The sequence below is a fragment of the Zalophus californianus genome, chromosome 8 (genome assembly GCF_009762305.2).
Source record: "Zalophus californianus isolate mZalCal1 chromosome 8, mZalCal1.pri.v2, whole genome shotgun sequence".
Taxonomy (NCBI): Eukaryota; Metazoa; Chordata; class Mammalia; order Carnivora; family Otariidae; genus Zalophus; species Zalophus californianus.
The window spans coordinates 118218396-118288321 of record NC_045602.1 but is presented as its reverse complement, the minus strand read 5'-3'; the positions used below and the strand labels follow the sequence as shown (position 1 = coordinate 118288321).

The following is a 69926-nucleotide window of genomic DNA, read 5'->3' as shown; positions in this document are numbered from 1 at the left end:
CCATATTACCTACTATCATTTTAGTTGCTGGCAACCAGAAACAAACATCTTTGTCTCTCTTGGTCTTAATTTCCTCATCTATAAAAGAGGCGCAATGATAAATCTCCATAAATCTCTATATAAATCTTCAGTGACTATCTGAGTGAAGAAATGGACTTGTCTCACCTTAGCTGAGGGGTGGTCACTGATGAAAGAACAGTTTCTGCCCTTCCTCACTGCCCCCACCTCCCAGCCGCCTTCCCATCCCCGCAGCAAGGAATCGCCACCTCAGCTCCGAGATGCTTCCCTGGCCTAGAGGAGGTTTGAAAAGCAGCTAGCTCTCTGCTTCCCTCCCATACAAGCAGGCAAGCTTCATCAGACTCCAGACACTATGTTGAGATCAGCCATTGGCCACGGTGGGAATATTTACACCATGGAAACTGACAAATGCTACAAATCAGGCTTTTACTGGAGAGCTGGTTTATCGGCATGCAACTGACTCCAACCCTTCATCAGACCCCTGCCTCAGCCCCAGTCCCATCTGGACCTATAAAACATTTTGGTTTTTTCTAAGTTAAAAAAGCAAAATTACTTTGCTTTCTGCATGTCCTCACTTCTGACCATGTGGGACACAATTCTTTTCTGGGAATAGATGGTTCATTGTAAGAACAAATAAAAAGATTTCATATCCACCTCTTTAGCATCTCAAGCCCCAACATACATTCCCCATAGGAAGGTCAAGGCTCATCTTGACCTTTCTCTTAAAATTTCTCAACTCACAGAATCTTAGACAAGTTGACTCCCAGACATGTCAAGTTCTAGAAACTTTAGATTCTGGAATCCTGAAACTTAGACTCTTGGATCTTAGTCTTGGAGCATCCCAACCAAGGCAGTCACAGCTTATTTGGGGATTTGATTCTAGAGTTAGCAGGTTAGCAAATATTCTAACCCAATGCAGTCAAAATCTCCCCCCGCCCACCCACAGTGAATCCTTCAGAGAGACCTCACACTGGAGACATCTGTTGCTCAGTGAGTCCAGGGATGGATCAATCTCTGCCTTTTCAGTTGAGCAGAATATCAAGTATTTGGTGTCTGTTTAGGGGTTGTGGTGCAGTAAAATATAGAATTTCACTCAAGGTGGCAAGATGCCCATGCCCACACCCCAACGAGAAGTACCTGGAAGGCAAAACTATTTTACATGCTCACGGTATACGCAAAACCCCAACCTGTTGGCTCTCTCCCTCACTCCCCCACCCCTGCACCCCTGTTCCAGTTGAAGTTCTATAGACCCTTCAATCATAGAAAATTAAAATCACAGGAATTTGGGGTTGGAAGGCCCTTCACAGCCAGACCCTGTCAAAATGCTGACATCTCCCTCACCATCTCCCCCTGAAAGAGTTCATCTGGCCTCTGTGTGAATTCCTTCCATGGCAGGGAGCTCACCACCTGGCAAGACAACCCATGTCACCTCTGATCACTTTTAATTCTACTGTTGGAACAAGTTGTACTTTCCCGTGTCTCTCGGATCATTAACAAACATCTCAAAACGCCTCCCCTGCAGGAGCTAGGACACAGATACAATTAGGCCCTGCCTGGTTGGGGCATCCTAAAGTGCCAGTGTTGAGACAGAAATAATGTTCTGGACCCTCAGAGAAAGCCTAGTCACTCTAATGAGCCTGATGATCCCTCTGACCCCACCAATTCTGTGTGTAATTTCTAAGCCTTCATGGATCCCTAAAGCCTCATGATCCAGGCCAAAAATCTTAAGAGTATGGATGAGAAAACGGCAGCCCAGAGACCGAAGAGACTCCCCAAGGTCAAGGTCACACAACCTCTAAGAGGCAGGGTCAGGATCTAAACCTAACATCTTCTGCCTGGGATCCAGCAGATCCCACCCCACTCCCCCCCCCCGCCCCCACCCCCCGGAAGCCTACATCATGTCCTTCTTCCCAGCCAAGCTGAGACTAGCCCAGAGTCTGCAATCTGAAGCAGAACACCCCCCCCATTCCATCCCCACCCCCCCTCACTGGGGTTGAGAGGGTATCAGATCCACCTGGCAGCCCCAACCATTCAGAACCACAGGAGACCTGGGTGCGTACCCAGGCCACAAAGGGGGCGGACAGCTGGGCAGGGTGATGGGTGGTTTTAATATTTAAACACAGTTTGCTGCCACACAGCCAAAGGCAAAAGCAGCTGTCTCCTTTTTCTTCTTCCTCTCCTTCCTTCCATCCCTTTTTTTAAAACTTTAATGTCTCCCACCGGCCCCCAGTGGGGGAGGTGTTGTTCAAGTGTCATATTTCAAAGGGTTGCCACAGCTGGAGGGATATTCAGAGCATTTCGAGCCAATCCATTGTGTATAAATATATAGATATATATATATATAGGTTTCATTATCCCCTTCAGGGCTGCCAGAGAATATATTCTTTTAATATGTATAATATATTTGAGCTGCTACATGACTCGCAGAGGGGAGGGAGGGAGGGTGGCCCACAACTGACATTTCAGAGGCATTTCCAGGGACAGAGAAACAGCTGTTGGGAAAGGGGAGGGCTCTGTTCAGCTGAGGTTGGCCTCTGGGGTCCTGGCGCCAGGGGGGCGGTCGGGGGCGGGGGGGGGGGGGGGGGGAGGGAGGCGTCTAAAGCATAAACCCTACCTTGTGCCTGGACCTAGCACTGATATTTATTTGGTCCTTTGAGATGTGGTTCATTTGATCCTTTTGGGTATCCAGAGCTTTTCTTTGTTAAGTGGTGCTCAGCTCTAACAAAGGATCTGGGGGCAACGTTTCCTGGATCTGCTGCAGCCACAGAAGTTCAAGGCTGTATGCTAGCTGTGTGACCTTGGGCAAGCTGCTTACACTCTCTGGGCCTCAATGTCTCCATCTGTAAAAGGAACTGGCAGGCCTGCCTTGCAGGGTGAAAGCAGATCACGTATGTGAATACGGAGAAAGTGCCAAGTGGGTGCTCACAATTGGGGATGTGACCCAGTTATTGGGGGGGGCGGGGTGAGGAAGGGCTTCCCCAGAGAAGTGGCACTTGTGCTGAGACCCAAGTAAGGGATGATCGCAGATGAAGAGGGACAGGGAGATAAAATGTTCCATGTACCTCTCCAGCCTACCATGGCAAGGGACAATTCGGCCATTTGACAGCCGTGAGTGGGACGGGTCCAGAATGACCGGGGCTGCCCATAGCTGGCAGATTTCGCTTGGAGTGAGCCCAGGGCCCGAGTGGCCTTTGGGACCTCAGGCTTCCCTGCCTTCACCTCTGCAGGTGCATGGTGCAAGGACCCCAGCCTCTGCCTCCCGTTTGGCTTGCCAGTTCCTCTTGGTTCCCCAACCACTTCCCAGGAAGCAAAACCATGTCTTCCTGGGTAGCGGGGACTATTTAAAATCAAGGTCAAAATAAAAAGGTGGTTTGTTCTTCCCTGGCATTCCTTGGCATCTCTGACTCTCCACAGCCTCTAGTCATTTGTCTCTCAGGGGCTCCCTCCTGACTCTCCTGCCACCACCTCCTCCCTCCCCTGGGTCTGGCCACCTGGGAAAGGAAGACAGAGGTCACCAGAGTCCCAGTGGGAACAGGAGCTCTGAGCCCTGAGGCAGGGGCTCCCACAGATGGGCCCAGACCAGCAAAATTGGCACCAACTGGGAACTTTTGAGTAGATTCGGGGCCCAGGAATCCTACTTCCCCATGCTCCAGGGTGATGCTGAGGCCGGGCAGGAGTTTAGGAACCTTGAGTTCGGAACCACAAGCCACCCCCCAGAGGCAGGGGACTCCGTTCTGGGACCCCTAAGTTTCCGCCAGCAGCGCTTAAACTCTGTGACCCTCTCAGCCTGCTTTCCACCCACCTTTCCCCTTCCATCCACCTCATTTTTTTTTAAGATTTTTTTTTTAATTTATTTTTCAACAGAGAGAGAGAGACAGCAAGAGAGGAAATACAAGCAGGGGGAGTGGGAGAGGGAGAAGCAGGCTTCCTGCTGAGCAGGGAGCCCTATGTGGGGCTCGCTCGATCCCAGGACCCTGGGATCATGACCTAAGCCCAAGGCAGACGCTCAACCGACTGAGCCACCCAGGCATCCCATCCACCTCATTTTCTAAGGCATCATCCTGGGTTCTTCCCTGTCCCCTACCTTTCATCTGACAGAAGACCCCATCAATCCTACTTCAAAATAATCTGGAATCCACCAGCTCCTCGGTGGCCACCCTGGTCTGAGCCACCAGCATTTCCCCCCTGAATGATTACAACAGCTTCCTCTCTGGTCTCTGGCTCCCATTCGTGCCCTGCCCCAGCCCATTCTCCACCCAGCAGCGAGAAGGATCTTTTAAAAATATGAATCTGATCATTTTCCTTGCCCTATTTCACCCTTTCCACTTGCCTCGCCTTTGCATGGCTGACTTCGGCTCATCTTTCAGCTCCTGGTTTAAATGCTGCCTCATTAGAGGCCCTGCCCTGACAGCTCCAGCTACCAGCAAGCCGCCCTCCTCAGTTATTCTTTGCTTGTGCTCTTTCTTGGTTTCCTTCACAGCATTTATCACAATGTGTCATTGTTTGTTTGTTGTTTACTTGTTTGGCAGTCTGTCTCCCCTCTCCGGATGGTGAGGTCCCAGGGAGCAGGGCTTCATTTTTCTGCTTACTGGTTCTATCCCAGGGACCCAGCAGCAAGTCTGGTGCACAGTCGGGGTGCTCAATATAAATTTCTGGAAGAAGAGGAGGGTGATATTTGATTGACCCAATTCATCATGTTGAGCCAGGCTGTGTAGGTAATAAAAATGCACCCTCTTGGGTCAGATGACCATTCCCTCATCCAGTGAGCAGTGTCCAGGAATGAGCTGTGGTCTCTTCTAGAAGTGGCTGTGGCTGTGTCTGGTCCATGCAAGGGATGGAGTCCCCAGGACGCTGGCCCAGCCCCTTCTTAAGGCTCCAGGCTGAGCCAGGATGAAGCAGAAAGAACGGGAGACCTGGAAGTGCTGGTTCCCTACATACCCATTCTGCGGATGGGTAAACAGGCCTTCGGTCCCTCCCTCACATTGGGCAACTTCCAGAGGCCGCAAGTCCCCCCGCTGCCTTGCCCCCCAGACCTCACCCCTGGGCTCACAGACTTCCCAACAGCTAATAGAAGGTCCCTGAGGGGACTGAGAGGTCGAGGCCACCCCCCTGCCTTGGAGCAAGTTTGAGCAGCCCAGTTAGAGGACAGCACTCTCACCCTATTTTCCAAAGAGCCCCTCTGTTCCTCACACTAAAGCTGGAGGGGGCTGTGGTGCGCTGGGATTTGGGACTGGTGTTCAGGAGATCTGAGTAGCCTCCCTCCCCCTCTCGGTGCCTCGGTTTCCCTCTCTGAACAGCCCGCGGGATCTTGAGGCTCCCAGAGTCTCAGAACCCGCAGAGCTTGGTCTCTGGGGTCCCAGCGGGCCCTCCGCCCGCAGCAGCCGAGCTGAGTCGCGGCTCCTCTTCTCCGCGGAGCGCCGGCGCTCCCTGCTGGAGCGAGGCGGGAGGGCAGCCGCCGGTGCCGTCCGTCCTGGGGGGCTGCAGGGCCAGGGCCAGGGACCTGGCACAGCAGCTGGTGAGAGGGTCAGAGGCACACAGAGGGAGATACAAATACCCGCCGGCCTCAGATTTTCCAGGCGCACCCAAAAACATGGACACGGTACCACTCGGGCCCTTCCGATGATCTCAGGCGCCCAGACCGGTGAGGCTGGTGGAAAGGTGTGGACACAGAGCATGGACACGTGGGCGGGGGGTGTCCATCCGCGTGTCCTGGAGGCCCCTCGTGGTGTGGGAGAAAGAGAAAGGGGGAGCCCACATAAACACCCCACGTGCTAAAGGCACCCTGTCACCCAGTGGTGGGAAAAGTGCCACCTGCAAAGGGCAGATGAGGCCAAGACTCCCTAGCTGCATCTCAGCATTACAGGAAACCCTTAGGGAAATTCTGGATGCGGGGTTGGAGATCTGCCCTCTCCTGTGGGTCCTGTTCCTCCGCAGGATCCAGAGAGCATCAGGAGCCTCCGGGAACCACAGCTGCAAGTTGCGGCTAGGAAGGAGGACCCGGAAAGGCCAGCTGCTCTTCTTGGAGACCTTCCATTTGGAAATCAGGCTCGCTGGCTTTTTATTCATTCATTCAGTGGAGACTTGCTGAGTACCTACCACGGGCCGTATGCTTGCTGGGCCCTGTGCAGATCCACTGGTGAGCCAAGTCCTTGCTGGGCCCCACGCAGATCCACTGGTGAGCCAAGTCCCTGCCCTCACGAAGCTTAGTGGGGAAGAGGGACCACAGAGGAAAAGTCCATGGGAACAATGATGCCAGTTGGTAATCCAGCAATCCCACTGCTAGGCATACCCAAGAGACATGAAAACATATGTCGGTATGTCCACACAAAGACTTGCACGAGACTGTTCATAGCAGCCTTAGTCCTGAGAGGTGAAAACTGGAAGCTGCTCAGGTCTCCATCAAACGGGAGAGCAACTGCGGGTCGGGAGGGACATCCATGCACCCAACACAGCTTGGCATTAAAACCAAGTAAACGCACATAGATCAATGGAACAGAATAGAGAGCCCAGAAATGGACCCCCAACTCTATGGTCAACTCATCTTTGACAAAGCAGGAAAGAATGTCCAATGGAAAAAAGACAGTCTCTTCAACAAATGGTGTTGGGAAAATTGGACAGCCACATGCAGAAGAATGAAACTGGACCATTTCCTTACACCACACACAAAAATAGACTCCAAATGGTTGAAAGACCTAAACGTGAGACAGGAGTCCATCCAAATCCTAAAGGAGAACACAGGCAGCAACCTCTTCGACCTCAGCCGCAGCAACTTCTTCCTAGAAACATCGCCAAAGGCAAGGGAAGCCAGGGCAAAAATGAACTCTTGGGATTTCCTCAAGATAAAAAGCTTTTGCACAGCAAAAGAAACAGTCCACAAAACCAAAAGACAACCGACAGAATGGGAGAAAATATTTGCAAATGACATATCAGATAAAGGGCTAGTATCCAAAATCTATAAAGAACTTATCAAACTCAACACCCAAAGAACAAATAATCCAATCAAGAAATGGGCAGAAGACATGAACAGACATTTTTCCAAAGAAGACATCCAAATGGCCAACAGACCCATGAAAAAGTGCTCCACATCGCTCGGCATCAGGGAAATCCAAATCAAAACCTCAATGAGATTCCACCTCACACCCGTCAGAATGGCTCAAATTAACAAGTCAGGAAACGACAGATGTTGGCGGGCATGTGGAGAAAGGGGAACCCTCCTACACTGTTGGTGGGAATGCAAGCTGGTGCAGCCACTCTGGAAAACAGTATGGAGGTTCCTCAAACAGTTGAAAATAGAGCTACCATTCGATCCAGCAATTGTACTACTGGGTATTTACCCCAAAGATACAAATGTAGGGATCCGAAGGGATAGGTGCACCCCAATGTTTATAGCAGCAATGTCCACAATAGCCAAACTGTGGAAAGAGCCAAGATGTCCATCGACAGATAGAATGGATAAAGAAGAAGTGGTATATATACACAATGGAATATTATGCAGCCATCAAAAGGAATGAGATCTTGCCATTTGCAACAACGTGGATGGAACTGGAGGGTGTTATGCTGAGTGAAATAAGTCAGAGAAAGACATGTATCATATGATCTCACTGATATGAGGAATTCTTAATCTCAGGAAACAAACTGAGGGTTGCTGGAGTGGTGGGGGGTGGTAGGGAGGGGGTGGCTGGGTGATAGACATTGGGGAGGGTATGTGCTATGGCGAGCGCTGTGAATTGTGCAAGACTGTTGAATCAGAGATCTGTACTTCTGAAACAAATAATGCAATATATGTTAAGGAAAAAAAAGAAGAAGATAGCAGAAGGGGAAGAACGAAGGGGAGTAAGTCGGAGGGGGAGACGAACCATGAGAGACGATGGACTCTGAAAAACAAACTGAGGGTTTTAGAGGGGAGGGGGGTGGGAGGATGGGTTAGCCTGGTGATGGGTATTAAAGAAGGCATGGGTATTAAAGAAGGCACGTGGAGCACTGGGTGTTATGCACAATGAATCATGGAACACAACATCAAAAACTAATGATGTAATGTATGGTGATTAACATAACAATAAAAAATAAAAAAATAAACCAAGTGAACGACTGATAACTCGCAGCAACGTGTGTGAACCTCAGAACCATTGTGCTGCGCAAAAGCAATCAAACAAAAGAGTACCTGGCAAATCAGTCCATGTATGACAAATTCTAGATAGGGAACAGCTAGGCCATGGTAACCGAAAGCAGATGGGTGAGCGAAACTTTCGGGGTGATGGAAATGTTGATTTGGTGGTGGTTATCAGAATATAGGTATTTGTCAAAATTCACTTTCAACGAGTGTATTTTGTTGTATGTAAATTATACCTCAATAAAGTTGATTTCCAAAAAGATATAATGCCAAGAGCTCCAAAGCCAGTAAAATGAAAAGGAAAACGGATGGATTTAGGATAATGTGGTCAGAGATGCTTCTCTGTGGGGATGATATTGGAGCCGAGACCTGAAGGAAGAGGAGCTGGAGCTGGGGATATGGGGAAACATCCCAGGCTGGGCAGGACCCACAAATGCAAAGGCCCTGAGGCCAGAAGGCCCCTCCCTCCATGTCCCAAATAACTGAAACAAAACATATTCAGGCAAGTACCCCAGGGCTGCTAATTGCTGACCTCATCAAAACAATAAAAAAGGGGGTTTGTTCCTCCCTTCCCCCAATCCTTGTTTTTCTGGTCACGTCCACGAAGACTGCCGTAAGTGGTAGAATTCCTCCAGCTCTGGGTTTCAATTGGCCAAATAAAGCCCGCAGCTCCAGGCGAGGTTGAGGAAGTAGGGGTAACTCTGGTACTTCTTGCTTTTCTGTCTCCCTCTGGGGTTCCCGTGAAAGCAGACCTCAAGGCAAAGAGGCGGGTGCAGGTGGTTTCTTTGGGAGGTGGCCCCGGGAAGCACAATTTGAGAGTGGGGGAGCAAGTCAGGGAAGGGAAGGAAGCCAGTACGGGGTTGCAGATGGAGGGGTTGATGCCGAGGGCAGTGGAGGCTCACTCCAGCTGGGGCCCTCTGGGACACTGACTCAGGGCATGAACTCCTTGGCCCATCTGGCTGCCCTGTGTGGGTTGAGCGGCCCTGGCCAGAGAATGCTCCAGGGCAGACACTCACGGAAAGATGTTAGTGATGTTGCTACTACCGGTGCACCACCTCCAAGAGGGGCTGAGCGCGGAGCAGGGAGTACGGGCAGGGCCCCCCCCACACCTCTGCTATAGCATCTGCCTGGGGCCTCGGGGAAGGAACTTTTCTGCCATATAGAGTTCTGCAAATTTTGTTTCATTGCAGTAAATAAGAATCTGCATCTTAGAGAAAGAGGTGCACCCTCTCCACCATGGTGGGCTTTGGCACCTCTTGTTAGAAGCAGCTTGGTCCCTGCAAGCTCCAAACCGGGGCTTCTCCCCACTCCTGACCCCCTCTACCCCCAAATCCACTCAGACCCCCAGGCCTGTGGATTCTTTAGGCCCCGATCTCCTGTTCCCCTAATTCCCATTCCCCAGTCGATCCAGATGGCCCATCAGAGCAGTCTTCAAAGTGCTGGCCTCGCCAGGCCCCTCCCTTGCTCCGTCCTTGCTGTGGCCGCCCCCATCCTCGGTGGCATTTGCCAAACTTCTGCCCCAGATCTACCTGTATTTCTTATTTACTTAATATTTTTCTTTGAGTTGATTTCCCATGATTTTGAGTGTGATTTACTTATTTTTATCTTCAAAGGAAACTATTAAAATCATATACTATTTCAAAATCCTTGTGAAATCATGAGCTTCGTGTCCCACTTCAGATGAGCCAGGCAGCTCCCCAGCCCCTCCAGCGACACTGATGTCACACTAAAGGAAATGCCACCAGTCAGAACCAATCCAGCCTCCTTACCTGGGTGTTAGAAACCTTACATAGCCAGGGCTCCACCTGAATCTCCAGACTCACATCCTACCCCCCTAAACACACACGCACGCGCGCACGCATGCACACACACACGCACGCAAATGCATGCCAACACACAGCACTTACCTGCTCCCAAACTTTTAGCTATGCTGTTCCCTCTGCCTGACATTTTCTTCCCATATCCTTATATGCCTGATACGCTCCTATTCATCCTTCAAAAGCCAACTCAAATGGTATTTGCCATCTAGATTCTATCCCCTCTCTGAGCTCCCAGAATTAATTTCTCCTTTCTCTGGCTTTGCACACCCCTCTGCTCACCTACCTGTAATAGAAAGGACCATCTGATGACATAGATGCCTGCCCAGACACCTCCCTCCCTACTTGGCTGGGAGTGCTTGCTCAGAGGAGCAGAGCGTGGGGTGGGTCTTCTTTATCAAGCCTCTGACAAACATTTGCTGAGTATCTTCTGAATGCCAGGCACAGTGAAATGTGTGGCACTTACAGCCATGAGCAAGGCAGACCCAACCCCTCTCTCCTCAATCCTATAGCCTGCTGGGGAAGACAGACACTACGTACATAAACAAACAAATGACTATATAATTTCCAAATTGTGGTAAGTGCTACTAAGAAAGCATCTGGGTGCTTCAAGACAGAACAACAGGGAACCGATTTGGATGGGGCAGGAAGAGAAGGTCTCAGTAAGGAGGTGACATTTGAACTGAGGCCTGAAGGATGGGAAGGAGTCAGCCAGAAGAAAGGCTGGGGACAGTGCTGGAGGAGAGGAAACACTCTGAGCCATGGATGTGAAGTGGGAAAGTGGGGTGTTCTTTGAAGAAAACGGAGGCCAGGGTGGCCGGGGCAACATGGTTAGGGGGAGGACAGCGGGGAGAGTTTGCAGGGTCGGCGGTGGTGGATATGCCGGGGTGTGGCTGACGTTGACGTTGCCAGCCATCAGACCCATACCCCCTGAGGGCTAACTGTGTCTCTGTGCCTGTGGGAGTCACCTCTCTGTGGCACCGAGCTTGGCTGGATGCAGGGGACAAGCCAGGAAAGTTAAAGCCCATGGGTGCCCCTTGCTCGATGAGGGTCAGAATGTTAGAGGATACATTCCATCTTCCACCTGGGCCAGGACCAGCATACAAAAGGCCTCCCTCTCAGGGTTGTGCAAGTGTGGAGTCAGCACCTGAGAGGGAGGGCCTGCTTAAATGTTTGTATCAGCACTTTATGGAGAGATAACTCACATACCATAAAGTTCACCCCCATCAAGTGTACAATTCAGTGGTTTTTAATATATTCACAAAATTGCGCAGCCATCACCATCACATCTTCTCTAATTCCAGAACGTTTTCACCATCCCCCCAAAGAAACCCTGTACCCCTTAGTCATTCCTTATCTCACGTCCCCCACCCACCCCCAGTGCCCAGCAACCTCTAATTTACTTTCTGTCTCCAGGGAGAGACAAGCTGCTGACCAGGAGAGGGTAGCCCTGCTTCTTGGAAGCTTCTCGCAAAGTGCCAGACAGATCTTCAATAATGGAAAATGAGGCTGGGGCAGGTGAGGGGGGCTCAGATGCCAGCTCCAGGTATGTGGGCTTGATCTCCAGGGCTCAGAGCAGGGGAGGGTCAGGGTCGGGGGTAAGGTTGAAGGTGGGGGGGCAGGGAGGAGGCTGGTATTGGCGCTAGGCTGGGGTCCTGGGGGTGTAGTGAGCAGAGTCGGGGGGGGGACTGTTTGGGAACAGATTGGATGGAAATTGGGATTGACCACACAGGAATTACTTTGAGATAGGCTCCTTAAGATGTCAAACTTCTGGACCATTGAGATTTTTTTTTTTTTTGGTATGTCTGTGTACTATTTATCATTCTAATTTATTTAATACTTTTTGTTATTCAAATTAATTACTACTACATACCCACCGGAATGGTTAAAGTATAAAAAGTTGACCATACCAAATTTTAGGAAAGATGAGGAACAACAGGAGTTCTCCTACCCAGCAGGTGGTAATGTCAAATGATGCCAGTTTGGAAAACATTTTGGCAGTTTCTAATAAAGTTAAACCACATGATCCAGCCACTCCCATTCCAGATATTTATCCAAGAGAAATAAAAACAAATGTCCATGAAATGACTTGTACAAAAATGTTCATAGCAGCTTTCTTCGTAATAGCCCCACCCCGGAAAGAATTCAAAAGGCCATCGACAAGTTGACTTGATAAACAAACAGTGGTGTGTCTATACAGTGAAATACTGCTCAGCAACGAAAAGGTATGAACAGTTGCCACATTTAGTCACATCCATGAATCTCAAAAACATTATTGCAAGTGAAAAATGTCACACAAGGGATCACATTTGATGTGATTCCAATCATTAAAGTTCTAGAACAGGCCAAAGGAATCTGTGGGTGACAAGAATCAGAATCCTCGTTACCTCCTTGAGGAGATGGCTGTGGATGGAGTAGGTGAAAGATTTCTGGGGTGCTGCACACTTTCCATGTCTTGATTTGGTTGGTGATCATTTGAATGTGTATAATTAAGATTTGTTCATTTGTGTCCCAGTAATAAATAATCGTGAAAATAAAACAATGTCACCTGATTTAATTTTTAATTATTTTATGTTGAGACAATCATAGATTCACATGCAGTTGAATGCAGAGAGATCCCATGATCCTGTTACCCAGTTTTCTCCCAAAACTATAGTAAACTATAGTAAAATATCACAACCAGGATATTGACATGGATACAATCCATTGATCTTTTCAGATTTACCTAGTTTTGCTTTACTCTTGTGTGTGTGTGTGTGTGTGTGTGTGTGTGTGTGTGTGTGTCGGGGGTGGGGGGGCTTTGCAATTTTATCACACATGTAGGTTAGTGTATTCGTGTCCACCACAGTCAAGATGCAGAACAGTTCCATCATTGCAAGAATCACTTGCACTGTTCTTTTAAAAACATACCCACAACGGGACGCCTGGGTGGCTCAGTCAGTTGGTTAAGCGTCTGCCTTTGGCTCAGGTCATGATTCCAGCATCCTGGGATCGAGCCCCGCATCGGGCTCCTTGCTCAGTGGGGAGCCTGCTTCTCCCTCTGCCTGCCACTCTCCCCGCTTGTGTGCTCTCTCTCTGTCAGATAAACAAATAAAATCTTTAAAATAAAAATTAAATTAAATTAAATTAAAAAGACACACCCACTCTGACCCCTCCATCACCCCACCTCGCCCTTAATTCCTGGCAACCAATGATCTGTTTCTCAATGTCTATTGTTTTGTCATTTCAAAAATTTTTTATAAGTAAAATTATATAATATGTAACCTTTAGGGATTGGCTTTTTTCACTTGGCTAAATTCCCTAGCGATTCATCCAAGTTGCATGTATCCACAGTTAGTTTTTTTTTATTGCTGAATAGTATTCCATGGTATGGAACAGTAACCCATTGAAGGATGGCTGGATTAGTTCCAGTTTGGGGCTGTTACTAATAAAGCTGTTATGTATAGATTTTTCTGTGAACATAAATTTCCATTTCTCTAGGGTAAATACCCAAGAGTGCAATTGTTGGGTATATGATAATTGCACGGGTCTGGTGTTTTGTTTTGTTTTGTTTTGTTTAACTGCCAAACATGGGGTTGCCTGGCTGGCTCAGTCAGTAGAGCATGTGACTCTTGATCTCAGGGTCATGAGTTCAAGCCCCATGGTGGGTGTAAAGATTACTTAAAAAAAAAAAAATCTTAAAAAGAAAAAAACAAACCCTGCCAAACATGTTTACCAGAGTGGCTGTACCATTATACATTCCCATCAGCAATGTATGAGTGATCCAGTTTCTCCACATCCTCACCAGCATTTGGTGTTGTCACTTTTTTTTCTTTTTATTTTAAGCTTTGAGATAGGTGTATAGTGTTATTTTGTTGCGGCTTTAATTTGCATTTCCCTAATGGCTAATGATGTTGAACATCTTTCCATGTACTTCTTTGCCGTTTGTATATCCTTTTCACTGAAATGTTAGTTCAGGCCTTTTGTCTAGTTTCTTATTTTTTTAAGATTATTTAGTTATTTATTTGAGAGTGAGAAAGCAGAGCGAGCAGAACACGAGTTGGGGGGAGGGGCAGAAGGAAAGGGAGAAGCAGGCTCCCCGCTGAGCAGGGAGTTTGATCCCAGGGTCCTGGGATCGTGACCTGAGCAGAAGGAAGATGCTTAACCAACTGACCCACCCAGGTGCCCTACCTTTTGTCTAGTTTCTAAGTGAATTTTTTTAATTTTTGAGTTTTGAGAATTCTTTATATATTCTAGATATTAGTCTCTTTTTAAGTATTTTCCCTCAGTCTATACTTTGTCTTTTTATCCCTTCACATAGTCTTTCATGGAGCAAAATTCATGATGAGGTCAAAATTGATGAGCTCAATTTTTCCTTTTATGAATTGTGGTTTTGCTATCAAACCTAAGCACTCCACCTAGCTTCAGACCTTGCAGAATTCTTTTTCCTTTCCTTTTCTTTCTTTCTTTCTTCTTTTTTTGCTGAAAGTTTTATACTTTTACATTTTCTATTTAAGTTTGTGATCCATTTTGAGTTATGTGAGATTTTGGTTGATGTTCTTTTTTCTTTTCTACCTTCCTTCCTTCCTTTGCCCATGGATGCCGAATGGTTCCACACCATGTATTGAAAAGGTTATCTCTCCTTCACTGAATTGCTTTTACATCTTTATCAAAAATCAGTTAGGCATATTTGTGGAGTTCAAAAGAGAAACACGAACCCCCTCTCCGGTAAGGTTGGACAGTGAAAATTAATTCTTTATCAAAATGATGTCATTACTGGGGCTCCTGCGTGGCTCAGTCGTTAAGCGTCTGCCTTCAGCTCAGGTCACGATCCCAGGGTCCTGGGATCGAGCCCCACATCCGGCTCCCTGCTCCACGGGAAGCCTGCTTCTCCCTCTCCCACTCCCGCTGCTTGTGTTCCCTCTCCCGCTGTGTCTCTCTCTGTCAAATAAATAAATAAAATCTTTTTTAAAAAATGATGTCATTCCTTTTGTACAACAAACTTTTGTTTCTGGAAGCCATCTGAAACAATCTCCAGAATCTATTCTTCCACGGAGTGTGTCAAGTTATTTATCAATATCTGCAAGGTGATGGGGAAAGGGTTCTTATCCACTCACAGTTGCCTTCCAGCTTGGGAAAATACTCACAGTGATCTTTTAATTCAATTTTTAAGTGTCTTTTCATCGTGCGCAAAAACACTTTCAGTGAGTTCTTCAACTGAGTTTATGACCAGGCTATTGAGACCACAAAAAAAGATTCTCAGCGTTTGTCTTAGGGTTGACAGACTGTGTGGGAATGGCCATCTCCCTCCTAGGGAACAAGGGCTTATGTGGGATCCCAGAGGTCATGGGGTAGCTACTGCTTCCCAAGTGCTTGTTGCCTGTGTCACACACTGTGCCAATTGCTGCATCTGCGTGAACACACGGGTGTCACGACCATGCTGGAAGGGAAGTTACTATGATTATACCCATACACCGGGGAACCTGAGGCTCCAAGAGATAGAGTGATTTGCCCACGTTCACATAGAATGCCTTGAGGGACCCTAGAGATGTCCTCGAAGCAGCTGAGGTCTGCTAGGTTGGTGCACCGAGGGCCGATTCCTGGTCAGGGGCTATGGAGGCTCCGGCTTCCCACTCTGAGCCGTGGCTGAAGGCTGGGCCACCCAGCACTCCGGGCCTTGGAACCACTCTGACCTCCTGGGCCTGGCCTCAGGATCCATGCCCCTGCTAGTCTGTAGCCCCCATGGAGGGGCTGTGGGGCAGGGCAGCTCCTGCTAGGTGTGTGGGGGAAGACTCGAACGATCAGACAGGGAGGACATCACAGCCCCTGTCCTTGTCTCCCTTCATTGTGCAGACCTTCCCTGCACCCCCTAGAATGCCCTTTTCCTCACTTCTGAGAGCCACAGGTGGAGTAAAAGTGGGGTGTGGGGGCCCATGGGGTGCCATTAACCATTTGCCTGCCTGAAAAATCAGCGTCTTCCGGACTGCAGCCCTGATAATTCTTGAGAGCCCCTCTACCCTCCTCCTCACGCCCCCCACCCGGTCTCCAGCCTCATTAATAGGAGGTGACAGATGGAAAGAGGAGGTCAAGGTGATCGTGGAATTAGAGTAGGGCTCAGGGAAGATAGGGGAGGTCGCATTCCAACAGGGACCTTTCTGTTAGGTGTGATGTGTCCCTCAGACTTGGCGGATGATGCAACCACCCACACAGCCCTTTTAACTATTTGTCTTTGGGACTGAAGATTCATTTCTGGGATGCCACTGACTGCCGGGCAGTTTGCGGACTACACGGGAGTACTCAGCCGAGGACAGACTGACATCCAGCCCTTGCCTCCCTCACTGTGGAGCCGAATCCACCCAGCGGAAGGGGTGACTTCTTCTGATTCACGCAAAGACGAGATATGGGCTGGAGGTTAGTCTGTTAATTAAAGAAAAGGTCTTAAAATGTCACATGCAGAGCTTAAGTGTTTCTATTTTAACTTAAAACATATAAATGTATATTCACTCTCCAATCTTTTGATATAGGTCCAAGGCCTTTCCTTTGAGGAGTCCACTGACGGGAATTCCAGTTCATTATCTATATCAATAATTTCCAATTTTGGTGTCTTGAAGGTGGAATGGCCACTTAAGACTCTTGTGAAGTGACCTGCAGGCAGAATTCTTGTGGATTTCTCTCTCACAGCTATCCTGCTCATATGTAATTATAAAGCAGTATTTTTACAGTTTGCCATTATTGGGGCTTCGCAGACTCCTACCTTGATCCCAAAGTTTCTGCAAAGGTGCTTTTATCTGTGGACAGCTGCAAGTTATTGTTGCTGAAGGGGGTACACGCAGAGGACCTCCCATGCTACCACCTTACTGCTGTCCTTCCTCCACCAACTTTTTAAGCCAGCATTTATCAAGCATTTACTATGTGCCGGCTTGATACTAAATATTTTTCATGCATCTTCTGCCACACTAAGAGGTCAGATTTATCAGGCCCATTTTACAGATGAGGACACTGAGGCATAGGGAGAAGAAACACTTTGCCTTGCTTTCTGATCACACAACTTCCTTTTTTAAAAAAAGAGTTTATTTCAGAGAGAGAGCATGTGCAAGAGAGCGAGAGCATGGGGGAGGGGAGGGGTCAAGGGAGAGGGAGAAGCAGACTCCCCATCATGGATTCTTACCTTGTTCATTGAGAAATAATGCATTAACTGTCATTGTTTGTGTTGATGTTTCATTGTCACAGAGGCAGGTTGTGAACCCAGGTCTGTCTGATTCCAGAGCCTATGTCCCTGGCTACTTTTCTATGCTCCATGCTGCTTACTAGCTGTTTCCTTAAGCAAATTGTTTCAACTCTATACAACTCAGCTTTACTACGGGAAGGATCTAAGCGACATGTGCGATGCATGACCAAGATTCTAAAGGAAAAGTCTGTGGAGTTCCCCCTCAGCTGAGTCCTAGAACAACCACCATTTGCTGCCAGGACCTCAGCACCATTCTGCTCAATCAAGTTCAAGTTGCACCAACCTTTTGTCTGGTCCTCAGCTAGAGGCTTGATACACAAATGAGTGAGACCTAGCCCCTGCCAGACTGAGGCTGTTCCACACCACTGGGTCCCAGAGAAAAACAACATGTAGCATGAATGAGAAATAAACTTTTGTGCTCATCAGCCACTGAGGTTTTGGATTGGTTTGTCCCTGCAGTATATCCTGCCTATGACCCCCTGTCCTAGGTTCTGGAAGTACAACAGGGCAGACTTAGTCCCGGCTGTCATGGAGCAGACTTAGTCCCTGCTGTCATGGAGCTCAAGGTCTACTTGGGAAGACAGATGCTGACCAAATGAATAATTCTTTAATCACAATTACATTAAGGGCTACAAAGGATAAGCACTGGGTACTGGGACAGCATCTATCACAGATACTCGACTTCATCTGGAAAATCAGGGAGAGCTCCTGAGGAAGCAACAGTAAAACTAAGACCTTAAGAAGGAGTCTGGGGGCGCCTGGGTGGCTCAGATGGTTAAGCATCTGCCTTCGGCTCAGGTCATGATTCCGGGGTCCTGGGATTGAGCCCCTCATCGGGCTCCCTGCTCAGCGGGGAGTCTGCTTCTCCCTTTCCCTCTGCTGTTCCCCCTGCTTGTGCTCTCTCTCTGTCAAAAATAAATAAAATCTTTAAAAAAAAAAAAAAAGAAGGAGTCTGAATGGGCCTGGTGAAGAAAGGCAAACAAGATGGTCTAGCAGAGGGAACAGCATGTGCAAAGACCCTGGGGAAGGGAGTCTCCTGGTTTTCTGCACTTTCCAAGCTTGCTTCTTCAAGTGCTTCTCAATTCTCTGAGCCCAAAATTCCTACTGGTACATTTCCTTTTTACTTAAATTAGCCTAAATTCTATTGCTTTCCATCAAAGGAATATACACTTTGTACTTTAGGCAGGAGTTTTGGGTTACAGTCTGCATCAACCCAAGTCTCTTAAATAAACTCCCACATCAATGGACTCATTGGCCAGAAAGAAGTTCCTGTGCTAAAGTATATGTGGGCCCATCTGGTTTCTCCAGGGAAAAGTCAAGAGTATCCTTTTGTGCAACTAAGGATTGCACAGAAATCTTACTTCCTTTTGTTTTGTTTTGTTTTGTTTTGTTGTTGTTGATTCTTCAGAACAAGGCACTGGCGCTAATCTACACGGTGCCAGGGTTCTATAGAGCCCAGCCGAGTCTCTCAGCCACACTCTGGTACCCGTTATTCCTCCCATTCCCGAGTCAGGGGTAATCTCCTGGCTTACCCTGAGCCAAAAAGAAGGAAAAAAGAATCTCTACCCTCTGGGGATAGATTTGAACTCAAGATAGTCTCCCCAAGTCTTCTCTTCCCTCAGTCTTACCCATTTTAGTAAATCCATCTGTGTTTAAAGCCAAAATCCCAGAAATCATCCTCAATTCTTTTTCTAACCCCTTCACATTTAAGTAATCATCAAGTGCTCACAGCCCTGTCTCCAAAATACATCACAAATTAGACCTCCTCCCTATATCACCACTGTCCGCACCCTGGGCCAAGACACTACCACCCAGACACTTACCTTGCTCCCCCCCCCAACTGTCTCCCCACCTCCCCTTTTGCTCTCCAGTCTATTTACTTTAGCAGCTAAAGTGAGTGATCTTTTAAAGATGCAAATCTTCTGCTTGAAGCCCCCAGGGGCTCTCCATTGTTTTAGGATAATTTGAACTCCTCTCCTTGGCCTTTAAGACCCTGTGTGATATGACCATGACCCAGGTCACTCTGCTCTCACCCTCAGAGATCCAGCCACACTGACCTGCTTCTGGTCTGTGGAACAGCCCTGACCTCTCACCTCTGGGCTGTCTCAAAGTCTATTCCCTTTGCCTCTAATATTGTCACCTATATTCATGATCCAGAAAACTCCGTCTTCATCCTCAGGGTTCAAGTTAAATGTTCTCACCTTCAGGAAGACCTCCTCGGCCACCCCCAGACTAACGTAGCCCCTTGTTTATGATTCTCCTCCATCCTACAGTGACATGCTTATAATCTGTGTTCTATGTCTGGCTCCTTTGTCATTGGACTGTGAGCTCATCGAAAGCAGGGACTCTCTTGCTCACCACTGTATCCCTAGAGCCTAGAGTGAAGCCTGACTCATACTAGGTACTCAATAAGTGTTTGCTATAGGGAGGAATGAATGAATGAATGGCAGGTGCGATTCTGTAATTTAGGCTTCATAGCTAGTCCATGGCAGGATCCCATAATCTTCGGGGATAAACTTGGTCTCTTGAGAAGGAAAAGTTCTTTAGGTTCTGAATTCTCCAAGGGATACTAGGGAGACATTTTATAGCTTATCCAAGCACCAGCGCCTAAGCCTCATTTATTCCCCCTAAAATAGTTATGGATTATAGTTATATTCTATAGAGGCAGGAATATGAATTTTTCATATTTTCCCAGTATTCATCCACGGGCCTGGCACAGAGGGTTTAAAAATGCAGCCTTCAGGTCCCTGTGGCCTGGAATCAAATCTAGCTCTGTCACCCATAACTGTGTGGCCTTAGGCAATTGATTTCATCTTCTTGAATCTTCTTTTCCTCGTCTTTAAAATAAAGATAATACAATCTGTTCTTTATAGAATTACACTGAAGATTAACTAAGTTCATGTAACACTCAGTTTCTGGCACATAGGAAGAGCTTAATACACCGTTATTGTTCCTATCATTAATGGGTTGAAAGCAAGAACATTGGGCATTTCCCCCAAATTACCACTAGATGTCGCCACAGACCTGGCTAAAATAACGGCACTAGTTTCCCAAGTGTAGAAGCCCTAAGTCTGGAACAAAAAGACCTTAGAAACTGGGACAAAAACAGCAGGGACCGCTTAAGGTCATGAAAGCAGGTCCAGGATTTGAATCCACTGGTCCTGCCCCCTTAAGGATGTCAAACTTCCCACCAAGGTTCCCACAGTTCATCCTGACCCTGGAACGGCCGGTATGAACCACTTGAACTAATAGGTAACCATGAGTGTTAATTATTTGACAGGCAGCCTTGTAAGCATTTTACAACATGAACTCACTGAATTGGCAGAAACAACCATAAGGGGTAGATTCTAATGTTTTCCTCATTTTATGGGTGGGAAAAGTGAGGCACAAGGAGGGTAAGTAAGTTGCCCAAGGACACACAGCTAGAAAATGCAGTGGGATTAAAACCCTGGCAGTCTGGCCACAGTCTGTGCCATTCCAGAGCTTACTTCTTTGGTCACCTTGGTGATAATGTGTCTTATTACATTTTCAATCTTTTGATACCACATAGCTTCTTTGATGATTTAACAAATCGCTGTTGGGGGAGCCTGGGTGGCTCAGTCGTTAAGCGTCTGCCTTCAGCTCAGGTCATGATCCCAGGGTCCTGGGATGGAGCCCAGCATTGGGCTCCCTGCTCCGCAGGAAGCCTGCTTCTCCCTCTCCCACTCCCCCCTGCTTGTGTTCCCTCTCTCGCTGTCTCTCCCTGTCAAATAAATAAATAAAGTCTTTAAAAAAAAAAATCACTGTTGTTCCATTGCAGGTTACATTTCCGGAACCTAAGTCTCGATAAAGAAATAATTGTTGATTTTCGGAAAAAGTAATTGTTAAATGGAGTGATGACATAGGAAAGTAGGTACTGTGGTTTCACAAAACATTGCTCTATAAAACATAACCTTTTGCTGATTCTTTATCATTTAACCCCAAGTTTGCTATCCGGTGCCAACGGAATTCCACGGACCTGGTTCCCAGCTCAATCGGAGGCTCGGAGGACGAATGAGAAAGGAAGGAGCTTGGCTGGGTCTTTCATTCATTTGCTCACTTCTTCACCCACTCATTCATTCCAGAGAGCCTTCCCCCCACTTCCCTGTCCGGCCCTGTACTAGGCTCTGAAGCTAAGAAATGATTCCCCCTCCATTAGCCCTGCCCTCAAGGAGCTCACAGTCTAGTGAGAGTTAAAAGACAGGAAGTATGCACATACTGGCTCTGCTTTACTGACCATCTCCCAAGACTTTCTACGGATGGCATTTGTCTACTTCCTCCTCTGTCCTCCATTCCTAGCATAGTGCCCAGCACACGTTAGGTACTCGATAAATGTTTGCCAAATGAATGTAGTCTTTATGGGGGAGGCAGCATTTGATCTCGGGCACTTGACAGGTGAAAACAGAGGAGAGGGGACACCCTCTCAAAGAGGAAGAATGACAGGGTCATTTTATTTTAAGATTTTACTTATTTATTTGACAGAGACACAGCGAGAGAGGGAACACAAGCAGAGGGGAATGGGAGAGGGAGAAGCGGGCTTCCTGCCGATCAGGGAGCCCGACGCAGGGCTCTATCCCAGGACCCTGGGATCATGACCTGAGCCGAAGGCAGACGCCTAACGACTGAGCCACCAGGCGCCCTGACAGGGTCATTTTAGAAGATCATCCTGGCTTCTGTGTGGAGGATGACGGCTTTGAGTGAGATGTGGGGCAGGGAGACTAGTGAGAGGCTGGTTCAGGGTCCAGGGGTGAGTGAATGGTGGTCTGGACCAAGGCTTTGAAGGTAGAGACAGAAAAGGCCTGATGGGAGGATTCAGAAAGGATGGACAAGGCTTGGGGAGTGTGAAGCAGGAGAGAGCAGGAGTCATGGGTGAGTTCAGGTGTCTAGTGGAGCAGGGCAAGTTGAAGAGGTGTTGGCAGGAAGTTGAGGTCTGTTGAGCAAAATTTTAGGGCAGAGGGACCTTCCAAGTCCCTCAAGTCAGAGCCCAGTTTTGGTGCCATTTCTACCACCTGGAACTGAGTTTGGAGGGTAGAGCTGTCCTGTGGGTACAGAGGAGGCAAGCCAGCTGAGCAGGAGCCAGCCCCATGTGAGTGAGAAGCCCTGCCTCACCTTCTCCAGTTTTCTGGGGCCCCAAGGGGAAAAGGGTTGGCTGCAGAGGCCTTGTCATTGCCCAGACGTGGCAAGAAGGTTAGTGAAAGGCAGAATCTCTCTAAAAAGTACCTTCTGATTCTTGCTCAGCAGCACAAATCACATAACCTGGATTGTCAGGACACCTACCTCCAGTATATTTTATTTTTCTTGGGGTATAACATACATAAGGTAAAGTCCCTTAATCTAAAGGTATAGCTTGATGAATTTGTGCCAGTGTAATCACCAAGCAAATTAAGATATAGACCTTCTCCAGCACCCCAAAAAAGTCACTCTTGTTCCTTTCCCATCTCTAGTGCCCTCCCACCAACCCAGGTAACTACTATTCTGATTTCTATCACACAGATCAGTGTTGCCTGCCGTTGAACTTTATATATGAATGGGATCATATAATATACTAATTTTTTTCTGGATTCTTTTAGTCCACATACTGTACGTGACATTAATCCATATATCACATATGTCAGCATATTGTACTTTTAGATCTATAACATAGTATTCTGTCGGATGAATGTGCCATAATTTATCAGTTCTCTGGGTTTTTTAAAATTTATTTACTTGAGAGAGCACAAAAGGAGAGAGAGAAGCAGACCCCCACTGAGCAGGGAGCCTGATGCGGGGCTCGATCCCAGGACCCTGGATCATGACCTGAGCCGAAGGCAGACACTTAACTGACCGAGCCACTCAGGGACCCCTATCAGTTCTTGTTAATGGACATTGAGCTATTTCCAGTTTTAGCTATACATAAATCTGCTATGAAAATTCTTGCATGAGTATTTTTGTAGACATAGGCACTCATTTCTCTTGGGATGAATACCTAAGAGTGGAAATTCTAGGTCACAGCTTAGGTGTTTGTTCAGATTTAGAAGAAACTGCAGGTTTTCAGAAATGGTTGTACCAATTCCCTCTCTCACCAGCTATATGCAAGAATTTCAGTTGCTTCATGTCTTTGCCTCCACTATGAGACTCCTCTTTTTCTTCCAGTGTTAGATATTGGGTGTGTCTGGCATGGATGCATTGAGCCCTCGGCCCACAAGCAGCAAGATGGAGAGAGGCCACATCCAGCTTGTTTCTTAGCTGGGGGAGGAATGGACATCTTGACATGACTGTGACTCTAGGAACTGGGGTGGCCATCTTATGACCATGAGCATGACACCATCATAAGGACAGCAGAGCAGAGATGAAATAAACCTGGGAGATAGAATGTCCTTGATGGGGCGCCTGGGTGGCTCAGTTGGTTAAGCGACTGCCTTTGGCTCAGGTCATGATCCTGGAGTCCCGGGATCGAGTCCCACATCGGGCTCCCTGCTCAGCAGGGAGTCTGCTTCTCCCTCTGACCCTCTTCCCTCTCGTGCTCTCTATCTTTCATTCTCTCTCTCTCTCGAATAAATAAAAATAAAATCTTTAAGAAAAAAAAAAAAGAATGTCCTTGATGACACTGCCAAGCCACTCGATTAATCTGCCATTGGGAGGCAGCCTACTTATTTTTTAAGCTATTTGGGTTTTTTTGTGGGTTTTGTGGACTTACAACATAAAGATACAGTCCATAAGCCCCCCTTGTAACCAAACCCAATGGTGCCATTTCTGTCCTCTAGAGCAGTCAGCCCCACTAAGCACTTTCTCCTTCTTGAAACCTCTCTGGGATCCCATGCTCACCTGGTCTTCCTCCTATCCCTCTGTTTACTGCTTCTCAGCCTCCTTTCTTGGCTCCTCCTCCTCCTCCTCTGTCTACGTTTCTTTTAAATCTACCTTCCCTCCCTTGGGATCTCATCCAGCACCATGATTTCATCCATCACTGTGTGCCGATGCTACCCAGATATGAATCTCCGGCCCAGACCTCTCTTCTGAGCTTGTCTCATATAAAAATGCCTATTGACCCTCTCCACCTAGACTTTGCCCAGGCATTTCAAACTTGCCTTCTCAAAGCCAAACTCTGTATCTTCCCCCTCAATTTGATCCTTCTTCAAGCTTTACCACTACTAAAGTGGTAAAAGAAGGGCTCCTGACTCCTTCATACTCAAGACGAAAACCTAGATGTTCTTGCCATTGCCTTAGCACACATCCACATCCACTCTTTCATCCGTTTTTTCTCCACCTCCCCAAACCACCACCCCGAGTCATCATCACTTTGTAGCTAGAAAGCTGCAATAACCTTCGAACTGGTCCCCCCACACCTGTTCCCAAGTGTCCTCCAAGCCATGCAACCAGGGTAGCCTTTCAGAAATCCAAATTTGTTATCACTCCTTTGATGAAAATGGCTTATTACTCTCAAGATAAAATCCAAATTCATTTGGTAGTGCTACCTGCACTACTCCTTGCTCACCCCCACCCTGGCTCCTTCCCACCTCATCTGGGACAAGTGGTTCTTTCTGCCTATAACATTTCCCCACTCACTCTTGCCCTGCACAACTCCTAATTGTCCTTAGTTTCTCAATCTAAATGTCAGCTTCTCAAGGAGTATCCACACTCACCCCTTACCCCATTCATTTTTCATAGCCCTCCTTATGTTCTCCCACTACACTTCCCATGCTGCATAATTGTATATTGATTTGATTAATATTAACCGTCATTATTTGCTGACTGTAGTTCCTCCGCCCCTTCACTTTCCCCCACTAGACTGGCAGAGGCTTGCCACCCTCCACTCCACCCTCCTGCCTTTAGCGCTGCACTTACAGATAGTAAGCGTTCAAGGAAGGCGCTTAATGAGCTAATAAACGAATCCCGACTCATTCAATCCCCATAACAACTCTATGAGGTAAGCATTTCATCAGACCTAGGGAAGCTGAGAGTCGGGGTGGGCAAGTTGCCCAAGGTACAGGGAAAGGGGAGGAGTCAGGTCCTAAGTTCTGAACCCGATTTTTCCGTTCCTGAACTTTGGCCCCTTTGTGAAAGGGCCAGGGAGAGGGTGGACTTTGAGCCACGAGGTTTGCCACGGATGACACAGGTGATCCACGCAGGGAACCGGAATCAAGAGCTCATCTATGAAGACTAAGGTACGCCCCCTCGGCGCTCAATGAGTAAGGATCACAATCTGCTGCATATGCATGAGGGGACCATGAGACCGTGACTCGGGACTACCCGAGATGCGCCTGATTAAAAATTCTTCGGGCTTGAAGACTTGAGAGCCCCCTCATTTCCTCACAGATACAGAGAAAGTTTTCAAAGGCTCATCTGAGGCGAACATTGTGGGGATATCGGGCGAAGACGACCTAACTTGGAGCTTATGATCTGGCGTCTTCTGGAGGCAGCCCAATGCCGGGAGGGGTCCTCGGTCAGCTCCACTAGAAGACGAAGGGGGCGTCTCCCCGGCTTCCTGCGGCGTCGGTGGCGAGCTGAGGTGGAGGCAGGCTGCGGCAGCGAAGGCGACAGTGGCGGCGGCGCCATGGCAGGGCTTGCAGGTACCGTGGCGTCGGCCCCCTGGGGACGGGATGAGAGGCCCTCAGTGCGGCGGCGCCGCCATGTTGTCCCTTCGGGGTCACCTTAAGGCGTCGCCCGGTCCCTTTCTGGGGTTTTCCTTCCGCGCACCCAGGGGGCCACCCCTGTCCGGTGTCACGTGATTGCCCTGTGTGGCCCCAGCCCGGACCTTGGGGGTCCTTCCGCGGCCCGAGGGCGAGTCACCAGACCCCTGGGTCTCGTTCTGGCCTCCAAGGTCAGTGCTCGCCTGTCTGTTCCCGGGACGGGACAGGCAGAGTCGGGGAGCGCAGGGCCGAGGGGCGCGACTACCACCTCTTCGGCCCAGGGGCCCATGGCAGGGGGCCCAGCTTCTGAGAGTCCTATTACTCTGTCCCCGCCACTTCAGTAGCATTTTTAAAATCAGAAGGGGCGTGGGTGAGAGGGGCGAAAGGGAACCTCCCGCCCCAGGCACCCGCTTTGGTGTCTAAGGTGATGGGGTAATAGGTTGACGCTCTGCTTTGAGTCGCGGGTGTTTCTTACTCTCTCATAACTTTACATCAAGCCTGGACACCCGTTTCCTTTCCTCCAGTATATATGGGGAGTGGCCCTCAAGGGCAGCTGGAGGAACGGAATGCCTGGCACACCAGTGGCCTAGAAAGAATGGGGGATGGGGAACAGTTCTTTTTCCTTACCCCTTCCAAACCTTCTGTATATTCCTTCCAGGCCTCCGTGTCCCTTTTCAATGCTAAATGTTGGGACAGACTGGGGTCTGGCCTAGGGAGGAAATGATCTTTCTGTTTATAGGTTCGGATCGTGTTTTATCCCTTTCAGGGAGCTGGTGTGCTGGGAACAGCTTCTGTTTGCCCTGCCCGACATGGTCCCACCATCCCCTCAGCCTTCTGGACAGCAACACCAAAGCCAGGACAAAAAAAAAAAAAAAAGTTCCAGCTTAAGTGCTAATGCCAAGTGTTAGATCTTGTTTATTTGTTTGTTTTAAATCAGAGACTACTGTCAAGCAAATCTGTTAAAAGATTCAGAGCCCTGGTCAGTTTCCTGTGACCAGATCAATTCCGGATCTGTAATTGGTCTTGTTAGAATTGCTGCCCAAAACAGTGTAGCCTTTTATCTGTAATATGTTGTTTCAAAGAGGAATCTGGAAGTCTGGGTTTGGCTGTCTTTTTTTGTTCTCTTATCTTTGAAACATATGCATTCCATTTCAAGCCTGTCACTGTGTGCTATACCAAAGACCATGTGTTGCCTGCCTCTTTGACTTCCTGTTATGGGAATGCTGAGGAATCTGGATCCTGCGGGGTATGGGCCCTGTTGGGAGGGAGAAGAGGTGGAGGGGAGGGTGAACAGGATCATTCCCAGAGAAGATGGTGACATGTCTCTGGGGCATATAGAGGAAGTCAGAGATCACCAGGGAAAAAGAGACTGTTGTTAGACTAATGTTTTTTGTGTTGTGTGCGCGTTTGTGCACGTTTAAATCTCTGGGGGTAAAACTAACTGCAGATTCAGAATCTCACTTTAGGGTGCTGGCTCCTGAGTAGATACAAGTTTGAAAATAGATATGTAGCAAATGGCTCACAGCAAACCTGCTCCCTCATCCAATGCAGGTGTAAAAAGCTGTCGCTGTCCTGCAGCTGAAGCTTAAGAAGCTTGTCCCCCCACCTCTTCCTTCCGTCACAATCCAAATACTCCACAGATAGAGATAGCAGTGTCACATAGCACCCCACACCTCTGAAAGTCATGGTACCTAGCCCCCCCCCACCCCCCCTTGGAGCTTAACTGGTTAGGCTGAGACACTAACATCCTTCTTGGGGCATTAGTGCCAAGAGTCTTGCCTTTCCAAAGCCATTCCAATCCCCTCACAACTCATCTGCTATATCCTTGGTTTTACAGGGGCAAAGCCTTTTGGGGGTGGTAGAGACAGTTTAGGAAAAAGGGAGGCCTGTGGACTAAGGGCTTGCAATAAAATTCTAGTCATTTTTAACTTCTGCCATTGCTCTCTATCAGAATAAAATGTTTTAATGGTATTGCTTCTGGAAAAATTTTTATAAACAAGGTGTGTTTGGACCAGACTTCTAGGCACCACACAGGAATAGAAAGTGGACGCATTCCTTCTGCCTTCTCCAGTGGGTTGTTTGCTGCCAGAACATGAGGGTTTGGGCATGAAGGATGAAAGTGGGGGAGTGGACACTGCACACTCAAGCCCACCCATGTGAATGCAGGCCACCAGGACAGCCCTTGCTTGGAAGTCTGTCATCTCACCATGCCACTTTGATGGATGGATGGAGAAGCCCCACAGATGGGCTTTGCCAAGATTATCTGGAAAGCCCTGGGGCTGCCAGCAGCCTCCTGCCTTTTAAAGGGGGTACAGGAAACTAAGGGGAGCATGCTCTGTCCAGAACAGCCAGACCCTTCCATGCCTGTCTGTCTGAACTCAGCTACCTTATAACTGGGCTGAGGTTAGAGCATGTGGGACAGTGGGGCTGTGGGCATACCCCTGAAGGCTCCGAGGTGAGGCAGTCTTCATTGAGAACACATGTTGAAATGTTCACGGTTCTGTGGGCTTAGTGTGGAAAACCACAGCAACTCCCAGTCTTGAGGCCTGCCATGAAATGGCTTCAGAAGGGAAGTGTGGGCATTGCCTGCTGATGAGTCACCCTGGGGCAAGAGGAGACCCACCTCACCTTCAGGCCAAAGTAGAAGCTGGAGCCACCCAGCATAAGGAAGATGGGAGTCTCTGATTACACATCCCCACCCCAGTCCCCATGGGTCCTGATGGCCACTTTGATGGCAGAGTGTTTCTAGTATCCTGGAGTTCACTGGGGTCTTAGCACTTTTATAGAGGGGAACTGAAGGTGGGGGGTAGGAGATGACCTAGCCAGTTTCCCTGGGCTGATTGATGACAAAGCCCAGTACCAGAACTGAGGTCTGTACCCTCTACCCCCATAATTCTCTGATGTTGTACTAAAGATATAGGCGCCTCTAGAGGCGCTGGCAGTGGGGTTTAGAAACTTAAGGGGTTGCTTAGAGGAGGGGAAGTATCAGGCTCAGGGGGCAAGGTGCTTTGTGCTCCAGAAGTGTTTGCAGCAACTGTGACTAAGGGATTTGAGGAAGTGGCAGAGAGATTTATGGCCCTCCAAATCCTCCCTTGGTGTTGACCCAGGAACAGGTGTGTAGTGACAGGGACACATTAAGCCAGAGACGAGCCTGAACAGGCGGCAGGGCCATTTGGTGAGGCAGTCAGCTAACCCTGTGAAAGGAGTCCTGACTCAAGAGAGTGAAAGAGGGGAGAAAGAAGTCAGGAGCTGAACAGCCAGCCCACCCGCCCACCTACCCTGACATGGCAGGAGAGAGCCCAGGGCCAGGGACCTGGTAAGCACCCCTAAGAATATTGAGGCTAATGCCAGAAGTGGAGAACCCACTAATGGGGAGAGCTAGAGAGAGGTTCCTGGGTGTCAGGGAGGAGACCTGGAGAGTAGTAAGGCAGGGCAGAATGCCCTTGTCGTGGTCCTGGTAGGGGTTATAGGGCCTGGAGGGATAAGCTGGGCAGGGGAGGCACCACACCACACCTCTTATCCGATACTCATTATCAGCCAGTGCCCACCCTGCCCAGTGCTCATTTCCTTGGGGCTCCTAGATGGAGCTAAAGCTCTGTGTTCTGAAGTCCTGAATCACTTCCTTGGTCTATAGTACCCCATCGTGAGGGTTATTCCCACCTTTCTTACCTCCTCCCATCTTTCCTGCCAAGGTCCCGTGTTCCAGGACAAGTGAAGGCATCCACCCCCTCTGGGGAGGGTAAGTGGTCTTTTATTCTGAGACCACAAAAGATGTAGACGTTTCTTTTTGGGGTGGGGAAGCGTTCCTTTATCTCTCAGAACAGTGTTAAGTGAAGATGGAACTGGGTGTGTGAGGGTCCCAGCTTATTCCCCCTTTGTTCCCCCACCCCAACAATGGTGCACCAGCCCAGTCTTAAGAAGTATGTGTTGAAGCCGCAAATGAAGTCACAAGAGACAGCTTTTTGGTGCACCTCCACCACCCCGCAGGGTCCTGGGACACGGTGCGAGATGGGGGAGGTACTGGTTTTTTATTTTTTTGTAGAGGTGGTCCCTGTCCTCCAGGAGCTTACAATCTAGCTGGGGAGACACAACTAATGCACACTTATACAATCAGTACAATTAGCGATTACCACAATATTGACCACAACTGCGTGAGACCAGGGAAAGCAAGATCAGTGAGGGGCTGGGGGCTTGGAGAAGGTGTTTTAGTGAAGATGGGATCATTTACTGGTTGAATAGGTCCAAATTGAGTGACACATTTCTTTGGGGTGGGCTCAGGAGGCCGTGGGGTGGGGGGGAGGGAATTGAGGGAGCAAAGGCAGCAAGGCTGGAATGCACGAGTTGTTGGCGAGGGACAGTGAGCGGGCCCCACTCTGTTTCTTACCCCTCCTCCCTCACTCTCGCCCTCAAGTCCCGCCACAGAGGCACGCAGCTGGCGCCTTGTCTGCTGCATCGGGGTTCAGGGCTTCGGCTGGTGATGCTGGAATGTCCATTCTGCTGGCTGGTGCGGTTGTCAGGATCTCTGTGGTGGGGCCTGTTGGCATGGCCGTGGCTGCAGGGCTGGGATGGCACTGTCCCGACTTGGTCCAGATCAGAATGCATTGCCTGTGCCCAGATCTCAGGGGTATGCTCCCCCCACCCCCCCTCCTCCCTCTACCCCGCCCAGCAGTCGGAGGGGTGCAAAGGGGTTTGGAAGGGATCTGGTATTGTCGTCATTGTCGGTGCTGCTTCTCCGGGGGCCTACCGGCCCCTCACTGACCTTGGCAAATGCTCCTCTGGCGAGAGAGCACAGGGGACCCCCCATTCCTGCGCGGCACTGGCTCCCATGCTGGCCGAGAAGCACAGGAGCACCTGGTGACAAGGCCGCCCAGGGCTGGGGGCTGGGGCCTCAGTTGGGGGCTCGCTGCCGGCGCTCTCCCAGCACCTGCCGCCCGGTCCTCGACACCGTGTACGCCAGCTTCTGCAGGGAGTACCTGAACACCTGCAGCGAGAGACCCGGGACCTGCCCTTAGAGGCAGGCACCCGCAGCGAGTCTGCAGCGCTGCCGTGCCCGCCCCCACCCCACCCCCTGCCCCGCCTGCCGGTCGGACTTAGAGAGGCAGGCGCGGGCGCAGCTTGTCCACGAGTCAGGGCAGCTGGAGCTTTTCCAACTGTGCTGAAGGCTGCATGGCAGCAAGCTGATTGGACCCACAACTTAGGTATACCTCACTTCTCGCAATGGGCTGTGTCCCTGGAGGATTTCGAAAAGCGAATCCTACCCAGTAAATGCAGCATTCCAGGAACACCTTGAAGGAAATATGCGATTCCTTTGGCAAAGGATTCCTTTAGCAGGGAATTCTTCCTGCAAGGGGTGCTTTTAGGGCAAATGATCTCATGGGCAAAGTGCTTTCTTCTGATTTATTTTTACAAAGCACTCTGTCTCTATTTGATTTTTTTTTAACAAAGCGAATTGTCAAAATTGGAAGCGCTTTTTTTCTCTCCCATTTTTCCTGCAAAGAACCTTCTCTAATTGTTTGCTTCAAAGCGCTTTTTATCCGATTCATTTTTTCTTTTAGCTCCTTTGTCTAATTTTTTCTGCAATGCGCTTTTTATCTAATGCATTTTTTTCTGCCAAGTGCTTTTGCCTGATTTATTTTTCCTGCAATGCGCATTTTCTCTAATTCATTTTTTTCCCGCAAATTACTTTTCTCTTAATTCGTTGTGGGTTTTTATGAAGTGCTTTTTTTTTCCTGAGAAGTGCCTTTTTCTAACTTATTTTTGGTTCCACCTTCGCAAGCGCTATATATATATATATATATATATATATATATATATTTTGTTTTAAAGAAATTTCTCCGCAATGCGCAGTTTTTTAAGGCAGAAAATTTTGCTATGCGAGCGTAAAGTCTCTTCGCAAAACAGAAGTGCCCCGCCTCCCTCCTGGGGTAGAGTCTGGGGTGTAGCGGGTTTTTCTTACCGCGTTGGTCGCTAAGAGCCTCGGCGATCGTCAGCGGCTGGCGCCCGCCGCGCCCCAACTCTTTGTTCCCGGCTGGGCGCGGGCGCACTGGGAAGGGTCTGCGCGAGGAGGAGGGCGCAGGGAACGCGCGGGGGCACGCGGTGCCGACCGCGGCACTCGGGCAAGCAGGGATCGCGGCAATAAGGATAGGAAGGGTCTGGGAGGCGGCAATTGCGACGTGGGCCTGCCGGTTAAGGGGGCGCGCATTGGGACCCCTCGCCCACCCGGAACCTGGGCACACTTACCTGCAGCAGCACGCGGAAAATGTACCAGCCGATGATGAGCAGCTCAGCTGAGGCTGCCGCCACTGCCGCCATGGTTCCAAGAGTGGTGGGTGAGTGGTTGAGAGCGTGCGTGGTTCGGCAAGGTCCGCCGATCTCTCGGAGTCCGCTGTTGGGCGCACTGCCGCAGCCGCGGTGGCCGCGCCTTAAGTATCCGCCCGCCAGCCAAGTGCGCATGCGCGTTTGGGGGTGTCCATTGAGGAGGGGTGGCCGGGGGCGCTCCTCATTCGCCAGCAGAGGAAAAAATAATCCATCTGCTCTTTCCACACCGACCCCCGCCTCCTGAGTTCCATCTTAGCCCCTTTCCAGAAGATTCCGCTGTGCCCGCTTTTGAATTTTAGTGTAAAATGGAGGGGAACTGCAACTCTTGAGTAGAGCAAAGGGCTGGAGTAGGGGGTGCACGCCTTTTGGCACGGAACTCCTCGGAGCTGTGGCCTGCAAATTCGAGCCCAGTGTCCAGTGGCACACCAGGACCCCACCTTGGGCACGGGTGGAAAACCAGGAAAACCTAACTTAGGGATCATCTGCCCCGCAGAGCAAAAAAAAAAAGTGCCCCTTACCGGAGCCTTGGCTTCATAGGCCCCTGATCAGTACTCTCACTCTGGTATTTGATGTGCTGTAAGCCCGTGTCCTCTGCTTCCCGAGAGTCCCTGAGCACGGAACTTTTCTCTGATTCTTTGCCTCCCGCTTACGGTTACTACCACGGTGACGATAGAAAGGAACAGAGCCAGGGCACCGTGCTCTAGGCGCAAAAGTGGTAGTCACCGGGTATCCACCCTGTGGGAGGAATGCGGGAGGGATTGGCCCCTTTGTGTGCGCGGAAAGGATGGGATGAGCTTTCCGAGAAGTCGGAAAATGGTCCAGGATCATTTCTGCTGGACAGGTCTTTTCAACCTCTCTCTCCTGCTCCCCTCCCCCCAGGCCCTGGTAGGTCTTAACGCAGTCAGCGAGGTTCTTTGTACCCGTTGCACTGGGCAGCTGGAGCTTGGAATGGGGTTTTGCTACCGCCACCAGAGGGTTGTGGCTGCCGCAGGTCCATTTCCAGGCACAGCGGGGAAGACCGGAACGCGGTCTGCGAGCTCAGCCCCAGCGCACTGGTGGCCCGCCACTGGAGAGCGCCTCCCCAGCAAGCTTCCTAGCACAGGGGCCAAATGGCATTTGCCCCTATGTGGATAGAAAATTAATTTTGATTAAAAGCTCACAGAGGTCAGGTTCTATACAGTGCCAGCAGCAGATGGAAAGTGTAAGTGATCCAAGTGAGGTCAGTTTGGTTGAAGTGGCATGGTGATTTTTTTTTTTTCCTACATTGGCTTTTGAAGAAGCTGGCTGGTTTTGGCAAAATGATGCTGGGCTGCCATTCTAAAAGAAAATATTTGGTAGTGCTGCCACCGCCGCCTCGCAGAGCATGCAAGGATCCATTGCCTGCGGGCTCCAGTTGGCAGTGCGGTGCTTTAACTCTCCCCTGAGCACCTGCTGTGACATTATAGATACAGAACCAAACCCTGTTCTTATTTTGTGGGGGCACAGCACGGAGCCCATGGCCATTGGGGGGCAACCACAGGGCGGTATTGTGAGGTCTGGGCCCCTTGAGGACGGGCTGCAGCCCCAGGAGGCGATACATGATCTCTGCTGGGCAGGGCCCAGGCAAAGCCAGTCCACTGTGCCAGACCTGCCCGAAGAGCCCTCTGGCCCAACTCCCTGACAAGCCCGGGGGAGATACCCCAAGAGCTTCCTGAAATGGTGATGTGGAGAGGAGTAGACTTCCATGGGTGGGCAGGGAGGAAAGGGCATTCACATTTGCTGTTGTTAACCATGATCCATTTTCCCAAATAAGTATACATTCTGTTCCTGTTTTTTTTTTTTTTGTCTGTCTGTCTGTCTGTCTGTTTTTTGTCTGTTTGTCTGTTGTGTTGACTTTTCTCTTCAGGATCCGTGCTGCCTTGGTGATCCCGGGCTGACAGCCAGAGAGCACAGCGGCTCAGCTCCTGGAGAGTGAGGGTTGAAGAAAGCGGAGGGCAGCTGCCTGCGCCCCCTGGCTCCCATTAGGTCGGTTCCTGCAGCGGTGCCCGGTGGCCTTGGTGAAGGCCCTGCCCAGCAGAGATCATGTATTGCCTCCAGTGGCTGCTGCCCGTCCTTCTCATCCCCAAGCCCCTCAACCCCGCCCTGTGGTTCAGCCACTCCATGTTCATGGGCTTTTACCTGCTCAGCTTCCTCCTGGAGCGGAAGCCTTGCACAATCTGTGCCTTGGTTTTCCTGGCAGCCCTGTTCCTCATCTGCTATAGCTGCTGGGGAAACTGTTTCCTGTACCACTGCTCTGATTCCCCGCTTCCGGAATCGGCGCACGACCCCGGCGTTGTGGGCACCTAACAGCCTGCCCAGTTAGCTTTCCAAGGAAGCAGAAGATGGGAGGGGAGGCATTGACATAGGTCATAAAGCATTGGAGTTTCAAATCCCGCAGCCCCGCGGGTGCCACATTCCTGACGGCGCCTTTCTTGGCCTGTGATGTTTTATCCTTATAATGTGAATAATGGCACTGACCGGTGCTTTTATTGTAGAGTCCTATAGTCGTGGGTGGTCTTGTGATTGTGTGTGTTCTGTCCCCATCTCGGTCCCCCCACCCCTCCCACAGGCTGGCAGGATGGTCACTCCCCTCGCCTCATTCCTGCGAGGAGTCTGCGCCCATCCTGGTACACTGTCCCAGCATGACCTGGGCAGATAAGATGCCAGTCTCGTCACTTCTGTGACCCCTCCTTGTCAGGGTCTCTTACCGTACCAGAATGTTACCATCTCCTCAGTCCCTGTCCTGGTTTCCCTTTAGTTCTCTCCTACCCCTTTCCTTTTTGGGGGAGCACCTGTCCAAGACAGGGCTCATTTTTGCACTTATCTCGAATTTAAAGAGATTGCTGACGCCCGAGAGCCTCGCTTTTTCATCCTTCTTTCCCTGGTCAGCAGCCCAGACAGAAACGTGTCTTGACTGTTTGTTGTCCACAAATCTGCAGTATTTTCTCCACTTCATTTTTAAGAAAGAAGTAACATATCTGTTGCTCTTTCACCTGAGTGTCTGGGCTCACGCTTACCAGCCCAGCCTCACTTTCTTTGCCCTTCCTCCTGCCTTTCTCAATTGTCCCCAGGAGGGGGGGCCTCACCGTGTCTCCTGTGCATGCTCTGCAGGATTGAGGTGTGGTGTGTTCATGTAGATGTAGCAGTCCCAGAGTGAATGGAAGAGTACTCGGAAGAGTTTCATAACAGCCATGATCCCCTTGATAGGTGTTTGGATATTTTTGGTGTGCCGTGAGTGTGTGTGTGTGTGTGTGTGTGTGTGTGTGTGTGTATACAAATATATGTGTATATCCCTTTTAAAGAAGCTTTATCGAACGTGTTCTGATTTTGAGGTTTAGCAATAGCTAGCTATAGTAGGTGCTGCTACAGTTTTTATTTAGCATGGGGATTGCAGGGTGACCAGCTCACTGGACTCCGTGGTGGTTCAGACAAGACAGAGGGGAGCGGTGGCCATCGTCCTTGTGCCAGGAGTTCCTTCAGTCCTGCGCATATAGACTGTACATTATGAAGAATACACAGGAAGACTTTGTGACTGTCACTCGCTTTTTGCTTTTTCTGCGCTTCAGTAACAAGTGTTGGCAAATGAGACTTTCTCCTGGCCCCTGCCCACTGGGGACCAGCATGGTTGTCCGTCCAGTCTCAGTCATCCATCTTCCTCTTGCCTGAGTGGGAAGGGCGGTGGGCCAGGCAGAGGACAGAACTGGAGGCAGTCCATCTAGGGAATGGGACCGTGAGGCCACACTTGTGGAACATTTGGACTGCTATTCTGGAGCTTTTATTTTCGGTGTGTTCGTTGCACAGCTGTTTGAAATGTTTAATAAAGCTTTATAAACTTTACTTTGTGGTTTTATGTGGCTGCAGTCCATTTGGGTTGTGGTGTTGGATTTCTGAGTTGGTATGGGGCAGGGGGTAGCATGGAGGGGCTGAGTCCTTGGCGCCAGAGTACCTTAGCCCGAAAATTTGATCTGTTCTCTGGAGAGCAGATGGTGGGGTTGGGGGAGGGGAGGAGGGGGCAGGCCAGGCGGTGAACAGGAGGGAGTCTGAAAGTTTTTAGAGATGAGACATTTGTGTTTCTCAGCTCCCATGGCCTCTCGCCTGAAACTGTTTCCCTCCATAGGAGAGTTGAGTAACCGATCCCTTGACAAACAACTTAGGACAGCTGGAGCTCTAATCATCAAGGATTTTTATGGTGCTGCTTTTGAAGTAAAAATAAAGTGAAACCCCTTATGGCATTTCAAGTGGAAAAATAAATAAGAGTGGCCTCCAACCAGGGGGCTTAAGGTGATGGCTGGAAGTGCAAGAGTGTGGCGGGTCCCTGTTGTTGATGGGCACGTGCTCCTGTGGCTCTGACCTTTGAGACAAAGCAGGTAGCTTGTCAGGGACCTGGGCTGGGTGTCCACCTCTCAGTCTCTTTTCCTTCCAGAAAACCTAACTGGAATACTGCTCTCCAAAGCACAGTGCTGTTATAAGGGTTTCTGGAGATAACAGTTGCAAAAGGGCTTTGGTAATTTCATAGAAGTTCACATGTCTTATCTTGATTTTTAATTTATTGCTGTAAAGTTTTGTGTTATTTTCTCCTGCCCCTTTTAAATCTCCCCATTGTCAGTTTGTCCCTTTTCTCATTCCTAGCATTGTTGCTTGTCCATGCTTTCTCTTTCCTTGACCAAAACTTGCCAAGAGTTATCCATTTTAAAGGTATTTTCAAAGAACTGAACTTGTATTGATTATATCTGCTGAGTATTTTCTGCCTGATCTTTTTGTGCTTTTACCTCTGAATTCTTCTTTTCTGGGTTTCTGGATATATTTCGTGGTTCAGCAAAGTCTTGACAAGCTGAAAAGTCCTACCCGTGGAAAGGAGAGTTTATTCAGCAAACATTGAGCCCCTGTACGAGGCTTGCTGGGGATTTCAGGGGCAAGACCCAGGCCTGACCCTCCAGGAGCGCATGATTCTAGCCTAGTGGGGAAGACTTAAGAAAATAGACAATTGCAAATTCCAAAAACAAAACAAGCAAACAAAAAAGGCTTTTGTGGCCCCACTCTCCTGTGGAGGCACCTGGATGATAAATGAAGCCAAGATTATTGTTTATTTTGCTCTCCCTCAGAAAGCAGCTTTCTGTCGTAGGTCAAGCCTGCTTAAGTGTTACAAACAGGCCTCCTTCTGAAAGATGTGTGGCCCTTTCCAGCAGGGAGCCCGCAGCCCACTCCCCCCGCCCCCCACAAGGTGACTGCCAAATCAGCATTCCGTCTGCCCCGCAGTGCGGTGCGGCTTTCCACCTTGACCCTGCCTCCTCTTCCTGAAACACCTTTCAGGAAAGTGAAAAGTAGATACCTCTTCTGGAAAAAAGCAGGGGCACCGGGCCTTAGCAAATCACGCTCTGCAATCCCTCTGGTTGCTGTGGCTTCCAGTATGAGACGTTTGCTCACGGGGTACCTGCTAACCGCAGACCCCACGAGGCCTTGGGCTGGGCTTCTGTCAGAACTGGTCTATACCCTGCTCTGGACCTCTGTTTCCTTATAGGTAAAATGTGGTCTTTGGAGCAAACAGTTCCTAGCTCTAAATACTGCGAATCCTTCTTCCTAGGATCTTAAGGTGCTCCTGGATACACCTGAAGAAGGTGACTGAGCTCTGGGAAGCTGGCAGTGCCCCTGCAGGACAGCCTGCATATGCTTTCTGCTTTAGTCAGTGTACCATGTGACCCCAGATATGCCTCTGTCAGGAAGCCTTCCTGAACTTCGTCCCTTCCTCTTCATAGTGACTGGGTTCCTCCCGCCCTTCAAGGGAACCGGCACTGTTACTCAGTCAGGGGGTACTTACCAGAATCTGTGTAGGGGCTAGGCCTGGGGGCCACACGAGGTGGATATCCCTGCCCTTAGGGCATCATCCAGGCTAATGGGAAAGGGCATGACCTTGGGCAGACAGTCCCACTGATATGTATAAAACTATGAATTGTGGCAGATGCTATAATGGGAGTCTAAAAGGGGATCTGATGCAGGGCGGGGGAGGATTGGTGTTCAGGCTGAGACCTGAGGACAAATATAAATGTTTGAGCAGTGAAATAATACATGAGATGTTATTTCTCAGCATCTCATCAAGCATCTCTGTTCTTGCAGATAAAGAAATGGGACTGAAAGTAAAATGAAGGGCCACCAGTATCTGGCTGTCTTAGAATCAGCTCAGACGGCTTTTGGCAATAGAGGTCAGGCTGTTCAAAGCTTTGAGGACTCTGCTGGGAGATACTGAGGGGCCGAAGGCTGACATTCTGGTGGCGGGCCCCAAAACAGTCCCGAGAACTCTTCAGTTTCCAGCTGACTGGAACCATCACAAACAAGGATCTGGTGGGAATAGGGGATAACCCAATCAGAACAGCATTTTTAAGGTGGGATTCTTTCAGCAAGGAATGGGCCAGCTAGCATTTGAGCAGTGAAAGCTACAGGGCTGTCAAGAAGGCCATTGCCCTGTCCAGCTCCCTGGGAACAGGGAGAAGGAGATCTCAGGCATGCCGGTGGGTGGGGAAGTAAGGGCAGGAGCTGGGGAGGGAGAGGGATGGAGAAAGGTGATGGAAGGAAGCCTGCCTCCCATTGAACCGCTGCAGGAAAGGAGGCCAGAGAAGGGTTGTCACCAGTGTCCAATCCCAATCCCCCACAGCCAGTGCAAAACTTGCCCCTCACCCCCCACCTGCCCCATAATGAGTGAAAGGGTCACCACTCTGAAAAGAGGGAAGAACTAAGAAGTGCTCTCCTCAGCAAGTGGTGGAAGGTGATCCTGACTCAGACAGGCTGGTCCAGCCTCCGCCCAGCACCTGCCTCCCCAGTGTCTTCCCGAAAGCCAGAAGAGGGGCAGTTTGGTCTGCCAAGCTTCAGAGAGAGAAGTCAGTAGCTTGAGAAAAACTGATTATAGAGTGGGTTTGGGGAAGGGGGAAACCTGGCCAAGCAACAGCTGAAGGAAGTCCTTGGTCTTTGGGGTACTGGGACCCAAACAGTGGGTGGGAATAGACTTGGGGAACAGTGTAGGACCAACAAACCTTGAGAGGCGAGGCTTCAGGGAGCCCCGGGTCCTATGCCCCCGCCTTTGTGACCATACCTCCCAGAGCCTGTTTCCTCCCCTAGAAAATGGATATTATAATATCCACCGTAGCCTGGCTCAAGATGGAGTCTTCACAAATATTCCCTGTCTTCTGTGGCCCTCTACCTCCAGCCCTTACTGGGCTCAAGCCTCTTAGGGATGCGATCTGATCATCCAACTCTCCTGCTCATTCGTTCATGCCAGGAGCGTTTGCCAGGCCCTATGCCAAGCTCTGAGAAGCTGATGCAGAACAAGACCATGTCAGCCTTGAGCTCAGCTCAGTGAGAGGGCGGCCCCCCGGCGGCCCCATTGCAGTGCCATATCTGGCCTCACCTCTTTTCCTGGGCAGCTGGGAGTCTACACTTGGCCGGCTCACTTCTTCCAAAGCTAAACCCTCAGGCCAATTCCCTGCCCCACACTGGTGGTTGCAGCCCTCTAAGGGGGCCTGATCCCCACCCACCTCATGTCCCATGTGACTTTGCTGTCCTCTGCTCACTCTTTTCCAGGCCTCTGTTTCCCCATGTTTATGCCCAGGAGGGGACTGGACGGGAAGTCTTTAACATTTCCAAAGCCATCAGTTAACTTCACCCTTGTTATTTCATTACCCTTGTTACTTCTTAGAGATAGAGAGTGAAAGAAAGTATGTTACAATAAGCAAGTGTTTAATGAAAGGATTTTTTGCATTAAAGAATAAACTTCAAATCTATTGGGTGCAGAATCTTAGAGTCAGGGCACATTTGGGAAGGTCTTTGAGGGAGGAAGACAGACAAAGCCCGTCAGTGGCTACCTGTTGCCTGTGCTCCCATCTTCTTAGCTTGGCCATCAACGCCCCGTGTAACCCTTGAGGGTGGGTGCTTGGTCTTTGTCCCTTGACCAGGCGCAGGCCTAACCAGAGCTGGCAGGGAACCTACAGACTGGCTGGCCAGGGTGATGGATGGAGGGATGGCCCTAATCAGTCAATCTCTTGGACTTCCTAAGGACTTAGGTGGCCCAGTCCTTCCTACAAGTAAGAAAATTCAGTTTGCCTCCCAATCTCTTCTTAGCGACTCTGAAGTGACAATATTTTCCAGCCTCCAGACTAATATTTCACACACACATATCACAGAGACTACTATTTCTCAGATGTGTGAGAAGAACCTTACAAAAGGTTCCACAGCCTGGCATCCTCCCTCTGGCAACAGGTGGCTATGAGTCACCTGTCTTCCCTGAGCCTCGGTTTCCCCATTTGTAAAATGAGGCAGTTGGACTAGATGATCTCGAGTTCCTTTCCAGCTCTAGCATCGCCCTCAGATGCCCTGGTGCCTAGGGCAGTCACTGGAGAGGGGGCATGGTGACTCCAGGATCTGCTGTCAAGTCCATATCTCGGAGCATGGAAGAATCGTGGTGATGGCTGCAGCCCCCAGGAGATGAGCCTGGCAGAACTGGCTCGGAGATTTTTCCGCCACTGGTGACATGTCCTGGCAGAGTCTGTGCAGGTAGGTTGATGCAGGTGAGGGGCAGGGTTGGGCTCTCCCTTCTCTTGTCATCCCTGGTAATGGTTGTTTGCAGGATCAGAAGCCTCCAGGACTGGTGGGTGCTAGCTAGATTCAGCCATTCATATTGGCAGAGCAGTTGAAATGCCTTTCCACCCACTGTCCTGGCAGGGCTTCCAGAAAGGTTTTCTGCTCTCATTCCTTGAAGTCCTCTCTGTATTTCATTGTCTATGCCTGGAATCATACCTTCCCATAGCCTTCCAGCCCCCCCATCCAGGTGGCATGTTCTGTGAGAACATTGTGGCCCTGACGCTGTAACCAGCCAGGAATGGCTTAGACCAGAGCCAGAGCCATGACAGGAAGACTCATCCAAAATTGGGGCTCTGCCTATGGAAAGAAAAATATTAATCCATTTCCAGTGTCCCCTCAGAGCACACATCCAAGTTCGAATCCTATTTTAAAAGGTCAGAAAGGAGATATGAGCCCATTAAAAACCAGGGAAGAAAGGAATTGGATAATTAACAAGTGTCTGAATGGGGAACCCCACTAAGGTAAAAAGGAACAGAATGACATCAAGAAGGCAAAGACCAACCAATCTGACTACATCAAAACTAAATATTTCCAGAATCAAACAATATCACAAACAGAACCAAAAAGCAATGGGTAAACTATTTGCAGATCCATAATGTGTAAAAGAACACAAGCAAAACCTTAACGGTAAAATGCAGCAGAGAAGTGTATCATTTACCTAAACCGACTTTACAGAAGAGGAAATAGAAGAACTGACTAAAAATTTTTTGAAAAAATACTCAATCCACTAATAACTGACGATCAACAATAAAAAACATGAGGAGGGGCACCTAGGTGGCTCAGTTGGTTAAGCCTCCAACTCTTGGTTCTGGTTCAGGTTATGATCTCGGGATCATGGAATTCAGCCCTGCATCAGGCTCCGTGCTGGGCGTGGGGCCTGCTTAAGATTCTCCCTCCCTCTCCCACTCCCTTGCTCACATGCTCTCTCTCTCTCAAAAGAAAAAAAAAAAAAACAATAAGGAAATACGAGTCCCCCCAACAAATTAAGGGGGGGAAGTTTAAGAATACCCGATGCTGATGAGGATACAGTGGGCCAGGCACTATTATTCAGCGCTAAGGGGACTGTGAATTGGCATAAACTTTTTGAAAAGTAGTATGATAGTCAAAGAGAAGAGAGAACTGAAAGTTTCAAGAAAGGGCAAGTGGCCTATGTATTTATACATTTATTGTCTTCTTTGTGTCAGGCATGGTGCTAGGTGTTAGAATATGAAGATGAATAAGATATGGCATATCTTGGGCATATGGTCAAAGAGGTAAGACACACAGATACTAAAATGATGTGTAGTAAGAAGGCCAGAGATGTGTTTGGGACATGGACAAAGCATGGAGCAGCTGGGATGGGTGGTACAAGTGTGAGGCTTTATGGGAGTATCGGGGGGGTTCCTAGAAGAGCTGCCTGGATGAGCGGGAGTTACTCAGGCAGAGGGCGGAGACGGAAGTTAGCATCATGCATGAGCTTGTAGACAGTTCAGGGTCGCCAGAGCATGAAGTAAGAAGCAAGGGAGGCAGAAGGTGGGACCAGATCACACAGTGCCATGTCTGTCTAACTGAAGAGTTGGGTCTTTTTCCTCTTCACAAGAGGGGGCCTTTGAAGCATTTTGAGCAGGCAGGTGCCATGGTAAGATTTCTGTTTTAGGGTGATTATTCTGGTTACTTGGAGACATCTGGAGGGGCAAGGGCTAATGAGGAGATGATCACATTGGTCCAAGTACAGAGGGCAAGGCCTGAATTAGGGCAGGAGCCAAGAGGATGGAGAGAAGGGAAAATTAGAAAACCCTGCTGACTGACTGATGGCTGGGTTAAAGAAAGAGTCAAGGATGCCTTCCCTGTTTCTGTCTTGGGTGACTGTGTCGATGGGAGAGCACCTAAGAGAAAGGACAGACTCAGGGGCTGGAGGAGGATTGTTGAGCTCAATTTTGACAGGTTGAGTGAAAGGTGGGGGTCCAGGTGGAGGTGGCCTATAAGGAGCTAGGCAGAGGGTTTGGATCCAGAAGGAGATTTGAACAAAAGATTTGGTTTATAACTGATTGCGATTGTAGCCGTGGGCTTTGGTGAGCTGGCCCTCGGAGAAATGGCAGCTGAGAAGAGAAAAGGATCCAGGCGGAGAACCTCTCCCCAGTGTAAGGGGTGGGCAGAGAGAAAGAAGAACCCACAAAGGCAAAAAGTCAGAAAAAGGTGGAAGAAGCACCTGGAGCCCGTGTTGGCATGCCAGCCCAGGGATGTGGAGTGTTTCCAGGAGGGAAACACTCGGCAGAAAAAGGAGTAAAGCTAGGTAGATAAGGACTGAGACCTCACTGCATGGAGGGACTGGGGGCCCCTGGATCCTCACCAGAGCAGTTTCCTGTGAGAAATGCAGCAGAAGCCCTGCAAGGTGAGCAGAATAAAATGAATAAAATGAAAGGGGACGGAAAAGCCGACAGCATGGCCACCTGTCCTGAGGAGTCCGGGATACTGGAGAGAAGTGCTAGAGTTACGATTTGGGTCAAGGACAGTCTCCGAGCTGGGCTGAGAGGAAATAAGGGTAGATAAGACAGAAGAGAGGTTGAGAGGGCTGTTGCCTAATGTGCCTCCTGTCTGTAGACATCAGAGGGGAGATCAAAGGACAAGGTTGGTAGGGAGGGAAAAGGTCCCTTGGTGACCTTGACTGGAGCTGCTGTCAAGTATATATGGAGAGTATATATGCCAGTTGGGAGCCCACAGAGAAAGTGTGGCCGTGTCCTGAGGGCGATAGATGGAGAACTAGGGATGAGCTTGAAGGAGAAGGTGCAGCGTTCACAGAGCAGGGCCAGATACTGAGCTGTGACTGACACTTTAGGAATGGATGCAGGCAGAGAACCTGCCAAGGAGACTGAGCAGGAGGGGCTAGAGGAGAAGACCGGAAAAGTGGGGGTCCCAGAAGCCCAGGGAGGTGAGAATTTCCACAAGTCAGGGTGGCCACTGGTGGGCCAGAGGCACAGAGGTCAGGGGAGGTGAGGACATCCCCCGGACCTGGTCTTGGGGACCTTTGCCACAGCAACTTTGGGGGAGGGACCAGAAGCCCACCCGGGTGGGGGATGATCCGGAGTCTGGCTGAGAAAGCAAAAGGGGGAGCTGGAGGGGGGCAGCAGGGCCCAGGAAGGTGCTGTGTCTTAGCCGCTGACATTTGGAGGGAGGAGGGCTATGGGAGCCGAGTTTGAAGAGCAGCGACAGGTCATGCAAGGGGCCCCCAAGCGGTGGGATTAAGTGTAGAGGTGAAGGGATTAGCCGTGTTGGTGGAAAGGGGCACAATTAAATCATGTACATTTTACGAGGTAAGCTGATCTCCATGTTCTTCTGGAGGCTTTTGCTCTGCCCTCTGGGTACCGACTGCAGCTCTAATTAGCAGTGGTTTGGTCGTGCCTCGTGTCTGGGGCCATGTCTTCCTCGGGTTGTGTACCTTTCGGCACCTAGCAACAGGGAGCGCGAGGTAGAGGCAGAATAATTATTTTCTGCTTGAAATCCCAAATGTCTGAAATGGAGGTTCAGAATTCTGTTTCATCACAAAGATTTTGTGACAATTCCCAGCGAATCAGTGAACAAGGAAACACGGTTCGAGGTTGAGGCTGTTGTGGGTGTGAGGCTGTCTGCACCCCAGGAAATGCAGGCTGTACCCCTCTGTGGGCACAACTCTTTATAGTGTACATGGCGGGCTATTACACTTGTCTCCTTTGGTCATCACAACCCCATCCTCCCGCCCCTGGTGAGACACACAGCTACCATTAGCCCCATTTCACTTAGGAAGTCGGGACGGGCTGGAAGGAGAGAGTGAGGGGCAGTGAAATGGGTGGAGACTGGGCACCATCTTGAATGCTACGTTCACGGCCCACCAGCACATGGTGGTGGTATCTCATAGACATGGAATAATTCTCTTTCTTCCATATTTGAATAGAAGTCAAAATCAAGAGAGAGCCTTGGTCTAACTGGCTGAGCTTGGGCCTAGTACCACCCTGACAGGACCCGGGTGGTGAGAAGCAGGGGCTGGAGGAGACACCTCTGTGGCTTTTGTGTGCAAGAGCAGCCCAGGTCCCACCACAGCCACATAAAATAGAGAACAGGACATTTCCCTACAGGTAACAAGGAGCATTAGGAAGAATGAGGGCCGCTAGAAAGCCCAAACCCCTAGACATCCATTACAAGAAGTAACCAGCCCAGAGGCAGAGAGATCTGATAGGAAGCCATGGTCCAGATGAGGGAAGGAGGGGCCTGAACTAGACCAGTGGAGATGGACAGAAATAGATCAGAAACTTGTAGTAGCTAAAACCCAGAAATAATTGGTGTATGATTCACTATCAGGTAAGAGAGGGTGATGATGAGGGTGACTCGTATGTGTTTGGGTGGGCCCTGCGTAGGTGGGCAGAAGGCCCCTGTATATGAGGAACGCAGCACGGGGAGCTGGTGTGTGGAGCCGGACAGTGGACTCAGATGTAGCCAAGGGGTCAGGGTCATAGCCAGGTGGAGTCCAGCAGGCACTTGGATCCAGGGTCTGGGGCTCAGGAAGAGATTGGACTGGAAGTACTGGCCCAGGGCCATGGCCACTCAGGGAGTAATGGGAAGCCTGAGAATGAGTGAGATCGCCAGAGAGAGAATGGAACAGGGCCTTAGGGCAGAATCACGAGTTACAGGGACATGTGAGGAACCAGTCAAGGTGTGAGAGGGTGACAAAGGAAAGAGAAGGAAGGACCTCAGAGATGTGGACAAACAACCAGGAGAGGGGTTGCCAGGGCAACCAAAGTAGTGAGGCATTCCAAGGAGAAAGTAATCAACATTGTCAAATGCAGCGGAGAATTCCAATAAAGACAGAATTCTTTGGATTTCATGATTAGTAAGTTTTTGGTGACCTTAATAAGAGCATTTTGGGGGAGTAATGGGGCTTAAACCGAACTAATATTCAGATGTGAGGGGGACATGAATCTGTCACTAGGAGTCCTTTGAGGAGTCTGGAAGGAAGACTTGGAGAGGTGAAGGATTAGGGGCGGGGAGTTTGAACGTAGGAAAGATGTCAGCAAGTTTATAGGCAGACGTCAGCTTCCAAATGCAATAAGCATTGTTGAGTGACAGAATTTATTCATTCTACATATTCTAATTTAGTGTCTATTACGTGCCTGGCAGTGTGCCTAGCAGCATGGATACTTGGGTAAATGAATCGAAATAGGCAGAATCCCTGTTCCCATGGAGCTTGCACGGTAGGAGAGGAGAAAGACATGAAATGAAATAATGGCACGCACCAATATACAACATGGATAGGCACTCCGAAGGAGAGAAACTAAGTGCTAGAGGGTGTCCAACAAGGGGACCTGTCCTAGGCTGACTCCACGAGGCTTCCCTGTGGAGGCGACACTTGAACAAAGTTGTTAAGAGGGGGAAGGAGTTAACTGGACAGAGAAAATTGGGGAAAAGCATTCCAGGCAGAGGGAACAGCCTGTGCAAAAGGAGAGGAGGTGAGACCAGAAAGGCAGGCAGTGCTGGCTGAGCAGGCCCTTGGAGGCCAGGGCTGAGCTCCAGCACACATCCTGGAGCAAGGGGAGCAGGGCTGAGACCTGCTCTGGTATGTCACTGTCATCTGAGACTGGCTGTGCTATGGAGAAATCAGAAGAAGCACAGGGAGACTTAGGGAGGTCAGTTAAGAAGTGTTTGTGATCATGGTAGACAAGATTTGGACACAGTCAACCTAGTCTGGTTAGTCTTGGCGCTGATGGAATGAAGTAGGGCAGGGAGAGGAGGAGGGATTCAGAACGACCCCTGCATTTCTGGCTTGCCTTACTGGTGAGGTGGCAGTGCCATTCTCAGAACTGGAAAGCCCTAGAAAGGGACGGGGTCTATGAGGCAGACCTGAAGTCTGGTGCTACACAGCTGAGACAGCCGAGTGGAGGCGGGGAGGAAGTGGCTGAATACATATATACCCAGAGCACAGAGCGAGAAATTACAGAGATGAACTCAGAGCTCCTGAGAGATCCGAAATGTGACTTAGAGTACTGTCTGGTTTCTGGAACATTCTGAGGCTATGAAGGGTGGCTGAGGAAGAAGAGGCCTGAAACGGAGCCCGAGAAGTACGAACACCTGGGAATCTAAAAGGAAAGAAGAATCCTCCTAGGGCACTGAAGAGAAAGGGCCAGAGAGGTCTTTCAGCAGAAAGATGACGTGGTTAGCAATGAGTATGTGCAGAGATGTCAGGGAGGACGGGGCTGATCCGCGGGCTCCTCCCGTGTACAACTGCCCAATCACCATGGTGGCCCTGCCGATTGGCACCCACCAGGGCCCGTGCTTTTGAGACCTTTTGGGGACCTTGAGTGAGGCAGCTTGGGTGGGGGTCAATTAAGGAAGAGGAAGCAAAGTCTAAGGCCTTTTAATTTTAATCTTAAAGGAAAGAGCAATGCTGGCATATGAATATTCTGAGGGAAGCAAGCCTGAGTGATGAAGCGATTAAGGGTGGAGACAATTAGTGTGAAATGAGCTCCCAAAGGGGCTGGGATCAAGTGTAGAGGTGGATAAATTCGTTTGGGGGCAATAATGTGTATCGGACTGAATGGGGCAAAATTGAATTATTTACCTTTTAGGGAGTGACTCGATCTCCATGTTCTTTTGGGAGCTTTTATCCGACCTGTGTACTGACTTCAGTGCTAATTAGATCAGTTTTATCCTGTCTCGTGGCCAGGATTGTGTCTTATTTCTTGTGTTTCTCAGCACCTAGCGACAGGCAGTAAGCTCTTTGGGTGCCGAATCGGTATCTTCTGCCTTGGAATCAAATATCTGAAATCAACACTCAAACTTTCTGACCAAAAAGAATCTATGACAATTCTCCAGAAGTTACAATGCAGGAAAGAATTGGGGCATTAGGTCACGAGTGGCAAGGGTTTGGGTGAGTGGAGGAGCCAGCTCCTCTCATCCTTGTAAACTCCATACCATTTGTGCATGTTCACATTCATCATCCCAAGTGAACTTCACGTCCCCCCCCCATGAGATAAAGCATGACCCAGTTTCATCGAGGAGGAAACAGAAGCCAGAGGAGGAAGTGCCTTGCTGACACAGAGCACAAGTGGCGGGAGCTAGGTTCAGACCTCAGCGCACCTTCCCTGGTCCTTCCCAGGACCAGGCTGAGCTGGAGAGAGAGAGAAAGAGAGGGGGTCCAGGAGGTGGAGGAGGAGACGCTCCACGGGCATGTGCAGAAGGGTGGAGGCACAGCCCAACTCTGGACCTACTGGATATTAAAGCATCAAATCCAGCCGCAGCGATGAAATCTCCAGTGCTATAGCACGAGAGCAGCTCTCGTTTGATCCTCGCCACCACATGAATGATACGTACATCCTCTACTTGCGTCTCAAACTTCTGTATTTTTAAAAAATTTAAGTATTTAACCCATCTGAAATGTATTTTTTGCGTATGGTGTGACACAGAGATCTGATCTGATCTTTTTCCGGATGGATAACCAGCTTGCTAAGCACCATTTATTGTCCCAACACCATCTTTTGCCCCAGTTCCCTATGTCTAGGCTCTGTTCAGATCTGTTGATCTATTTGTCTACTTCCGGGCCAATACCAGACTTTAATGAGCAGAGCTTTCTCTTATTGCCTGATATGGTAAGTACCCCTCCCTCCCTGGCCTTTTGTTCTTTTTAAAAATTACTTTGATCATATTGCCCATTTACTTTTTCATATACATTTTAGAATCGGCTTATCAAAGTTCCATGAAAAAAATTTTTTTGGAATTTTGAGTGGGATTGCATTGAAGGGAAAAGGAACACCTCTAGGTTACCAGTTCTTCTCATCTGTGAACATGGTATCTGTCTCCATTTAATCAGGGCTTTATCTCTTGGGTTTGATTTTTAATGCCTTTTAATAAAGCTCAGCCACTTTTGCCATAAACGTTTTTCACATTTCTTAAAAATTTAAGTCTTTAACCCATCTGAAATATATTTTTTGCGTATGGTGTGACACTCTCCTGAGTACCTTATCAGTTTTGTTGTTTTTGCAAGTGGAAGAAGTTTTCCTTTTCTCTTTTGGCTTTCCAAATTTTAGTCAATTTACTAATCACCATGCTTCATTCACAGACACACTCCGAGTAAATGTGCTTTGTCCCTGGGCACATAAATGAGAACACAGCACACACGTAAAGCAGAGCTAATTGGCTAGAAATGAATTAGAATTTTTGAATTAAATTTTAATTATACAAGTAATCCATGAATACATTTTCCTTTAAATAAAAGAGTGTTACAGATAAAGTCTCTACTGGACACCCCCCACCCCCACGCCCGCCCCATCTCTGCCTCAGGCCCCTCTCCTCCTTTAGAGGTAGCTGCTGCTCTTTGGCTTTTTGCTGTTTGTTTAAAATGTTTTCTTATGCCCATTGAAACACATCTGTTCCTTTTTGTGCGTGTTTGTTTGCACAGACATGGTGTGTACACACTGGAGGTGTTGCTCTCAGCTTAGTGTACCCTACAAGACTCCTGGTGTAGCTTGTTGCAGCTCGTGACTGGCGGCCATAACCGATTACACCCCGTGTGATTTCCTTGTTTCCCATTAATTGACTGCTAAAATGTTTCCAGTGCCATTCCATTAAGACATACCTCCAAGAGCGTCCTTGTACATTGCCCGTTTTACACATGTACAAGTGTTTCTCTGGGACAGATAGTCAAAATGGAATTGATGGGTCACAGGGTATATACATCTTTAATTCTAATAGAAACTGCTAAAATGTTCTCCAAAGTGCCTTACTAATGTAATCTCCTGCCAGCAGCGTATGAGCATCCATTTCCCCAGACCATTTCCAAGTTTTACATTTTTAACCAGTCTGATGAGTGAAAAATGCTATTTTGTTTTAGTTTGAATTTTTCTGAATTACCTACAAGACTGAAGTCTTCATGTGTTTACTGTCCATTTATATGTCCTCCTCTGGATTGCTTGTCCATATCCTTTGCCTATTTTTTTAAGGATTTTTTTTTTTTTGCTATTGATTTTTAGGAGTTCTTTATGTATTTTGAATACTAATACTTTGTTATGTATATTGCAAGTGTTTTCTGCATTGTGATTGTCATTTAATTATATGGTATCTTTTGTCCTAGAGAAATTTTAAATTTGATATAATCAAATTCATCAATCTTTTGTCTTTTTTACAGTCTTATTTATGAAAACCTTTGCTATATGAAGGTCATAAGCATTTCCTTCTCTAAAATTTATAGTTTACATATACATATATATTTAAGCCTTTATACTATATACAAGAAATAAATTCCATGTGCATGAATCTTAGGATCTGATTTTAAATCCCCCATCCCCAAATAGATATAATTATAATTGTCCCAACACCACTTACGTAATAATATATCATTTCTCCACTGATTTAAAATTGCTACCTTAGGGTGCCTGGGTGGCTCAGATGGTTAAGCGTCTGCCTTCAGCTCAGGTCATGATCCCAGGGTCCTGGGATCGAGTCCTGCATCGGGCTCCTTGCTCGGCAGGGAGTCTGCTTCTCCCTCTCCCTCTGCCTCTCCCCCTGCTTGTTCTCTCTCTGTCTCTCTCGCAAATGAATAAATAAAATCTTTAAAAAAATAAAAATAAAATTGCTACCTTACCTGACACTAAATTCCAATGTGGGTCTATGTCAGAGCTCTTTCTGGTCCACTGATCTATTTTTCTACTCCCAAGCTTGATAATATGCTTTGCCAACTGGCAGGACAAATCCCACCCTCTTTGTTGTTTTTGCAAAATTGCCTTGGTCATCCTTGCATATTGGTCCCACCACATGAATTTTAAACCAGCCTGCCAAGTTTCAGGAAAAATTGAATTGGGATTACTTGGAGTTTCTGGGTAAGTTAGAAGAAATTTGGCATCTCCGGCACGCTGAGTCTTCCTACCAGTACACGGGCCTACGTGCACCTCTCTCGGCTCTGGTCATCTCTTAGGTCTTCCGGGGAAGTTTTACATTTTTCTCTGGTCAAAGTCTCGCATAGTTCTTGATAAATTGATTCCCGGATTTAGTTTAGGTTTGGCGGTCACCTGAGAATGGAATCTCCTCTCCCTTTATTTGTTTGGCCCCTGTTTCTCCTTATTCCATTTCAACCCATCTACTAATCACTGTGCTTGGTTTGCAGACACACACACAAAGTAAACATTCTTCCTCCCTGGGCACAAACATATGAACATAGCCAAACACACGGAGCAGGCATAATTGGCTGAAAATAAATGAGAATCTTTTCAAATTATACTTTAATTAAACACACAAAGCATGAATATAGTCTCCTTTTAAAAAAGTAGAACGATATGAATACAGCTAAAGTTTCCTTTGGCCACCTGAGATCCTGGTCCCTCCCCCCTCCATGGAAGTGACTACTGTTCCCAGTTTTATATGTTGCCTTCCATAGTAAATTTGTAGTATTAATGGAGGCATTTTGAATTAATTATACCACATTGTAGGGATTATACTGTATCCTGCATTTTTCATTACCTTCATTTCATACATTTCCTTTTTCATTACATTCATTTCATTACAGTATTGCATTATTGAGATCTACCCATGTTGTTGACATACCAGCTCTTGTTCGTCCTTTTCACAGCTACGTGATACTCCTTCACATGACTGGACCATGTTTCCCCTATTCTAGTGTCCCAAGACCCTGACAGGCTTTCCCCCCTAATATGAAGAATGTTGCTGGGAGGGGCACCTGGGCGGCTCAGTTGGTTAAGTGTCTTCCTTCTGCTCGGATCGTGAGCCCAGGGTCCTGGGATTGAGGCCCACATCGGGCTCCCTGCTCAGCGGGGAGCCTGCTTCTCCCTCTCCCTCTGCCTGCCGCTACCCCCTGCTTGTGTTCTCTTGAGCACACTCTCTCTCTCAAATAAATAAATAAAATCTTTAAAAAAAACAGGCTGTTGGGAACATCTTGATACTTGCTTCATCCCAAAATGTTTCTGTAGAGAAGGTACTGAGAGTGGAACTCTGGCCTCTATGGTGTCCACTATTATAGTTTTAATAGACATGGCCCAGGTTGGCTTCTGGAGTGGCTATGAAAACTTAAACTCCCTCCACAAGTGAATGTAAATCCTTGTTTCTCCAAACCATTGCCAGCTTGTAAGGTTTCCAGATCTAATGGGTGAAAAAATGGTTTCTTCTTGGTTTAATTTGTGTTTTCCTGAGTGACTGATCCTTCTGTAGTCTCCTCATGGGTCTCCTGGCCGTTTATGTTGTATCCCGTTGGAGGTATTGTACGTGCCCACCCCCCACTTGTCCATCTTTCCTCTGGGTGTCTTTTTCATACTGATTTATGGGGATTCCTCATGTACCCTTGATAGTACTTCCCTGTCCGCCATGTGCATTATGTAGAATTCTCTACCAGTCTGACCTTTGTCGTTTAACAGTAGTGTATCTCTTATTACACAACTTTTTATTGCTATGTCAAATTTATAATCTTGCCTTAAGAAGACCCTCTTTACACTAAGATCACAACCATTTTTCCTCTTTTCTAAAGCTTTTATAGTTTTCTTTCTCGCATGTATATTTTACATTATTTTGCAATTTTCACATTTAAGTCTGTTGTGTATGAAGTTTATTTTTAGTGTGATATTGGTGTTTCACTTTAATAAATTTCAAACCTGATAACCAGTGTTTTTCAGTCCATTTGCTGGAAAATCTGTCATTCCTCCACTGATTTTAAAATTGCTACCTTCATCTGACACTAGATTCCAATATGGGTCTATGTCAGAGCTCTTTCTGGTCCACTAATCTATTTGTCTACTCCCAAGCTTGATAATATGCTTTGCCAACTGGCGGGACAAATCCCACCCTCTTTGTTGTTTTTGCAAAATTGCCTTGGTCATCCTTGCATATTGGTCCCACCACATGAATGTTAAAACCAAGGTACCACAACCTGAAGGTTAAAACCTGCCAAGCTTCAGGAAAAATTGAATTGGGATTATGAGTTTCTGGATAAGTTAGAAGAAATTTGGCATCTCTGGCACGCTGAGTCTTCCTACCAGTACACGGGGCTACGTGCACCTCTCTCGGCTCTGGTCATCTCTTAGGTCTTCCGGGGAAGTTTTACATTTTCCTCTGGTCAAAGTCTCGCATAGTTCTTGATAAATTGATTCCCGGATTTAGTTTAGGTTTGGCGGTCACCTGAGAATGGAATCTCCTCTCCCTTTATTTGTTTGGCCCCCGTTTCTCCTTATTCCATTTCAACCCATCTACTAATCACTGTGCTTGGTTTGCAGACACACACACAAAGTAAACATTCTTCCTCCCTGGGCACAAACATATGAACATAAGCAAACACATGGCTGAAAACAAATGAGAATCTTTTCAAATTATGCTTTAATTAAACATGCAAAGCATGAATATATTCTCCTTCTTAAAAGAATAATATGAATACAGCTAAAGTTTCCTTTGGTCACCCTCTGAAACCCTAGTTTCCTACCCCCTCCACAACTCTATGGGTCTCCTTTCATAGAAATACATAGTACTGATGTAGATATTTTGAATGAATCATCCCACTTTATAAGGATTTTACTGTAAGATGCGTTTTTTCACTCAATTGTATATTTTTAGGATATACTCAAATTGATGCAAATGGCTCTTGCCGGTTCCTTTTAATAGCTGTATTGTATTCATTCCTCTGATTATACCACATTCTGTCTCCTCTAAGATCTGGGAACAAACGTGGTTGCTTTCTTTTCTTTCCGAAAGCCATCATAAGCAGCGCTGCAGAAAACAGCCTTGCACATGCTAGCTCTGTAATTTTTCTCTAGGATTGAGAATGGAATTTGGGGTCTCAAGGTGTCCACATTTTTAGTTTTAACTGATACTACCAAAGTGTCCTCCATAATTTCTGTACCGTTTAAACTTGCAGTAAGAGGATAGGAGAGGACTCAAATCCCCATACCATAAGCAGCTGTTTTAAATATTTGCCAATCTGATGGGCAAAAAATGGAAGCATTTTTTATATTTCTGTATACCTGTTTGCAGGTGAGATTTTCCTGGGCACTGCTGTTTGTATTTTCCCTTTTCTGAATTATCTGTTTCTTTTTGCTCATTAAAAAAATTAGATGGTTTCTCTTTATCTTATTGATTTGTGGAATTTCCTAATATAATCCAGATAGTAATCTCTTGTATATACATGGCGAATATTTTCTTCCAGCTCGTCTGTTGCCTTTAACTCTTTGCAGGCTCTTTTAGACAGACCTTATCAATTTTGACCTAATCAAACGTATCAGTCTTTTCCTTTGTTCGTTTTATGTATACATCACATTGTGCCTTTCTCACTCCTACATTTAAATATATTGTGTACTCTTTTCTAATAAATTTGCCTTTATTTGGGTCTTTCATACATCTGCAATACATTTTTATGGTTGAAATGAGGTATGATCTAACCTCTCCCTGAACGTACAACTGACTATTGCCACGCAGGAGACAGACCAGCTCAGCCTTTCTCCGCTGATCCGAAGTAAAGCTCCCTCACACCCTGAGTCACGGTGTCTAGGCTGGTGTGAGGCCCCTGTTCTGTTCCACCGGTCCATATGTTCCTGTCCGTACCAGACCTTTATCTGCTAGAGCTTTATGCTACCTTTTGATATCTTTTAAGTAAAATACCCCATTTCATTGTGCTTCCTTTTCAATTATCTAAGCGAACTATTACTGCACATTAACTCCCCCACACGAATTTTTAAAACTGCTTGTCAAGTTCTGCGAATTTCAAGATTAATTTGGTGAAAATTGACATCAATACAATACTGAGTCTTTTCATCTGGGAGTACATTTATTCTGATCGCCTTGTGTCTCTTCAGTTAAATACTTTTCTCCATCAAGAACCTACCCATCTCCTAATGGGTTTATTCCTGTATTTTTATTGTTGTGAACGAGTTCTCTCTGCACTCCCTTTTTTGTTTTGCTTTTGCTTGCTACATTTTTTTAAAAATCTACTTCCTAATCACGGTACTTCATTCACAGACACACACAAAGTAAACGTTCTTCCTCCCTGGACACAAACACGCGGACACTGCCAAACACACAGAGCTGGCATAATTGGCTGAAAATGAATGGGAATTTTTTCAAATTAAAGTTTAATGACACAAGCGGAACAGGAATACATTCTCCTTTTTAAAAAATAGAACATTGCAGATGATGCTGAAGTCCCTCTTGGCCACCCACTGCTAGCCCATTTCCTCTCTCCTCCCCAGAGGTAACCACTGTAATGGGTTCACTGTGCACTTTGCTAGACTTTCTGAAAACTTCTAAATTCACAGATAGGTACCCACAGGAAATATATGTTAGATTTGTCTCAGATAATGAGAATTTTGTCTTTTCCTTTCAGTTTTCATTGATATTCAATTTTTGTATTGACCTGGATTTTATTATGGTTACAGAATAAAATGTCAGTGTTATCACCTGTCACAATGTGAAAGGAAAGATGTAGAAGTCGGGAGACAGCACTGGGGGTGGGCAGTGGGTGGGGCTGATGGGGTGATACGGGGAGGCAAGAGCTTCTGTGGGCACAAAATGGAACAAGGCGTGAGGGGCAAGCGGATTTCTTAAAAATTGAAAAGATAACCAGTAGAGGTACTTTAAAACTGTGTTGGGAGACTGATGAATCACAGATCTGTACTTCTGAAACAAATAATGCAATATATGTTAAGAAAAAAAAGAAGAAGATAGCAGGAGGGGAAGAATGAAGGGGAGTAAGTCGGAGGGGGAGATGAACCATGAGAGACGATGGACTCTGAAAAACAAACTGAGGTTCTAGAGGGGAGGGGGGTGGGGGGATGGGTTAGCCTGGTGATGGGTATTAAAGAGGGCACGTTCTGCGTGGAGCACTGGGTGTTATGCACAAACAATGAATCATGGAACACTACATCAAAAACTAATGATGTAATGTATGGTGATTAACATAACAATAAAAATTATTTAAAAAATAATAAAACTGTGTTGGGAGAAGCAAGAATGGAAGGGAGTACTTTCCAAGTGTCCTAAAGCCCACTCTGCCACGTGGGACATCAGTGGATCTCATGAACTAGAAATAGGAGGTAGCAGATGCTGTTCAGAGAACTCTTGTGACCCAGGTTTGTCTAGGGTCTTATAAGGAAACATCTTCAGGCAGCTTCAAGGAAGTACTTTGTTCTCTGATTAAGGTGGTGCACCTGGAGAACTTTCTTGGCCCTGCCCCTTCCTTTCTGCCTAGGTGATGTTGGGTGAAAATGTGATGCATGGAGGGGCACCTGGGTGGCTCAGTCACTTGAACATCCAACTCTTGATTTCGGCTCAGGTCATGATCTCAGGGCCGTGAGGCTGAGCCCCATATCGGGCTCCATGCTGGGTGGGGAGCCTGCTTGAGAATTTCTCTCTCCCTCTGCCCCTCCTCTCTCTCTTTTTCTCTGTCCCTCCCTCCTCTCCCTCTTGAAAGAAAGAAAGAGAGAAAGAAAGAGAAGAAAGAAAGAGAGAAAGAAGAAAGGAAAGAGAGAGAGAAAAAAAAGAAAAGAAAGAAAGAAAGAGAAAGAAAGAAAGAAAGAAAGAAAGAAAGAAAGAAAGAAAGAAAGAAAGAAAGAAAGAAAGAGAAAAGAAAAGAAAAGAAAAGAAAAGAAAAGAAAAGAAAAGAAAAGAAAAGAAAGAAAAATATGATGTGTGGAGCTCTGGCAATCATCATGTGACCAGGAGGGGAAAGCCAGGAGATGCAGCTGTCTCCTGACTCAGAGACTGGTCCTGGAACCACTGACTTCTGTCTGGGCTTTTCATTCTCTGAAATAAATAAATGTTCTTACTCTTTAAGCCACTTTTAGGTGTTCTGTTAGATGCTGATGAAAGTGTCCTTCCTATTACAAGAGATCTAAGAGCTCTTTAGAGTTGGGGAAGTGACCTCAAGGAGCAGATCACATACTCTGGGGTGGAAGTTTAGGGGTGGGGAGAAGGTAGAGAAGGCTGCTCTTCATCAAAGTCCTGCCATTCTCTCGGATTTTTTTTTAACTATGTGTATCACATGGAAAGAAATAAAAAATGATTTTTTTGAACAAGTCTGATAAGTATGTTAAAATGTAACCAGTGGTTCCCTCTGGTTACCTTAGGTATGTAGCAACTTTCTAAGATGTCCTCAAATTATTTCTGTAGTTAAAAGTCCAGACCCAGGTTTTTAAGAGATGGCACATGAGAGAGGTGAATTTTGAGGCAGGGAAAGGAAGGAGCTTGGAGATGAAATCCTAGACAAAGACCTGTCACCTGGCCCCACGAGGACCGCCACAGGCTCGGGGCGCATGTGGTGCAGGAGAGCACTGACACGTCAGGCCGGCCAGCACACGCAGGGCGTCGTGCTGAGGAGTTTGAGCTTTCATCCAAAGGGTAATGAGGAACCGGGGACATGCTGACGCAGAGAGATGGGTGTGAGCCCGTTCTCATGTAGTCACGTTTCTTCTGTGCCAGGGAGGGAAGCTCCGCTCAAACCCGCTCAGGCAGAATGAGAACTCAGTTGACTCTATAACCAAACCACAGGCCGGGCTGGGCCTCTAGGTCCCCTGGAGCCAGGGACTTGGCCATCAGACCCTCTCTTTCGTCTCCGGGCCACCCCATCTCGTGGCCTACCAGCCTCCCTTCCCTCTCTTTGGCCTGCTTCTTCCACATACTGGCACTCATGGCTACGCACGTCTCCCTTCCTTCAGGTCGTGACCAAAAAGACCCAGGGGGAAGGGCAGGAGTTTGGTTAATAAGAGACTGCACTCGAGGGCACCTGGGTGACTCAGTTGTTAAGCATCTGCCTTCAGCTCAGGTCATGATCCCAGGGTCCTGGGATCGAGCCCCACATCGGGCTCCCTGCTCTGCGGGAAGCCTGCTTCTCCCTCTCCCACTCCCCCTGCTTGTGTTCCCTCTCTTGCTGTGTCTCTCTCTGACAAATAAATAAATAAAATCTTTAAAAAAAAAAAAAAAGAGGCCTCACTCGAGTCAGTGCTTCTGGCTACTCATTCTTTTGTCCAATTGCTCTGTCCTCAGCACCCTCATCTGCAGACACCCACATTCATAATAACAGCACCAGCCTTATTAACACCAGAGTGTTATGAGGGTCAAAGGAGATGGTGTCTGTGAAGGGCTTCGCTGGGGCCTGGCGTGGAGTGAGTGCTCCATAAGTGTTAGGAGCTCTCTCTGCTCCCAAATTAAAAAATCTGGGGACAGGCTCAGATTGGCCCAGCCTAAGTCAGCAGCTCAATCACCCCTGGCTAATCAGTGATGGCCAATAAGGTGAATCCCATTCAAAATAGGTTGGAACTATGGAAAGAGCCAAGATGTCCACAACAGATGAATGGATAAAGATGTGGTATATATATACAATGGAATATTATGCAGCCATCAAAAGGAACGAAATCTTGCCATTTGCAATGATGTGGATAGAACTAGAGGGTATTATGCTAAGCAAACTAAGTCAATCAGAGAAAGACAAGTATCATATGATCTCACTGATATAAGGAATTTGAGAAACAAGACAGAGGATCACAGGGGAAGGGAGGAAAAAATGAAACAAGATGAAACCAGAGAGGGAGACAAACAATAAGAGACTCTTAATCTCAGGAAACAAACCGAGGGTTGCTGGAGTAGTGGGGGGTGGGAGGGATGGGGTGGCTGGGTGATGGACGTTGGGGAGGGTATGTGCTACGGTGAGCGCTGTGAACTGTGTAAGACTGTTGAATCACAGATCTGTACCTCTGAAACAATACATTATATTATTAAAAAAAAAGATAGTGGGAAGGGGAAAATGAAGGGGGGGAATTGGAGGGGAGACGAACCATGAGAGACTATGGACTCTGAGAAACAAACTGAGGGTTTTAGAGGGGAAGGGGGTGGATGGGTGAGCCCAGTGATGGATATTAAGGAGGGCATGTATTGCAAGGAGCACTGGGTGTTATAGACAAACAATGAATCATGGAACACTACATCAAAAACTAATGATGTAATGTATGGTGACTAACATAATAAAATAAAACTAAAAAAAAAAAAAAAAAAAACAGGTTGGAGTGTAGAGTGACTAACCAGGAGAGATGGTGCTGGTCTAGGTAAAGAAAACAATGGATGTATCCTGTTACCCCTCTGCTGTCTGCAGACAAGGCCCCATAAGCCTTAGAGGGAGGGAGGGTACCTAACAGGCCACCACAGTGGTCCCTGAGAAATGTTGCAGGCCTGAGCAACGTGTGGCTGGAGAGCAGGTGGATTCAAGAGAGGCTGTGGAGGTAGAACTAGAGAGCATGGTGCCAACCAAGCACGAGAGATGAGAGAGAATGAGAGGTTGAAGGGGGCCCCAGGTTGCTGACCCAGAAACCGCCACAAACAGAGCCTGGCCAAAGCATAGCTTTATTTCTCCAGGACTCAAGTTCGCTCTACCACCCCCACCCCTTTCTGATCAGCAGCAAAAACTTAATCTTAGTTCAAGGTAAATGCAATCACTTCTGGGCTTGGCCTAAGTCTCTCTTAAAAAAATTCTTGTTCTACTTCCAGCTTTTCTGCTTCCCATGACTCCTTCCCTTCTTCCTGAGGGTGGTCTTTGTTCGGGGGTCTCCTATTTTGCCCTGGCACCAGGGCGTACATCTGATCCTGGATGACCAGGATCTATCCACTGCCATCCACTGAGCCAAGACATCCGCCTGAGTCCTTGTCCTGACCACAAAGGATGTCCCAGTCTGCCAGCTCCACTCCCCCACTTCCCACCATCTGTACCTTGTTAATGGGGACACACGGGACCCAGGGGGACCCCTCAGGACTCTCAACTTCTCCAGCTCAAGCTGGGGGGGGGGGTCTTCTGGGCAACATCATGAAGAGCCAGGCAACAAGTCCTTCTACTCTTTTACTTCTTTTGGGAGATCTAGTATCTACTAATAGTGATGTCTCTATATGATTCCTCTCCTCACTAGCTGGCCAAACCTCTATTTCTTTTCAGGCAGAAAGACAGCTTCTGCATTTTTCCCTATTTGCTGTTCATGACATCAGTTTCAAGTTCTGAGTCCCTCGGGTTCTTTTCTCTTTACAAAAAGTCAGCAGCCTCAACCAAATGCCCTGTCTCTGCTGTAGGTTTCAAGAGATTATTTGAAGCCCTTGACTGTCCTGTTGCATTCATGCCATAACAACCCCAGGCCTCCCCTAAAGCTCTGACCGTATCAGGAGAAAGTGACCATTGCCACCATCATTTCCTGCCTTCCCTATATACACACACACTATTCCTCACATCAAGAGAGGGAGTCCACTTTTCCTGCCTGTGAACCTGGGCTGGCTTCAGCTGGCTTTGGTGGCCAATGGAATGTAGCAGAAGGGATGTTCTGAGACTTGTGAGACCAGGTCATCAGAAGCTGTGTAGCTTCTGCACAGGACTCTTGAAATATTTGGTCTTGAGACATTTCTTCTTGCCACCCAACTGCCACACTGTGAGAAGCCCAGACCGTGTGGTGAATCCACGTGGGGACACTCCAGTCAGCAGCCTCAGCTGTGCTCCCTGCGGTTAGCCAGCTGTGTGAACAAGCAAGTGCCACTGAGCCTTGATGACTCAAGTCTGGCTGCCATCCGACTGCACCTGTGGGGAGACTTCAAGCAAGAACCACCCAACTGAGCCCTGTCAAGCCCCAGAACCATGAGAAATAATAAATTGTATTTTCTGAGCCACTAGAGTTTGGGGTCATTTCTTCTTTTTTTTTTAATTTTTTATTGTTACGTTAATCACCATATATTACATCATTTGTTTTGGTGTACTGTTCCATGATTCCTTGTTTGTTCATAACACCCAGTGCTCCACGCAGAACGTGCCCTCCTCAATACCCATCACCAGGCTAACCCATCCCCCTACCCGCCTCCCCTCTAGAACCCTCAGTTTGTTTTTCAGAGTCCATCCTCTCTCCTGGTTCATCTCCTTGGGGTCATTTCTGAAGCAAAACAGTGACAGGCAAGGAAATGGGAGGGAAGCACATTGGAGAGTGTATAAAAGATTATCCTACTACACAACACTTACACGGACCATTATAATACAGTATGGTAAGTGCAATAATGGAACATAGATATACACAGAACTTTCCAGTGGAGGTGACCACTGGTCTGACTTCTTAAAGATGAGCAGGAATGAGCAAGGTAGAAGGGACAGGAAGGATATTCCAAGCAAAGGAAGCAGCACAAGCAAAGCCCCACAAGTGACAAGTAGCAAGGGGGAGCTTGCAGGCATCTAGCTGGGCATCTGGTATTCCTGGAGTATGAGAGCAGGAGGGGATGGGAAGAGTGAGACAGAAAGCCGACAGAGATCAGGCCCTGCAGGGCCTTGGATTCCCCCCACATCAAGGAGTCTGGACATCATCCTGCAGTCAGTGGGTACCACTGAATGTCTTTACACCAGTGACATTTCAGATTTGTGGTTTGGGACAAGCACTGTGGTAGCCAGCGTGAAGCCTAGATTTGGAAAGTGACAGTCTCTAGGTAAGGAGATGAATTAAGAGACTGTGGTCATGGTCCAGATAAGATGAGGCTTGACCTGGAACCATGACAGTGGTGGTGGGGGTTGGATGGAACCCAGAAACCTTTAGAAAATAAAGTCAGAAATGCAGGATGATTGTTGGCTATAGGAGTGAGAGCAAGGGTAGAGTGAAGGGTGACTTGTTTGTGTCTTAGGGGGCGATGGTAGAGAGGTTCTTGGAATGGGGAACATGATATGGGGGCCAGTTTGAGGGGGGCAACATGGGTTCAGTCTCAGGTAGAGGTCAGGGCTGGGGGCACAGCCAGGTGGGGCCCATCACGCAGCTGGATCCCAAAATCTGAGGCTCAGGAAGAAATTCAACTGGAGGGGCCAACCCAGGGACAGAGGGTAATGGGAACCTCAGGAACCCATGAGACTGCCAGGGAAGGAGGGTAGGGAGAGAATAGGTGAGGGCCCAGGGCAGAATTGTGAGCTATAGTGACATTTGAGGGGCCCCAAAGGCGTGAGCGGACAACAAAAGAGAAAGAGGAGGAAGGACCTGGGAGATGCAACAACTGAGAGAGGGGTTGCTATGGCACCCAAGGTAGTAAAGAGTTTCGGGGAGAAACTAATCAACCCGCTATATGGCCCAAGTCTCATAAAAACAAGAAGCAAACTCCCTTGCATTTAGCAGTCGGGGGCTATCGTGAACCTTGGCAGGAAGAGTGAGGGGTAATAGCTATTTACAGGGGGCAATGGAGGGAATGGGTAGAGGACATACACACACACACCCCCCGCCCTTAGAGAAGGCTGGGTGGCTAGGGCAGGAGTTGGGTGGCAACAAGAAGACCGTGGGTGATCACAGGAGGATTTTTCAAAATAAGAGACCCTAGAATTTTCTCACCTGGAAAGAGGATGCCAGCAAAGAGGGCGACAATGAAAAGAGGAACGATTTGTGACTTGGGATCCATCCTCGGAGCCCTGCTGAAAGGAAACAAGTGGGTATGATTGGAAATGTCTCAAGAGAAGAGGGCAAGACCTTGAAAGACTCCCTCGTATGCCCTTTCCAATCCTGAAAACTTGGAGGGAAGGTGGTCTACACTGGCAAGTTCTGCAGGGTGCTCGAGACTGATAAGAAAGGGAAAAGTTGCACTGAAGTAGCTAGGAGGTCACTTGGTGACTGTTCTGGATACTCCTCACTGGTTCCTCAAGGCTTTCTCTTTCTCCATCTTGTTCTGTGCTTGGGGTGGCTGACCTCTACACCGCCCCCCACCCCCAGACTCCTTGCTCTCTCTGGCTTCTCCTTGATTTGGGCCAATAGAGGAACCAGTGGGGAGAGCGGAGGGAGGGGGGAGGAAGTTTGCCCTGGCTGACTTCCTATTGGCTGTCGGTTGGCAGTGACTGCCTTCCTTTACTTATGGTCACAGGTAGGGTCCCTTTCTTAAAGTCACTGCTTTCTCTATATGTTCTGAAAACCCACACCCTCTTCTCATCTCTTCAGGCCTAGAAGTGGTGATGGTTTCGAACTGTTGCTCATCTGTGGGTCCTTTATCATCGCTGGAACACTGAGCCCTGCTCTGTGAATAATCCTCTCACTATACTAGTTTCAGTTAAATCCTTTTGAGCACACCACTCTCTCTCCTACCAGGACCCTGAATGAATTGGTGAATTTGATCAGTCTAAGCACTGGGACACACATGTAGGAGGGTGCACAATGCTGAGTAAGGACAGAGCTGGTCTCGGCCCGCATAAGCTGCCAATCCCTCGAGGGAGTCGGATATTAATCAGGCATATAAAGATCTCCATAATTTCAAACTCTGATAGGTGCCATGCAGAAATCTTCCTACATCAGAGAAGGAACATTTCATCCGAGGAGTGGAAGTTCATTAGGAATGAGGAGAGCGTTGCACATAAGGAAACAGTGTGCGCCAAGCTCCATGGTGGGAGGGTGGTGCATTCCAGAAACCAGAAGACCATCATGGCTGTGGTGCTTATTAGTAAGAATGATTTTGAAACAAGTGAAAGGAAACTCAACTCAAAAACATTTAAACAATAAGAGATTTATTGCCACGCATAATGAGAAGTTCCAAGGGAGGCAGCTCTAATGAAATCAAGGACCCAGGTTCTGTCCGTCTCCCAGTACGTGCACTTCTGTTCCCATGGTCACGAGATAGTTGCAGCCACTCCAGACATTGTGTTCATCATACTGATGTCCATAGAAGGATGAAAGAAGATGATTCTTCCTTATACTTCTTTTTAAAGACTAAGAAACTTTTCCCAGAAGACCCCATCACCACCACCTCTCCTTGGTCAGCTTTGCAACAAATACCCACTCATAAAGCAGTCACTGTTGAGAGGAGCAGACACTGTGATTAACATAGATCAATCTATGTCACATGGAGAGTGGCTTCTGTTAGCAAGAACCAAGGAGAATGACTGTCAGGGGGAGGAGAGCATGGTGTGTCAAGAGGCTGGAGAAATCCAAGTTCATCTTTCTTTAAGACCATTGAGTGGTGTCAATAGGAGGTGGGCATAAAAAAAGATGTGTATTCTGGAACGGCCACTCAGGCTGCTCGGTGGGAGTTGGATGACTGGAGGGAAGAGTAGATTTGGAGAGACCAGTCAGCAGGTAAGGGCAGCGAGAGGTGGTGGCTTGGACTAAGCATTTGCTGCCGTGAATGGAGGCATTAAGCCTCACGATGGGATGTGGTGGGTGGAGAGGAGATTCTAGGGTGACAAGTGTCTCCCACCAGAGCGGTGGTATCGGCTCCTCAAAATAGGAAACACCAGATGTGGACAAATTTGGGGAAGAAAGAATAAGCATTTTAATAAAGGGAGATAATCAAGAAGAAAAACAGACCAGGAGTTTCATTTGGGTCGTGTTGTTGAGATATCAGATATTGGTCGACCGTTGGCCATCGGGCTCTGGAGCTTGGAGTAGAGTTCAGGACTGTAAATGATAGAGTCATTAAGGAGAAAGACAGGCATGTTGGTCTAGAGCTCAAAGGTGGCTTGGACTGGACTGTCCAAATTTGGGGAATCAGCCCCAGGAGGCAGGTACAGCTTTAGGGATGCAAGAGTTTGAGGGGAAAGGTGCACAGTGAAAGAGAAGTCCAAAGACCCATGGACATGGGAAGGGGAGTCTGAAAAAGAGGGGAAGACAAGGAAAGAGGGGATCTCAGAAGCCCACAGGTCAGCATGGCCACTGGTGGGCCAGAGGCACAGAGGTCAGGGGAGGTGAGGACATCCCCCGGACCTGGTCTTGGGGACCTTTGCCACAGCAACTTTGGGGGAGGGACCAGAAGCCCACCCGGGTGGGGGATGATCCGGAGTCTGGCTGAGAAAGCAAAAGGGGGAGCTGGAGGGGGGCAGCAGGGCCCAGGAAGGTGCTGTGTCTTAGCCGCTGACATTTGGAGGGAGGAGGGCTATGGGAGCCGAGTTTGAAGAGCAGCGACAGGTCATGCAAGGGGCCCCCAAGCGGTGGGATTAAGTGTAGAGGTGAAGGGATTAGCCGTGTTGGTGGAAAGGGGCACAATTAAATCATGTACATTTTACGAGGTAAGCTGATCTCCATGTTCTTCTGGAGGCTTTTGCTCTGCCCTCTGGGTACCGACTGCAGCTCTAATTAGCAGTGGTTTGGTCGTGCCTCGTGTCTGGGGCCATGTCTTCCTCGGGTTGTGTACCTTTCGGCACCTAGCAACAGGCAGCGCGCGAGGTAGAGGCAGAATAATTATTTTCTGCTTGAAATCAAATGTCTGAAATGGAAGTTCAGAAAATGTTCTTTTTAGCACAAAGACATGGGAACTCTGACGGAGTGAGGTTACAGGTAAAAGGGGCTGTTGGGGGGTAGGTGGGATGGAAGGCTAGGGTATTAAGGAGTCACCAGGCGAGTTCAATGGCCAGGGACCAGGAGATGTGCTAGGAGGGTGGCGCAGGAGGAAGGGTTAGGACTCCTCCCGACGCGGGTCCAGCTCTTCATAGGCGGCAACGCGGCCCACTGGCCGGGCCTCGGTCCCCCCTGTCCACCACCACCACTCTTTTCAGTGACCCCCATTGCCCAACCTGGCAGACACCCTTCTCGAACTCACTCAGCCTCACGGCAGCCTCTGACACAGCTGACACTCCCTCCTGACATCGCCTCTCCTTGCCTCCACGACACTACGGTGACACCGGATCTCCCAGTTAACTTCTGCCCTCACTGGCCACTCCTCCTCAGCCTCCTCCCCCCACCGTCTAAGTGTTGGGTTCCCTCAACACTCGTGCGTGGGCACTTTCCATCTCCCTCTGTGTTCTCTCCCTGGGAGGTCACTAATGACTCCAATTTTATGCCCCACCTGCCCTCTCTGGACTGGCATGCCTAACCACCCAGCCAACAGCTCTACCAGGAAGACTTTCATGACAACACCCCAAATTTGCCACAGCCAATCAGAATGCTCACTTCTCCCCAGAACTTCTCTCCTCCCTTGTCTTCCGCTTTTCTACAAAGGTCCAACCTTCAGCCCGGTTTCCCAAACCTGGCCTTTGAGAGTCATCCTTGACACTTCCCTGCCATCCCCTCCCACCCAGGGCCAGCGAGTCCTGGCAGCTCAGTCTCCAGAGTCGTCCCCAGTCTGACCCTTCCCACAGCCACTGCCACCACCTGGTTCCAGCCGCCTTCCGTCTTCCATCTTCTTTCGGCAGTGGCCTGGCAGGATTCTCCCCCCTCAGCCCTCTGCTTGTCACACAGAAGTAAAAGCAGACTTCTTACAACCCAAGTAGGATCACATCAGTATCGTGCATCCCAGCAGCCTTCCGCGCTTTCCCATGGCCCTTAGAACAAAATCCTGTCTCTTTCTCACAGCCCACCTGGTCTGCCTGGCCATCTGTCAGGCCTCCTGACGTGCTCCAACCACTGCCCTCCGGCCACCAGCCAATTCTTTCAGTTCCTCAGATGCACCAGCTTGTTCCTCTCCTAGAGCCTTGGCTTCTCTTGTTCCTCATCCCGGGAAGGCTCTCGCCCAACTCCCTCCTCTCAGCCTTTTGAGCTTACATGTCCCCTCAGAGAGGCCCTCCCCAGCCCCCTGTCCAGAGCAGGGCCCCTGCCCATCCCTTCCTCAACATTCTGTTCTTTTCCCTCGGGGCCCCTGTCATAATTTCTTTGGAGTTGCCTTTTTTCCTCTGTTTTGAAGAGCTCTCCCCTAAAAGAGCCCTGCCCCTTAGTTACTCTCCTGGAGGCTCCCTGAAGTCCATTTCTTAGAGACCATCTCTTCCATTTCCTCTCTTCCCTGCCCACTCCGGTATTCCCGCACCTCACACACATGTGTTGAGCAGGGAATGAAGTTGTGTTGACGTTCTTTACCTCATGTGACCATCACAGCCCCGTTTTACAGAAAACCGAGGTCCCGGGGGACACGGGGCGGTGGTCAAGCCGAGATCTCCAGACTCCACCTCCAGACGTCAGGGCCCTGACGCCACTTGCCTCTACCTAGGAAGCACAATGATACAACCTGACTTCCAGGGAGTAGAAGCAGCTAGGAAAATGGGTACATGTGTGAAAAAGTGGGGCCATGGGAAACCCAAGGTGAGATGCCCACAAGGAAGTTCGATGTGGGCGTCAGACGCTTGGGCAACTGAGCTGATGTGAAGGAGAGCTGCCCAGGGCTCTAACCCCGACAGATATTGCAGCATAATATAAACAAAATAACAGGTTTTGATTTTTTTTTTTTTTAAAGAAAGACATCTCAATGGAATAGAATAGAAAGCCCAGATGCAGATCCCTGGAATATCTCCCCCTGTGGCTTCTGAGAGCAGAGACATCACAAACTAATGGGAAGTGGAAGGATTTTATTAAGGATTGATTTCATTAAGTGGGGCTAGAAAATGATTTTTACCTGGGAAACAAAAAGCAATTTTTACCTCCCTTTATACTAACACCAAAATCGATGCCAGGTGATTAGGGAGCACACTTGTTGTGATGAGCACTGGGTGTTGTATGGGAGTGAGAATCACCCTATGCACACCTGAAACTATTATCACATTGTATGTTAACTAACTGGAATTTAAGTAAATAAATTTAAAAAAATCAATGCCAGGTGATTTAAAGAGTTAAATGTAAAAAAAAGCATATTAGGAGCTAGAAAAAAAATGGAAATGATTCATTATTCAAACTGTGATTAAGGGAGGCCATTGTAGCCTTCACAGCAATAGAGAGAATTATGATGGAAAATACAAACATAATTGACTATAGGAAATGTAAAGCTTTTCTGGGTTGAAAATTCTCATAAATTAAACATTCACAGAGGCAGTAAGAATTTTCCTAATGAAATGTTGGGGCAATCAAAGGCGGTAAGAGTCCATTTATAAAATATGAAGTTCAAAAGGCAAATTCAGTTGCAAATGTTGAACTTAGTCATAATACAATAAATGTAAATTCGGGTGGAGAGCTAGCACTCCAGGCCCATCGAAGGAGCACTACAGAACGAGTCCCGCAGTGCTGGCTCTGTCCTGGCGGTGCGGGCCTCTCCTACACAGCTGGTAGGCCTGGGAAGTAGCAAAACCCTTCTGGAAGGCAATTTGCTTAAGATGCATGAAGAGCCTCGAAAAGCCTCACGCTGTTTGACTTGGGAATTCCATTTATAGGAAGCTTGTCCCAAGGAAATGATCTAAAACAATCCCCCAAGACTGGTGCAGAAAGATGTGCACTGTGGTTTGATTTATAAAAGCAAAGAAGAGAAAAAGAAAAGAGAAGAAACTCTCGGAATCTCCAGCCCCAGGAGAACGGCTCACCAAATTATGTTTCATTCATTTAAGTGGATTATTAGACAGCCATTAAATGTAGTAATTACAAAGAATGTTGACTAACACGGGGAAATGCTTAGCATATAATCAGCGTAAAGGGGTGGCACAAAATTATATATACAATAAAAGTATTTACCGTAAACAAATGCATTTTAAAAAAGACTGCGAAGAAATGCACTCTTCACGTGCATTTTCACATAGCACGGCTGTGGGTGCTTGGATTCCAGTCAAGACTTTTCTGTTCCTCATTCTTTAGTTATGCTCCAAATTTTCTGTAATGTTCAGGTATCGCTGTGTTATGGGAACATATTTCAAAAGAACACAAGAGAACCGGAATCGTATAATGAACACAGTATACAATATCTTCACCATCCAAGATCATGTATTACTTTCATAGTAGGAAAAGCAAGAAAAAAGAAAAAAAAAAAGAGGCAGGTCTTAAGGGACTGGTACCTGCATTGGGCAAGTTTTGAAGGTGGAGTAGGGGATGGGCTGCAAGGAAAGAAAATGGTCCAGCCTCGGGAAGGCTGCCCCAGCGGGCTCCTTTCAAAGGGCTGAGATATGGGGCCCTTCGTGCTCCTGGTGACCGATGCTCTTCATTTGAAATGCCCTTCCTAGAATATGGCAGCTTCCCTTTGGACATGGATTTGATCCTGAACTCTGAGTTGTGTAGGTCAGTGTGTCTATTCCTGACCATGCTATTGAATCACTGTTGCTTCGTCAGATGCTACCTAGTAGGGCGAACCCAGTCCTTTGACTCCTACTATGCTCCCACCGCTTGTTTTTCTTTCTCAAAATTATCTTGGCTGTTCTTGCCCATCTCCTCTTCCATCTGACCTTTAGAATCAGCTTATTAAATTCCACTTAAAAACCCCGGTGGGATTTTGATGCGGAAGGCATTGAATTTGTCCATTAATTTAGAGAGAATTGACATCTTCAACAATATCGAGTCTTCAGGACCCTAACATTTCAAGGGTGGTTGAGTCAGAGCCTCTGATTAATGAGACTGGGAAGGCTAAGTCGTCATAGAGACGGGTTAAAAACAAGGAGACGGTGTTGTCATGGAAACCAAGAGAGCCAAGTGTTTCAAGAAGGCGAGAGTGATCAACAATATCAAACCCTGCGGAGAATTCCAATAAGCCAGGGATGGAAAACCACCCACTGCAGTTGGTAATTAGGAGGTTATCGGAGCCCTGGGCGAGAGCGGTTTCTGGGGTGAGAGAGCAGAACCCCAACTGCAGGGCCTGAGGGCGAGAGATAGTCCTCAAAGACGCCCCTTTCACAGAAGTTTGGATAATTCAGTTTAGATAATTAGAAAAGTTTCGAGGATTGTCTGGAAGCTAGAGAGTGAAGTGCCCTGGAGTCAAGAGAAAGTTGTCAGCTCAGTTCAACAGATCATTTTTGAGCACGTCGCGTGTGCCCGCTGACGGTGAGGGAGCCGGTGAGAACCACACACGTCCCTGCCCGCACGGAGCTGATGGTCTAAGTGCGGAAGCAGACGTGAAGCCCGCAGTCACAGGGGTACGCGGGCGGTTAACAAGGAAAATCGCAAACGGGAGGCGTATGGGGCTGAGCACAGCCACGGGGCCGGGGCAGGGCGCAGAGGAGCTGTTCATATCTCCCAGAGGAGATCTGAAAGATGAGCATCAAGCGGGGTAAGAGCACTGCGGGCAGCACAGGTCCCCGGGGCCCTGCCGTGGGCATGCGCGGGCCAGGGCCTGTTCTGGAATGAGGGAAAGAAGGCCCGGGAGCCTGGGGCCGGTGGATGAGGGGGAAGCAGGGAAGGAAAAGAGCTGAAGAGTTGGGCAGGCCGAGAAGGTGTGGGGCTGTGTTCGGAGAATGATAGGGGTCTCTTTGCGGTTGTTTACAAATGGCAACGGCTTGTTCCCATGTGCATGTTCAAGGTGTCTCTGGGGCTGCCAGAGAGGCAAGGATTGCTGCGGTGCCAGAGAGCTGCCGGGGGATGGTCGTTCAGACCAGGGCTGGTGGTGGCTTGGGCGAGGCTGCTGATGGTGGAGTT

At 48.3% G+C, this 69926-nt stretch overlaps 2 protein-coding genes and 2 long non-coding RNA genes across 8 annotated transcripts in view; 2 read left to right on the top strand and 2 right to left on the bottom strand.

Annotated features, from left to right (window-relative positions):
* The first annotated feature begins 25121 nt into the window (after positions 1-25121).
* LOC113937678 (BLCAP apoptosis inducing factor) lies at positions 25122-35949 on the top strand. 2 transcript variants are annotated; one of them, XR_003524678.2, is made up of 3 exons: positions 25122-25311; positions 25463-25716; positions 33980-34759. XR_003524678.2 is itself a non-coding variant. In XM_027622364.2 (2 exons), the coding sequence occupies exon 2, from the start codon at positions 34156-34158 to the stop codon at positions 34417-34419; it is 264 nt and encodes an 87-aa protein (XP_027478165.1). In that variant the 5' UTR covers positions 25133-25716; positions 33980-34155; the 3' UTR covers positions 34420-35949. The 2 variants fall into 2 exon arrangements, 1 of the variants encoding a protein (XP_027478165.1); XM_027622364.2 differs by having other exon boundaries at positions 25133-25716; positions 33980-35949.
* Positions 29736-32235, bottom strand: NNAT (neuronatin). Of its 4 annotated transcripts, XM_027622361.1 has the most exons (4): positions 32017-32205; positions 31733-31928; positions 30981-31061; positions 30700-30757 (listed from the first exon to the last, which is right to left on the bottom strand). In XM_027622361.1, exons 1-3 carry the CDS (start codon positions 32086-32088, stop codon positions 30982-30984), a joined length of 348 nt encoding a protein of 115 aa, XP_027478162.1. In that variant the 5' UTR covers positions 32089-32205; the 3' UTR covers positions 30700-30757; position 30981. The 4 variants fall into 4 exon arrangements, with proteins under 4 accessions (XP_027478161.1, XP_027478163.1, XP_027478164.1 ...); XM_027622360.1 differs by lacking the exon at positions 31733-31928 and having other exon boundaries at positions 29736-30757; positions 30986-31061; positions 32017-32189; XM_027622362.1 differs by lacking the exon at positions 31733-31928 and having other exon boundaries at positions 29736-30757; positions 32017-32188.
* Positions 35950-63197: 27248 nt separating the features above from the next.
* LOC118357275 lies at positions 63198-68141 on the bottom strand. The gene is made up of 3 exons (XR_004820255.1): positions 68043-68141; positions 64678-64884; positions 63198-63335 (listed from the first exon to the last, which is right to left on the bottom strand). It is a non-coding gene; the product is annotated as an uncharacterized LOC118357275 (long non-coding RNA).
* Positions 68142-68990: 849 nt separating this feature from the next.
* Positions 68991-69926, top strand: part of LOC118357276 — a 2246-nt gene continuing 1310 nt past the window's right edge. Inside the window, exon 1 of the long non-coding RNA XR_004820256.1 lies at positions 68991-69076. This is a non-coding gene — a long non-coding RNA (uncharacterized LOC118357276). The remainder of the gene's footprint in view (positions 69077-69926) is intronic.

Excerpts from the sequence above, each read along its gene's own strand:
- NNAT (XM_027622360.1), bottom strand. The coding sequence starts at position 32,088 with ATGGCGGCAGTGGCGGCAGCCTCAGCTGAGCTGCTCATCATCGGCTGG. Across the intron at positions 31,062-32,016 it reads TTTTCCGCGTGCTGCTGCAG|GTGTTCCTGGAATGCTGCAT; the intron begins GTAAGTGTGCCC and ends ATTTCCTTCAAG. Across the intron at positions 30,758-30,985 it reads GACACAGCCCATTGCGAGAA|GTGTTCAGGTACTCCCTGCA; the intron begins GTGAGGTATACC and ends CTCTCGCTGCAG.
- LOC113937678 (XM_027622364.2), top strand. The coding sequence starts at position 34,156 with ATGTATTGCCTCCAGTGGCTGCTGCCCGTCCTTCTCATCCCCAAGCCC.